The sequence below is a fragment of the Epinephelus moara genome, chromosome 6 (assembly GCF_006386435.1).
Source record: "Epinephelus moara isolate mb chromosome 6, YSFRI_EMoa_1.0, whole genome shotgun sequence".
NCBI lineage: Eukaryota > Metazoa > Chordata > Actinopteri > Perciformes > Serranidae > Epinephelus > Epinephelus moara.
Genome location: NC_065511.1, coordinates 35,745,968 through 35,803,525, shown reverse-complemented (window position 1 = coordinate 35,803,525; position 57,558 = coordinate 35,745,968). Strand labels below are relative to the sequence as shown.

General features: G+C 40.3%; 3 protein-coding genes and 1 long non-coding RNA gene across 10 annotated transcripts in view; 1 reads left to right on the top strand and 3 right to left on the bottom strand.

Moving 5' to 3' along the window:
* Positions 1–12,145, bottom strand: part of LOC126391278 (protein rapunzel-like) — an 18,861-nt gene extending 6,716 nt beyond the window's left edge. The window contains exons 1-2 of one of the 4 annotated variants that reach the window (XM_050045913.1): positions 11,686–11,954; positions 4,955–8,585 (exon numbers count right to left, since the gene is read on the bottom strand). In XM_050045913.1, the coding sequence (XP_049901870.1) occupies positions 7,342–8,523 (1,182 nt within the window). In that variant the 5' untranslated portion in view covers positions 8,524–8,585; positions 11,686–11,954 and the 3' untranslated portion in view covers positions 4,955–7,341. Of the gene's footprint in view, positions 1–4,597; positions 4,747–4,954; positions 8,586–11,102; positions 11,655–11,685 lie in introns of those variants that run through there. The other 3 variants (XM_050045914.1, XM_050045916.1, XM_050045915.1) reach the window with 3 other exon arrangements.
* A 22,016-nt stretch (positions 12,146–34,161) lies between these two features.
* LOC126391277 (protein rapunzel-like) lies at positions 34,162–38,406 on the bottom strand. 2 transcript variants are annotated; one of them, XM_050045911.1, is made up of 3 exons: positions 38,288–38,406; positions 35,952–36,448; positions 34,162–35,813 (listed from the first exon to the last, which is right to left on the bottom strand). In XM_050045911.1, the coding sequence occupies exons 2-3, from the start codon at positions 36,443–36,445 to the stop codon at positions 35,123–35,125; spliced, it is 1,185 nt and encodes a 394-aa protein (XP_049901868.1). In that variant the 5' UTR covers positions 36,446–36,448; positions 38,288–38,406; the 3' UTR covers positions 34,162–35,122. The 2 variants fall into 2 exon arrangements, with proteins under 2 accessions (XP_049901868.1, XP_049901869.1); XM_050045912.1 differs by lacking the exon at positions 38,288–38,406 and having other exon boundaries at positions 35,952–36,915.
* Positions 38,407–38,617: 211 nt separating this feature from the next.
* On the top strand, positions 38,618–49,781 carry LOC126391302 (uncharacterized). Its single transcript, XR_007570072.1, has 4 exons — positions 38,618–38,750; positions 39,329–39,448; positions 48,492–48,559; positions 49,376–49,781. It is a non-coding gene; the product is annotated as an uncharacterized LOC126391302 (long non-coding RNA).
* LOC126391293 (protein rapunzel-like) lies at positions 42,315–51,888 on the bottom strand. Of its 3 annotated transcripts, none has more exons than XM_050045949.1 (4): positions 50,849–51,888; positions 49,789–49,866; positions 47,052–47,142; positions 42,315–45,186 (listed from the first exon to the last, which is right to left on the bottom strand). In XM_050045949.1, the coding sequence occupies exon 4, from the start codon at positions 45,134–45,136 to the stop codon at positions 44,453–44,455; it is 684 nt and encodes a 227-aa protein (XP_049901906.1). In that variant the 5' UTR covers positions 45,137–45,186; positions 47,052–47,142; positions 49,789–49,866; positions 50,849–51,888; the 3' UTR covers positions 42,315–44,452. The 3 variants fall into 3 exon arrangements, with proteins under 3 accessions (XP_049901906.1, XP_049901907.1, XP_049901905.1); XM_050045950.1 differs by having other exon boundaries at positions 51,088–51,888; XM_050045948.1 differs by having other exon boundaries at positions 49,789–51,888.
* Positions 51,889–57,558: the final 5,670 nt, after the last annotated feature.

The window sequence follows — 57,558 nt, the reverse complement described above, 5'->3', positions numbered from 1 at the left end:
TCCAAAAGAAACTTGTTGAAACTTTAAACAATAATTTATTGTACAAAACGGGGGAAACAAACGTTGACAAAAACGGTTCCATAATTCATATTAAATTCAAAAGATAACGAAAAAACAGCTACAAGTTAGAGGGAATAGTGATAAAGTGGTAAAACTTGGCATTGATCCACAGCCTCAGACGGATGCGCTCAAGCGTGCTGTGCACTCAAGCTCAGTTGGTGGGCTATACTATATTTTCACATTTTTAACAATGCAATTTAAAAGTTTTGATTTTTATTGATAACCTACATTTACCAACAACAAAAAGACTACATTTAGCACCAAAAAATATGTAAAAAAAATAATTAAAAAAAAGTAAATAAAACGAATATCAAATACCAAATTTTCATAACGAATACCTACCCATAGAAACAAATATTCGAATATCCAAATATTTGGGTACAGCCCTAGAGATTTTACAATGAAGTTGTAATAAAAAGATCCATAAAATCCTGCTACATATGTCTCAGCATTTTTAAGACTTCTGAAAGATTGATTTAAGGCTTTTTAATACCAATTAAAGCCTATTTTTAGATTAATGAATTCAATGCCTTTTGTAAGGATCTGCAGGAACCCTGTATGAAGTGAACCTTGAGTTAGGATCCTTTTCTCAAACAGTCTGTTGTTATTCTGTCTGTTAATAAGTCTGCTACACTTTCATTTGAAAGGTAAATCATAGTTTTCAAAGGGCCTAACACAATAATACAGAGGGTTAAAAAGCATCAGCATTCAGTGGTGATTTTCAATATGAAGGAAACCACTTCCTGTCTTGCACTTGAAAAACAAGAAATCCACTGGATTTGGAAAATCTTATTTAACACAAACAGCTCCTCCCAAAGGCCACGAAACAGCTGACTGTGAGAGAAACAAACCCAGATTTATTCTCTGGACATGTTCGGACACGTCCTCTTGCAAAACTGGAAATGTGTAACTTGGGTGGAAATCTGACTTTGCTACAAAAATGACAGAACAGTCATCCACTGGCTTCACACACTCACATTACTTGTCTGTGCAGCAGCTCAAGCTAATGAAGCTGTCGTCATATGTTTTAATTCAGGTTTCTACAGAGAGCTGTTGTTGCTGCATGCTCAGTTTTTTAATTTTGGCTGAGGGAGAAGCAGCAGTGTTGTTTCTCCCTCAACCAGCTCAGTCAATAATGGAGCAGCGAGCGTGGGAAGTGATTAAGTGTAAGAGGTTAAACTTGCTGGGCAAGGGTGCGTTTTCCAATGAAACTCAGCGAGTTACCACGGCAACAAGACAATGGAAAATAATCTGTCAGCTCGTTCGTCTCTCTGCTGAGGTCTGCTCTGTGGGGTTTATCAAGCTAGACTGCTGAAGATTGCAGTGAGAAGATAGCAGACATTTTTCAGCCCGATGAATCAAACAGCTCTGCGGCAGTCAGACGTCTGCAGGCGTTTACAGAAGACAAGGACGTCTGTACTGGTGATTGAATCATGTGAACAAAGATGTCTGTCTGACGGCTCCAAAATTAAAGCAACAGTTTGAGATTTGGGGAAATACAAGAGGATCGATATCTCATTAAATATATAGCTACAGCCAATTGGTTAACTTATTTTGGCTTTAAGAGTGGGAACAGAGGAAGGAGGCTTCTCGAGCTGCATCCAAAAGCCGCTATGAAATGTTTAATTCATACAAAAGCTGAAGCATAAAACAACACATTGTGGTTTTAAAGGGGTTCTGTGCAGGACCCATTTTTGGCCGGGAGTCACGTGAGTTTCATCACACATCCCCCGAGAAACCTCAACTTGACTGATGTATTACAGCGGGGGTACACCCTGGACAGGTCGCCAGACTATCACAGGGCTGACACATAGAGACAGACAACCATTCACACTCACATTCACACCTACGGACAATTTAGAGTCACCAGTTAACCTGCATGTCTTCGGACTGTGGGAGGAAGCTGGAGCACCTGGAGAAAACCCACGCTGACACGGGGAGAACATGCAAACTCTGCACAGCAAGGGCTCTCACACGCTGAGTTAAAACCAGGAACCCTCTTGCTGTGAGGTGACAATGCTAACCACTGCACCACCGTGCCGCCAACATCAAAAAACACAGGAGTGTATTTTGAAAAGACATAAACTAATGCAGAGGGGGACTTAGCACGTCATATTTTGACATGTGGGTCCACGGACAAAGCAGCAGTAGTTGACGAGTCATGATTTTCCTGAATTCTTGAACTATTCCTTTAAAGCATCCTTTAAATGTCAACCACAAAGCTCTAAAACTGAAATAACTGTGATTGAAAATATGTCATATCTGCATGATTTCCTTGTCAGACTTAAGAACAAAAACAACAAAAGCAGAGGAAACTCCAGCAGGATGTCAGAACATTTACAGTTACTGTATCTTATTTGATTTGACCGAGCTAAAACTGTAATTCCTGTTTCCCACTGATGATTTCTTTATCTCTCTCTCAGGGTCCCGGGGGTCATGTAACTCCAGTCTGAGTGCATGTAAAGCACCTTCACACACATTTCAAACACAGAAGTGCTTGAAGAAATCACATTTTCAGAGACAGACCCGAAGCTGCATCTCACCAGAGATAATATTTCCACTTATATTCAGTCATTTTCAGTGGTGGAAAGTATATTTACTTGGACTACAGTGTAGGCTACTAAAGAACAACTTTGAGATACTAAACATAAGTATTTCCATTTTATGCTACTTCATACTGAATTTCCGAGGGAAATTAATATTGTACTTCTTACACCGAATGTATTTCACAGCTATGGTTACTCCTATCTTTCAGATAAAGATAGTTCAATAAAATAAAATGCTTTGTTCAAGAGTAACTGAGTGGTGTCCAACCTTTTTGGCTTCAACCCCTCACAGAACAGTGTCAACTTTGGGCCCCTTGTTATGTTTCAGGTGTATACACACACTTGCTTGTTTGTTTGAGAACCAAGGGGGGGTATTTACAGTGTATTTCATAAAAAAGCGCGAATTAGAAAGGCAAAAAACACAAATTTGTGTGGCAGAAACATGTTGTCTTCATCTTCCCTTACCCATTAATGATCTCATGACCGTTCACATTCATCTTGTTCATCTTTATTTAGCTGATAGCACTTGTGTACTTTTACTTCAGTTACATGTTGATTGCAGGACTTTTACTTGTAGTTTTAACAGTGAGGTATTTCCAGGTGTAGCTTTCGTTTCAACACTCTGGGGGACAAATATGAAACAGCAGATTTGGGGCTCCTCTGACAGAAAATTTTGAGTTTTAAACGCTTAATTTCCTGTATTCAGGTCGATTTTAATGCACCAATTTGTACCTTTTCTGCATCAATTCATGTTGTAAATCATGGGTGGACTATGAGTGAATGGGCCCCTGAGCACAGACATGCAAAAGTGCTGTCACCTGACCTACACAGAAGCAAAACACAGACTTTGTGTTGGTTTTGCCTCATTTTTTGTTGTTGGTTTTTGCATCTTTGTAGTCGTTGTAGTGCAGCGTTTGAGGTTTAGTGTCTCCGTGGTAATATTGAGTGTCCTTGTGGTAGTTTTGCATCTCTTAGTAGACGTTTGTGCCTCTTTGAAGTAATTTTGTGGGATTTTTCCTGTTTTTTGCATCTCTTTGTAGGTGTTTTGCATCTCTTTGTGGTCCTTTTGAGCCCTTTTCTGGTCAGTCAGCCATTCAGCCTGTCTCTATATTATATTCAGCCTTATTTTGATGCCTTTTTACAATTGCACATGCTCTAAATACTGAGGAGGACGTGTCCCCTGTGTAACCCCCACAATGTACGCCCAAGGGTATTTGCACTTTAAATAAAGGATGTGAGTACTAATTCAAATCACTGGTGCAGTAAGCGACATGGGAAACATGTTAATTTTGTGAACAGCGTTTGTGATTGTGTTATAAACCAATTAAAACTCAAATGCAAACATCATGTGTGTGCTGCCATCACACAGGACACACAGAATGTCTCTGAAAGAGTTTAAGAGTTCATGTTATATTTATGTAATGTGCCAGAGCCTCCTATGAACACAAAGATGACCAAACCCTCTGACAGCTGACCAGAGCTGAACGCTGTTAATGCTCCCCCTTAATGGAAACCGTATCGATCAGTCCGTGAACAAGGCCTCTAATTGTATCATTTTACAGCTGGAGCACACGGAGCCAAACAAACATCGCAGGTTAACACCACACATGAGTTTCATCTTTGTTACAACTCAAGTGGATAACGCAACAGTTTCACACTTCCTGGAAAAAGTGAAGCGGTGGCACTCGACCTGGCAACCAACGCCCATTAAAAGTTTTGACTTTAAACTGCATTAAATCTCGCAGATTCATTTAATGACCCACTTCACTTTATTAAATGAAAGCAGCGTTAATAAAAAGGAGCGTGTTTGACAGTTTTCAGCAGCACTGCGGTGCGTCTGAGGAAAAAATGCGCTGTTATGTAACGAGACACTGAAATGGAGTCGATAAGTTGAATCGATCATTTCCCATTAAAGCGTGCCATCATTACCACAAGAGTTAACCCACATGAGCCTGTCCACTACATAACATTATAATCAGAAATGGACTCACCTTATAAAGTTTGCGGAAGAAATACTCTAACTTCCAGACTGGTTGTCTTCCTATTGGTCATGTGGCTCTCATGTTACAGAGTTGAGGCACACCCAGTCTGACTGACAGAAAAAAACTAGGGTGGTGGAAGAAAAAAAAAGTTGCGAGCATAAAAGGCTGCTGTGATATTATTGCAGATCAACCTCCACCCATCTGATAAACAATGGCGTGTTATTAAAGCATTATATGGTTGAAGGAGATTTGCTCTCAGCAGAGCGTCACAGGCTACTTCATGTTTAGTTGTGATTGTAGTTGTTTAACTGTAAAAGAAAGTGCTTCTAAATGTCTGAGTAATGATGACCAGTGATGACAAAACCATTCATATATTTTGTTTATTACAAATTAAAGTAAAATACACATAAGTGTCTTGATAAAGTGATTGTGGTATAAGGATTTTAGGAGTTTGCCCTGCAGCAATATATTGCACCAAAAGCAGCAAAAATATTAGTTGATTTTGTTTTATACACATTTATATGTAGGAGTGGGCGATGCCGATAAAATCTGCTAACACAGCACATGTCATTTATTTCTTTTGTGATATATTGTGTAATTGGTACATTCTCTGGAAAATCAATTGAGGCAGTGGATGTGACAAATGACAAAACAATTTCAATTCAAGGTCCAATTACTGTCTTGTTCTGGAGCTTTTGACCCTATCACAGAGTTAGATAAGAAGCAATATACCACTCTCATGTCTGTGTGCTAAATCTGTAGCTACAACCAGGAGACGTTAGCTTAGCTTAGCATAAAGTCTGAAAGCAGCAAGCTTTGTCAAAGGGTTAAAACGCATAAATATATACGACTAATTAACATGTTATATCTTGTTTGATAAATGGAAGAGCGCTTTGCAGTTCAAATGGTCTTCTGACAACTCAAGCGTGTTTACGAGGCTTTTACAAGGTGCCACCTGCTACTCACTTTAAACAATATGCAGCTACAGCCAGGAGATGGTTAGCTTAGCTTAGCATAAATTTGCAAAGCAGCCAGCAAATCTCTAAACACATTACATCTTATAGGCTTTATCCTCCTAAGACCTGAACTTTTGTTTGGTTCCCATTTTTAATTTCTCCTAGCTAATTGGGATCAGTAGGACCTGATAAGAGTAAAAAACTAAACATTGTCAACAATAATAAAGTCAAAATGTCCTTCAACAAGCTGATGATAAATTCCTTATGTCTTCAACCGAGTACCTTCTAATTAACAGCGTCTTATCTTGTTACTGTTGCTAAAATTGGTCAAATTTGTTGCCATATCAAACTACAAACATTATTAATCATAAATAAACAAGTTTAAACCATAAAATTTGATCAGGTTTTGCACATTGTTGGGATCGGCTGCTGACTGACTTGGCAGAGATGGCGGCCATCTTGTTTTAACATGGATTAGTGTATTGTGCTCTTACTACCACTAGATGGCACAAAAGTGTCCACGAACGAGGACAACAGGTCTAAGTTAAGCAGAGTGAAGTATAAGGTGCAGTAAACCCAAAATGTAATGTCCTCGTATGAGGGCGCAGGGTCTCAGGAGGATATTTAGTCCTTCCAAAACACTAAGTTTATCCCACTTTGCATTTTTACAGGAAGTTGTGTGCCACACATAGAAATAGTCCAACAAATAACCAAGCCACCAGGAACAGCGCAAGGTTTTGAAGACTATTTTGTATATTAGCCAAATGTGGATTACAACATCCGGGTCCATCACGGGATACCGTTAGGCCCAAAAAGATTTTATCCCATAGACTTAGACATCTGTAAATCAGTGTCACAACTCTGCAAATATAGTACTGAACCCCACCTCCAACACTGTATCCAGTTCTCTTTATACGTTCAAGTGCAAAACCTGCAAATTGGTGTTTTTACACACCTGCTTTTTTCCAGTCTTTACCCTAAACTAAGCTAAGCTAACTATTTCCTGGTTGTAGTTTCGTATTTATAGGACAAATATGAGCGTGGTATTGGTCTTTTTGCTAACGTTTGGCAAGAAAGCCAGTGAGTGAGTATTTTTCTCCCAAAATGTCGAGCTTTGCCTTTAAAAGTTGAGATTGACAGTTCATTTTTGACATCAGAAACAGCAGCTGACAAAACAATCTCAACTCGAAAACAAATTCCATGCATACACTGTGAAGCTCAAAATAATCAATATTTGGGCTAATCCAAATGGACCAATCTTCATTACATTAATGCAAAGAGAAAAAAAATTACATAAAAATCCAATAACATCCATTATGTATTTCTGCTAATTGATTTACAGCATTACCCACAAGAATCTGAGATGTTACAGGGATTAAAGGGATTGAAGGGCGATGGTGCCTCAGTATAAATGTATGATAAAGTCTCTGGCAGCTAACAGACTAATATCGTCATATCGCCCAAACCCTAATGATATCCAATGAGGATAGAATCATATACGGTACATAACACTAAGTTGAAGCTGGCATGGAGATGTACGGCTCTGAAAAAACACCCTGAAGCTGCTGTATCATCTACAGATGAAAGATATATATGTAAAAGAATAAAAATCGTTACAAGTAAGACACTGAATCACATACCAGATCCCCTATAGAGCAGATTATGCATCGACATAGACAATAATTATGAATACATTTCTATATTTAATGGAAACATTTCCAGGTCTCTGGTAAAGACATTCATGGATTTATGTGTAGCTCACTTCTTCCAGCTGCACTTCATCTTTTCTCTGTGAGCCTACTCAGGGTGGACACACAGGTAGGCTCTTTTGTGTTTTCCATAGTAGTAACAGTCCTCATGGAAGTTGTTAGTCTCCACCACCTCCTTGTAATGGCTGACAGCATGGACCAGGCAGTTGGGGAAGCTCTTGTTCAAAGCCAGGGCCACTGCCATCATGTCCGACTTCATCTTCTGACACTCGATCTGCTCCTGGATCTGGCTCTTGTTAATGGGCTTGGGGTTGACGCAGAAAGAAACCACCACTTTGACCTTGTTCTTGGTCATAATGTCAAACCAGTTGGCTCCTCCGCTTCCATGGCACTTCTTTCCCGCCAGCCAGTTGAAAAAGAAAATGCGCTCCCTATCGCTGAAGGCCCTGATGGACCAGTTCACCCAGTCGTATTTCTTAATGAGTGAATCCAGAAGGGTTTTGGTAAATTCACGGTCAACGGTGCCGGGATTCTCCTGAAGCAGGTGCTCCATGTCTTGCTTGGCTTGGATGGCAAAGTTCTCTGTGCAGTCATCCACAGCAGCTTTCATCCGTTTCTCCACCTCCTCCATCCGATCTTGCCACTTCTTCACCATCTCCTCCCCCACCACTCCTTCCTTGAGGGCGGCGTGACCCATGACGGCGATAATGCCCACTACAAAAAGCTTCTTCAGGCGGGCGCAGAAATCCTCAACTGCCCTTCTGTTTCTCTGCTCTGTGGTGACGACTGTCTCCAGCATAGGGTCTCCTGAGGTGTTCTCCCCAGTGACGGCATTGTAGAGGGCATCCAAGTTCAAGTCGGCGTCGGTGTTCTCGTAATGGCTGATGAATTTCTCCATCTTCTTCTCTTTGAACTTTGGCTTGGCGTTGACAAAGTCTTGGAACTTCTCGTACTGGCTGAGCATCTGCGCCTCTCGATCAAAGTTCTGCTTGTTCAACGAGGTCCTCTGCAGTGCCAGGGCAATTTTATCAATCTCATCTTGGATACCCTCGAGTAGCTGGTTGACCAGTTCAAACTGCTGAGTCAGGTAGCGAGCCTCTTTACTGTCCGGGTTGCTGAGTATCTCAGCCGAAGCCACAAACACGGCCTCCAGGACAGGGTGAAGCTGGCCCACAGTGGCAGCGAGCACCTCGGAGGCTTGCCCCATGATCTCCACGCCTTTCTCGATCTTGTCCCTGTTCTGCACGAGCCAGTCTGCCACACTGTTCATCGTTGTGTTATGTTATGTCACACTAACTAAACTACTTTGTTTTCCAGAGGCTTTGCTGGTGCCTGAAAGAAGAAGAAACATGAAACCCTTGTAAAGTTCAATATAGTGTGATTTGGAGACATTTTTTAAAAATGGCACTCATTTGTCTTTTTTTCGGCAACATTTGGTAAAGCAAATGTAATCAGATGACATTAGTAGCAGTGTGTAAGATTTAGGGGGATTTAGTGGCATCTAGTGGTGAGGAATGCAGATTGCAACCAGCTTGTTTCTCTGATAATTTAAGATCCAGACGTTCAGGAGGTCTTTAGCGGAAGCCGAATGATCTGCCAACACATTCTCATTCTGACTTTGTCACATATAGACATTTGGTCATGGACTTTACATGTTGAGATACGACATGTAAGGTACCCTGGGTGTGCTGGCTGTTGACTTTCCGGGATGCATTGTCAAGTTCTGCCTGTTACATGCATTCTCTTCTTTCAAAATACACTTTGGTTTTCACAGGAAATTTAAAGTTACATGCAGTCTATTTCAAAATATACACACTATGTTGGTACGACACTGCAAATTGACGTTTTTTTTCCCTACAACACCAAACACACATGGTTGAGTTTAGGAAAAAAGAGCAGGGTTTGGTTTTACAATCTTTTGGGAAGCGAACACCGCCCTCCTGGGTGAAAGTCAGTGGTTGTTGGACCCACCCACCTTACTCGGACTTGCGCCACTGGTCACCGTTAAACAATAACTGTGATAAGCTGTGTATCATGCCAACATTAAAGGATGGCTTTTTTTGTTGGTGTCTGATGTCAGAAGCCAATGCCTAAGCACCAGATTTCAGCGACTTCGGAGGGAGACAGGGTTGTATCTGCAGAGGTCTCTGCCTTTACAGAGAGCCCGGTCTCACTCTGAAGTCATCAAAATCTGGCACTTGGGCAGTGACTTGTGGTGTCAGAAACAAACGAAATAGGTTGTCCTTTAACGTCGGCATGATACATGGCCAGTTGCTGTTATAGTTTACGGGTGCCAGGCGGCGTAGGGGGGAACACACGGGACAAGGCCAAAAGTTAAGATGGGGAAAGTCCGAGTGGGGTGGGCGAGAAGGGTTCTGGATGGTCCAACAAACATCGACTTTGCGGTGTTCGCGTCTCTTAAGATTCATAAGCCAAACCCTATTCTTTTTTCCTAAACGTGTTTAATGTTGAAGGGGAAAAAAACGTCAATTCGTGGTGTTGTACGTAACATAGTGCGTAATTTTGAAAGAGACTGTACTGTATGTAAACGTTAAAATTCCTGTGAAAACGGAAGTGTGTCTTGAAAGCAGAGAACTTGTCACAATGTCCCAGAACAACCAATGCACCAAGGGTACCTTGCACATTATATGTGTACATCAAAGTACCATGACCAAAACGTCAATATGTGAAGAGGTTGTGAGAATGTGTTGCTCCAGGACAAACAGGCTTGGTGAAAAGCGTCAGGTGAAAAAATCTGTGTTTTTCCGACATTGCTCATCACAGGATAGCTCTTAACTCCAGTGGCCAAGGCGGAAACACGAATGGCCCTATCTAAAGCCAGTGTTTGGTTTGTCCCTTCTGGACTACCATAGAAACATGGCGGTGCAACATATTCCATTTCTGCCAGTATATCCCCCTAAATCCTACACATTGGACCTTTAAGTCATTTTTTCTCACAGGACATTTTCCTGACAAACAAAACCCTACAATAAAGCAAACGGCGGGTCATGTCTGCACATGTAGGCATCCAGTTTCATGCCGCACCCTCAGAGCCTCAGTTAATGACAGGGACTCGTTTTTTAAGCCTTGGTGGCATTGACACATATAAAAAAGCTCGTGAAAGTACACAAACGAGGCACACATGGATGGCAATACTGAACAAATATCAAACATGGTGTGTGTACTCATGAATTATGACGTGAAGTATATTGTGCAACATTGCAGCACTGGCCCTTTGGGATGTCAGTTTTTACTGCTCTAACAATAGCCAAGACCCAAAGCAAACACAGATGTTCACAACATGGTAAAAGAGGGGGATTTACTTTGGTAACGATAGTATGGTTTTCTATGTAAAATACACAGGAGAGATGACCTAACTCGTTTCTCATTCCCTGGAGCCCATATCCAGTTCAGAAAAAGGCACACCCAAGTCTGAGAGGAAAAAAATCCCCACCACTGCACTTGTTCAATAATGCAATCACACTTCCCTAATCATTACAACCTCAATGTAATTAAAACCAAACACACACAAATACGTTTTTTGAGGTTTTGGCATGAAAAAAAGAGGCACATACAGATTTATATGTGTAACCACAGAAAATAGGCTCACCAATAATTGCTGCAGTGATGAGATCAGTGGTGTCATTTTACAGCCTTTTCCTATCACTGCACTAATTAGATTTACTTTATTCAACCACATGCCATCAGTGCTTTTACATTCTATAAACATTTCTATATCATGAAAATATCAAAAAAGTGCACCATTCAAAATTTGAATTTGTAATTACATAACACAATTAAATCCCAGTCTAATTTAAAGGGGGAAATAACAGTGAAAAAAATACTTACTGAATATTAATCTTGGTTTGTGTTGGAAAATATCTTCCTTTGTAACACCAGACCAAAAAAGTTTGTCTTCTTTTAGCAACAAAAAGTGGAATATATTTTTGTGAAAGGAAAAAAGGCGAGTCCCACACAGCACTTGATCAAACACTGGTCTCCCCTTTCAGTGTGATATGCCTTGCTACACAGCTACAGGGCTTTAATAGGAACTACATACGTAGGTCCTCAACAAGACCACATCCCCCAAAGGACTCATCTCTACCTCTGGGCACGTCACTTAAATCTGGGCCTGTTTTTCTGTGGAAAAGTATTTAAATTTTAAGGAAATACTCTGAAAGAGAAAATTCCAGTTCCTCAAAGCTTGTAATGAAGGCCAGTTTTAATAATGGGGAGAAAAGCTGAATAATCAGAACTGAATGTTGAGTTTTTCTTTCTTTCTTTCTTTTTCTTTTTGTCTTTCTTTTTTCTTTCTGTCTTTCTGTCTCTCTTTCTTTTTTACATTTGATAGAAAACTAAAACTTAAGGTAAAGTGGAGAAGTAGATGATGGAGATGCTGAATTAGAGAAGGGAAAAAAAAACAAGAACTCACCTTTCTAGCTAAATATCCAGTGGGCCACAGTCCAGTTATCCAGTAGTCCAGCTGTGCCTGTGAGCACCAGCCTCTTTGGGATGTATATATAGACTCTCTCCCTCTTTCCCTCCCTCCTTCCCAGTGTCTGTCCGTCTCTCTTGTCACTCCCCCTTTGGAACTCCTCCATCCAGTTCCAGCATTCCTCAGAAACCCACTCAGAGGGATGAGGGGCCGGCACTGACACAGATAACATCCTGTAAACACTCCCCATGCAGGGACACCATGCACCCTGGGAAAAATTTAGAAAAAAAAAAGACTGGTTTTTCTCTTTCTCCCTGTGCGTGTGTGTGTGAGTGTGTGTGACAGACAAAGAGAGTGTGAAAGAGAAATAAAAGGAGAGCAGTAGCAGCAGGGTTCAGCAAAGCGACCCATGAGGACAAAACCCCTCTTGTTGTGGCTCGTACAGGGTTGCCATGGCCACTGCACTGGTTCCTCTAACTTTTGTGGGACTGTGCATGCTCAAGAGCCGAATTCATCTCCCTCTGTTTGCCACTAGTTGGGATTCACGCCATTTTAGCACCCTGAATAACGAGATAAGACTTTATCTAGAAATGCAGGCTGAGTTTTCTGAGAAACACTTTTTAAGAGGGGTTTTTCAGACCATGTTTGCAAATGTTGACCTACTTCACTCAGAAGCTGATAATTAGTGATGGAAATCTATTGGTTGCTGCATTTAAGCATCACAAATAAGGATGACATTTGCCCTGCAGGGGCAGCGCTTAGTCTGTCACAGTGTTGCCCAGTGAAAGAAAGCCTGTGTTTCCGAGTACACACCATGACAGTCAGAGCTCAGTCATGGTCTTTGTGCTTTTTAAAGCAGGCCGTGACACACGCAGCACGATGTCACTGTCAACTGTCTGCTTTAATGGATCATAAAGAGGCGGGAACAGGAAGAGGAGGGGAGGATGTCTGCTGCAAATTGATACTGGTCAGCCGGAGCAGAGGAGGGTTAGGCGGGCACGTCCGCCACCGCCTCGTTCCTGTGTCGTCCCACTGTCAGATCTCACACTTGTAACCATCAGAAAGTGGAACGCAGCTTTCGCAGGGACTCAACAGTATGTGGCGTGATGGGTGGTACAGGCCGACTCTGGTAAACACACACTGTAGAGGCCTGAGCGCGACGTCACTCAGCTGGAGGACCTCACTTGCTCTCTATGGGTGTTTGTTTTCTTGACAACTTTTTTTTTTTAAGAAACTGAATGTCTTCAACATTGGCAAAGAGAACAATCTGCACTACACACACGCACACGAACCAAACAAACAACAAGTCCTATAAAAGAAGCTCTGGCTCCAGCATCAATGGAAACGTGTCGAACTTGTAGAGAAGTTGGGCCTTTGTTGTTTGTGGTTTCGGGCTCGTCAGGTGGAAACATGGGTGAAATATTTGAGATAATGGCAGCCAGCTGAGGGGAGAGTTTGTGTGCATCTAGCTGTTTTGTCTGGCTTAACTCAGCATGCATCCACTCAGCATGTTGCATGAGCTGAACTAATCTCTTACATGAATGTGTGTAATACAGAGCTGCATGAAAGTCGTATTTAGCAGTAGATAGACTTGGCACGAATATTTCTATCATCAGGAGCTTTGATTCTGATGATATACTCATATATGCACTAGTTGTAAGATGTTCTGGATCTCGGTGTAGCTTTCATTCCTTGCTTTTGATTTAAATTTGCATGAACAGCAGAAGAATGTGAAAAGTCATGAGATTCATCCGATCAGTTTAGCAGTTATCCATGAACTGCAGCTGCATCCTGAGTCTGTATTCTGTAAAACTAAGAAAAAAATAAGCTTTTCTGCTTTTTTTATTTCATCGCATGTAAAGTTCATGACAGTAAATCTAATAACACAATCCAGTAACAGAGGTTGTCTTTCTGGTTGTATCTGGAAGCCTAAATGATAAATGACTTCCTGGTCCGAGGAAGCTATTGACCACCTTTTATCTTTTTGAGCTTGGCCAATGGCTAGTGTTTCCTCCTCGCCACAAGATGTCTCCTCAGCTCACAGGAAAAGCCCCCAGTGGCTCATCCCATCACAGAATATACGCAGCATTTTCTGGAAAGGGCTGGTGTTTGAAAACGTCAATGGCACTAATCGAGAGACGAGAGAAAGTGCTTATACATAAGAAGAGATTTGTATAGTTGTGTATCATATGCTGAGAAGAGAGAGAGTATTATGATGCAATAGAGATGCAGAGACATGTTCACGAGGCAGAACTTCACAAGGGAAAATAAAGATGCTCAGCCTGAAATACAAGACTGCATTTTGGCAGGGCTTTAAACAATGCCATGAAAAATGTTGATGACCTGCTCAGACCAGGATTTAATGCCAATTAGTTAACTGCACAAACCGAACAACATAATTAGCTTTGGGAACCGTTTTATTGTAAGCACACTATTATCTAAACAGGCTGAGTAGGCAATCTTTCAAAGAAGAGGCTGAGATGTGCGTACAGACATGTTGCTCATATCAACAACTCAGTGTTACATCAGTGTATCGAAGGATTGCTTCATAAATAGAAAGCCGTTGTTGGGAAAGACGGGATTTAGGACTCGTCATGCTGGATTTGGCTCCCATGGGAAAATAAACGTGGGCAGGATTGATGGGCCCTTTGAATACAGCTGAGCTGTAAAGATGAAAGTGTTTTCCTGGTGTAATGGATGCTTGATTGTGGGATTTTGCCAGAGGCCCCAAACAGCAGACAGAAAGTTGGTCCATGCCCAGATTATCACCTTTTAGGTTTTCCCTCGAAACTGCATTGATTTGAATGACAGAAAGAGCAGGGATGTGTTCAGACATGCGGAGATATCCTGATGAAGACCTGCTGAGGTGTAAACAATGTTTAGTAAACGAATGAGATAACATCAGTGCAGCATGTAGATTTAATTTCATGATCATAGCAAGCAGGCTGGAAAGATAAACATTTCTCTGAAATGAAAACCTGTGTCCTCACAGTGTAAGAGTGAGGCCGTGGCCTCCTTTTGGAGTTGTAAATATTTCATGAATGTATTTCTGCTCTCGCTGCCACAGCGTGAGACGAACATTGCATGCATGTCAAATGCTCACATCACAGAGTGGTGATGTTGCAACTCTTTTATACAACTTCAGCATCAAAATGATTTCAAAACATTTGAAATACAACATGAAGAATAATCTGTGTTGTACCAAAGCGGCAACCTGTATGTCTGAGAAATAAAGCTAATGAATAAAAGCCACACACTGCAGTTCCTTGAATGGCCACTTGAGGCTGACTCCAAAACAGTCAATCCCCAAAGACATCCATGTTAAAATGCCCAACTTTACAGCAGCAATAAACCTGTTTACTGCCCAGTACAAAAAAAAGTTTTGGTCTCTATAGGTAATTTCAACATTTACCCGTTTAAATTTTCTTAAGGCTTAAAGTTACGCATATTTAAGGAAGGGGTCGTTTCAGAGTCAGGCTGTCTGCGAGGCGTCGCTGCAGTCAGATCCACTTCTTGCTCTTCCACAGCTTAACCGTCTTGTTCAAACATCATCACCTGATAATGTGATGGTAGCCCTTTTTAAACAGGAATTGTGCAAATTCGCAGGAAAGCCCAATCAGTCTTTTTTCAGCATTGGCAGTATAAAAACTAAATCGGGGAGTGCAGCAAAATGCCGCCTAACTACTTTTGTTCATACAGAATGTGCCTTTTTCGGGGCAATGGGGGGCGTGAGCAAGTAACAAAACGTGTAGCTTAGCGTGTGATGTAAACAGTGACGTGGGAGGGAAGCCGCGGCTGGTCAGTCCTTCCACGATTCTCTCATAAGTCGGCCCGTCCTTCACCGTTCCCGTCACTTGACGGTTAATGGCCTCTTAGTTTGGGAGGGCAAGGAGGGCGCGCAATTCCTTGTCTCCCCAGTTGCTCATCTTTACAGTGTCTGTCAGGTTTGCGTTTCCCTCTTGCTACTAGCTGCTCGCTAATTCCTGCTATCAGCTGTTTCCTGTTTATCCACCGCCTGTGGGTCACACGTGCAGCCTCATCAACAGCTCCTCCCACAAGTCATCAACAGCCTCTCCCGTGGCGAAAGGGCGACTCGGTCTGTTTAAACTAAAAAGGTTCCGCCAATATGACTACCCTACGAGACGGAAAATCGGGCACCTCGGATCAACTCGCCAATCCGGCTCTGTGTGTCTAAACGCTCACAGCTTGCCAACAAAACGGCCCAACATTTGCCGAAAATCTGGCAGTGTAAAAGGGGCTGGTGATTAGCAAAATGCCAAACTCAAGACTTCAAAACGAGAGTCCACAAACCAGTGGGTGACATCACGGCAGCCAGGTCTATTATTTTATACAGTCTATAGTTGCACCCAAGTCTTTCATCCCAAAAAGCGATTTATAAAGGAAGTGCTTCCCATGACTTGGGATACGGCAGGTCTATTCACAAGTTTATCATCCCCAACTAACAAGTTTGCATACTGAGATCTTTAATCACAATGCAGGCACAATCCAGATATCAAGAAATCATTTTAATAGCCCACCAGGTTTTAATACTTAGACCGAACATTATCCGGCACTTTAACCAGATACAGATCACATGTTAGTACCAGGTATAAATAGGGCCTTAAGGTAGTTAGAATAGAATTGATAAACTTTTTTGTCTGTCTCAACAGTGACAGAAATTCTCCTTTGACGAGGCTCAACAATCTCATAAAAGCAGGTTAAAGTGCAGCGTCTATATTAGAGTGTTCAGGGTGGTTATGGCAGGGGGAATGAAGGATTTCTTGTAGATGTTTTTCCGGGCCACTGGGACTCGGTAGCGTCTGATGACAGTAACTGGAAGGGGGTGAAAAGGGTCCTCGGTGATCAGGGTGGCTTTCCTGATCATTGAGGGGTAATTCAGTTCTGATAGAGGAGTTTGGGTGAGCCAGTTATTTTGCTTGTCTGATTAGTTACGCCAGAGAGTTCAATTCAAGAGTCTACAGCCATGCTAGCAGCTCTGTGAGGCTGTTATTAGGCACAGTGGTGCTTTGAGCTAAATGCTAATGTCAGTATGCTAACATGCTCACAATGACAATGCTTAATGTAGTAAGTATAATGTTTACATGTTCATCATCTTAATTTAGCTTGGTAGCATGCTAAGATTTGCTAATTAGCGTTAGCACTAAATTACAGCTGAGTCTGAGAGGACTTCAGTCTAGTATTTTTTAGGGATTTAAGTTGCTAATTTGTCCTGTAGGGGTCACTATTGTCATGGGTGTCTGTCAAAATAGGTAGGAACCATTCATTGAGGGACAGGTGTTGCTAGATGGGGGAGCACCCATAGTTTTTTGACGGTAGGCTGCTCAGTGTAATAGCGAAAATGTGTACATCTGAATGGTTTATCGACACAGATTCATGGATGTTTGCAAGTTTTTCATTGAAGACTACAGTGGTGATAAATAAACTATGCATCAAAGAAGAAGAAGAAGCAGATTCTTTGTTTTCACCTGATGAGCAGCGGTCGGTTAGGTCGGGCGAGTGCGTCAATTAGTAAGTAGCCTGTCTATGCTACTTACTGTCTATGCAGCCCCTCAGTGGCTTTAATTTTAGGCTTAGCTGCTATAGGGTTTGACGTTAATGGATCCCCAAAGTAATTTAAGTCTGTCCTGAGGGGTACATGGGGTACAGTTTGGTTCAGACATTCATGGCCCTGAGGCGGACATGAATGTCTGAACCAAATTGCATTCCAACTAGTAGTTCTCTAAAAGACACAGATGTCAGACACACAAATGTCAGTGTTAGTGGTGTTGAAGAAAAGTCAGGGGATCAAGAAAATCTTCTGGGGGCCGTGAATGTCTGTATTACATTTTCAATATGTCCAATAGGTTCTTAGATATTTCCCAGCTGGCCTGTAACATCATCGGATGCTGTCAGGTGACCAAAATTCAATGTCAGGAAATCTAATGCCAACATCAATTTCACATACAGCAGAGGTCTGATGACGGATGATGTTACATTTGGTGGTTTTAAGTTGTTGAGTAACCAAATCCAAAAAAAAATCTGTCTTCCAAACGTCTCATGTCAACATCATCTTGATGTAGAATAACAACATTGAGTCATACCGTATGAAGAACAAACCCAACATCTGCAAAACTTCATAATGTCCGCAGACATCGACAGACATTTCAAATATCGTCAACATGATTTTCATTCAACCAAAATTGAATGTCAGCATCATTTCATGTTGACATCTGGTGCCAGCTAGGTTACATCTGGAACAAAGTGGTGGACCAAGTAACACTACCACCCCTGGAGTAGTGTAGTGTAGCCTTGTTAAAACAATTTCAGATTGCAGACACATACTTTTCATACTGAGACCGAAATTTCAACAATGTCAGTTCTACTTTGTGTCTAACTTTGGTCTTTGTGGATTGTTTGTGATGAAGTAACACAGCCCAGGAATTCAGCTGCATTTTAAAAGTCTGTAGTTTTGGTTTGGAGGTGGTGTTTTCATTCTGAGTAACACCGGCCTTCCCCCTCCCCTCTCCAGATGTTTCCAGGTCACAGAGAACATGGCGCTCGGTGACAGACTGAAGCATCATTTGGTCTAAAGAAGTCAAGGCAGGGCAGGGAACAAGGGAAAGTGCTTCCTTAGTTCATTTCAAGGACTGTTTCATGGAAAATAAAAGTGACAGACGTGCTATCAGTTCCTCCTCGCTGACTGTTCACTGCTTATCTGGAACTGTAACTTGAGCAGTGGGTTGAAAGTCCTTGTTTAAATGACAACACGTCTCAGTTGGGAACAAGGTACTTTCAAAGGAAGTGAAATTAACATTACTACAAGTTTATACCCCACAAAATCATTTTAGACAGAAACTATTTCACACACAACAGCTGACAATAAGATAATAATGACCCCTTTAGCTGCCACCATTGTTAAATTTACAGCATCATAAACTAACACTTATCTCTTCCTTACCCTCCTTTTATTGAGCTGCTGTGTACAGTTTGCTCATGATCCATAACACAGCTGAACTTTGACCAGTCTGAGTCACGCACCAACGATCTGTATGCGCAACAGTGACTCCAACAGCGAAAGCCCAACAGACCGCCTCGATACAAGCCCATCTGTCACTCACGCAGATCAATACAAACTCGGGTTAGATCTGAGGAAACAGATAAAGGTTCAGTAGCTAGGAGAAGGCGATTTATTGATTACAGGAAAATTCACCCCCTGAGTCCATCTTTGCCCTTACACAAGCGAGTCAAACCACCTTCAAGCTCCATGTAAATTGGAAATCCAATTACTCTTGCTGGCAGACATTTTGTTTAATCATATCGTTGTACTCCTGATTTACCGAAAGCCAGAAAATGCTTCTATGCTGTAATTTTGTGCTGCACAAGGATATTACACAAGTTAAATGAATTCAATATTCTCTAATTATATTAACAAACTTCATGATATATTATTTTAGATCATTATTTCCACGATAAAATTAGTGGCTGTTACATTATAACTGTCTTTTATGTAGAGGAAGCCAGGGGTGTAGCACCAAGTTCTGGGCCCTATGCCTAAGCAGTCTCTGTGGGCCCCCCGCCTTTCCTCCCCTGATTTCATGCAACCTCTGAATTTTTCATTTTTTTTTTTTACAATGTCAGTGTCCTGTTTCTCCCCTTTTTTTGTAACCTCGATTTCCCTTTCTTGGGTAAAGACATGACAGTGTATGTTGGTGCTCCACCAGCATAAGCAGTCACTTGCCCAGCTCTGTTGAGAGATGAATCCTGGTGCAGGGGTGGACTAAACCATCTAGAGCCTTTAAGGGGTGAGAGGGGCCTCAGAGAGCCTCCACTATTGCAGTGGTTAGCATTGTCATCTCACAGCAAGAGGGTTCCTCGCGTGGGTTTTCTCCGGGTACTCCGGCTTCCATCCGCAATCCAAGGTCAATTGGTGACTCTGAATTGGCCCGAAGGTGTAAATGTGAGGGTGAATGGTTGTCTGTCCATATGTGTCAGCCCTGTGATAGTCTGGCAACCTGTCCAGGGTGAACCCTGCCTCTCACCCAATGTCAGCTAGGATAGGCTCCAGCCCCCCGACCCCCAACAGGATAAGCGGTTACGGAAAATTTATGAATTAACTAATTACTCTGAAATAAAACATTGCAAACAAAACCAAATATTTCATTCCAGGCTTTTGGAGGGCCACCACCCAATGAGATCTTGGGTAATCCGTCCTACTTCTCCCCTCACTACACAACACATTCCCACTCCGACCTCGTCACATATCGATGTTTGGTCATGGAACTTCCATGTCTAGATACGACGTGCAAGGTACCCTGGGTGTGTTGTTTGTTCACATTCTGGGACGATGTCAAGTTCTACCTGTTACATGCATTGTCTTCTTTCAAAATAAACTTCGGTTTTCACAGGAAATTTAACGTTTATATACAATCTCTTTCAAAATAAACTCACTACGTCAGTGCAACAATGTGAATTGGCAATTTTTTTCCTCCAACAACTAACGCACTTGGTTAGGTTTAGGGAAAAAGACTTTTAGACTCACAGGAAGCAAACGGGAACTGCCCATTGGTCCAACAGCCCATTGGTCCGACATCCCATTGTTCCGACCATATTAAACCCATTGTTCCGAAGTCCGTTCCGAAATCATCATGATGCCCTGTGGTTAAGGTCTGGTTAGGTTTAGGCACAAAAACCACTTGGTTAGGGTCAGGAAAAGATCATGGTGTGGGTTAAAATGAAAAAGAAAATGGCAAACACATAAGCTGTGAGCCTGCTTCGCCTCAAGCTTTTCTCAGCTGACCCAGAGCCGGTCGCGGCACACCATCAAGACAGAAATACGCCCGCCAGGAGCCGTTCAGCACCGCGGACCGTCGGACTAATGGGATGTCGGACCAATGGGCTGTCGGACCAATGACATGGACCCAAGCAAACACCATGTCAGTGTTTGTTGGATCCATCCACCACCACTCCCATCCTCCCTAGTCAGACTTTCACTGCCTTAACTTTTGTTCTTGTCCCGCTGCCGAGCACCGTTAGCCTTTAATGTCAACATGGCGGTGCATCATGTTGACGTTAAAGGACAGCTTTTCGTCAGTGTCTGACGTCAAGCAAGTCACTGCCCAAGCGCTGGATTTCGTCGACTTCAGAGTGAGACAGAGCTCCAGTACAACGCCCCTGAAGGAGGCAGCTCTGTCATATCTACAGTTATTCACAGAGACAGGACATATCAACATGTTGTGGCGTGTTAAGACCGCTGGGACAAAAAGACAAACTGATGCAGGGGCTAGAAAATGTTTTACAGAGCAGATCGATACAGCAATTACATCTGTAATTCACTAATGAGTTGTGGACAGACAAATAAGCCTGGGGGACTATTTATACTCCTGCTTTGGGTGGAAACTCCCAGAACCTCCCTGAATGTGCTCGTCATCCCCACAGCCTCCTCCTAAAATTATACCGTTGCTTCGTCAGGAAACCACAATGTGTTAGTTACCGAGCTGACTCCTACACAAAAATTCAGATTAAACAATCTGAAGCAGGAGCTTTGTGCTTTAACTAATCTGCTCTCCTCTGATATCCACTTCAGATGTGAACCTGAACTGAATTTTTCACAGAGTCCACAGCTGCACATCGACTGCTATAAAACGAAAGTCCTACTAAACAAACATTAGCCTTGTTTGACCTGCCAGTGAGGACCAAAGGCAAATAATGTAATAAATACTGATAAGAAAATATAATGGAAATATGGAAGATTTTTAATGCCTCAGTGAAAACAAGTCAAACACAAAAATAGTTTCCTTTTTATGTAGCATTTTCTGTGTCACAGCTGAATGAAGAATTCATGTTAACGGACATTTATTTGTGTTTATAACCGAATGACTTATTTTTTCATTGTGACTCACTCTTACACGCCACATTAAAAGCATATCTAAACTCAGAATACAATGAGTTGTATTGCAGTTCAGTGTTGTCCAGCAGAGGGCAGAATTATGCTGCTGATCATAGATGCAAAGCACTGTCTTCACTTCTTATTAGGGGCAAGAGAGCTTTTTCTTTTAAGAGGAAGACGCACCATGGATGCAAAACAGCTGTCTAGTCACTGCTTTGGATCATACACTGTATATATTTGGACAGAGCGTACCTGTGCTGACATCAGCTGATGGCAGCCATGACAGATAGCCTTTCACATTAAAACAGTTTCCTCTGAGGTCGCCCGCTGGAGGGACGCTACTATAAACTTTGAATTTAGCCTCATTTGTGATTGTCTGCAGTTTTGAGAGATGGACTTGCTGCAGGAAGCCGTAGAAAGAGACACTTTGAGGGATCTTTTTAGCAGAATTCCCATGAAGTGTTGATGGCTAATTAGTGTTAGCTAGCTAGGGTTATCTTACAGGAAACAGCTGGTAAATAGAGCGGGATATGCTAATGCTAAATGTGCATCCAGAACGTATCGTACGTAACAAGTCCTCCAAATAAAATCCAAAAGAAGTAGTTAAACACGGCACTTTCGGCAGGACGGCATCAGCATTTCAAAATTATAAATTTTCTGATATCATGCCGTTATGGTTAAGCTTTATGTTAGCTAAGGTTTAGGCACAAAAACATCTTGGCTAGGGTCAGGGAAGTAGTTTGGTTTGGTTGAAATTGTAACTTTGTTAAGGTCAGGGTAAATCTGAGTCAAGACCCAGTTTGGTATCAAAGTCCTACAATCTATGCACCCCCCATCCAGCCCTACTACCTTAACACCTTGTGTGTGCTGGAAAAATGCAGCTACAATCCCCTCTGCTACAGAAAACAACAACAACCTCCATGCTAAAAATCTACACGCTGAAAATGTCAAGTTCCGATGAACATTTGGATCATGCAATGCTTTTTTCTTTTGGTGAAATGTTGCAAAGATCTATAACGAATAAAACAACTTAGGGGCGCACCTAGGACTCTCATGCCCAATGTTGCTCTATTTCTGACACAGCCAGTCAGAGTTGATTTGCCACGTCTTTCGAAACATCCCCAGTTAAATGACAACTGAATTCAATCCTTTTTGCACCAGAAGTCTGATCCTGGACCGTCCTGACCCCCGGGCACATCAGCAAACTCTCTGTCGTCACTGTCATCAGGGCGGTTGTCCTCCTGGCAAGTTTGCCCAAATCTGAGCTGTTAAACGGTCCCATCTACTCATACCAATACCGAAACATATCAACTCTGTTCTTAAACCTGTTAATTACCCTTAAATCAGTGGTTCCCAACTGATCCAGCCTCGGGATCCAGATTTCTTCTTGGTCATTAGTTAAAGGTCCACACAGTTTATTACAACTTGTGTTTGGCTATATCATTGAGATAGTTTTCTGTCTCCGTCGGTTAGGGTTAGGGTTAATAGGGTCCAATAGTCACTCAATCTGCAGCAGGAAATGGCACTTCAAAATAAAAGCTCTGTGCCGGAAATGTACTGCACTGAAAAAAAAGTGTGTTTTTTACAAACTTAACATGTTTGCAAGTCACTTGCGGTCCATTCAAAGTGGAGCTGCGACCCACCAGTTGGGAACTACTGCCTTAGGTAACGTTAGCCATGTGAGGTTAATAGTTTGTAACTGTGTGTTTTCCCCTGACTCTCTTTTGCAGTGGTGCAGTCACTGCATCCTGGACTTTGCGCCGCTCAGGACGATTGGACGGTTCAGAGAAACACAATCCAAAGCGTTTTTCCCCAATATTGTGATTCCAGACTTTTCCCAAGCACTGACTCAGTGCACTGGAGATAAGTCTGGTTATGTGAAACTACCACTGAACAAACTGGGCAGCAGTTCCATTTCCCTTAAAATGCATTTGGCAGAACAAACAATCAGTATAACCAGAATTTTTTTGGGACGTGTAGTTGCACTTTTCTCAGTCAGGATAGATCAGCTCCAGCATCAACCCTTGTCTTTGTTTTTAAAAACAGAGTTCACACTCTGGGGGGTCCTGTTGCCTCGAGTCTTTAAATCATTAAGTCAGCTCCTGCAGCTGATCCTCTGTATATGTTGACATTCTCATGAGGATCTGATGCAGATTGTGAGGGATTAACCCACTGAAGGCAATGACTCTCTCTCTGTGACGTGGCATTTCCTGGTTCTCCTGTCTTTCATTTCCTCTTTCTCACGCTTTTACTCATTCACCTCCCAATCCCTCGGGGTCTTTATCCACAACTTCACCTCCCCCATTAGTGTTGCACAACCAGAATCACCTAGCCTTCTACTTTCTGTTACTGATGAAGCCAAATGATGTGGATATTTCTCACATAATTGTTCTCAGAGTTCCTTTGAAACATAAAAGCTGCTTCCAGTTACCAGATTAAAACCAGCAAATAAAAAAAAATTGCTGGGATCTTTTACTTTGTGTTCACAGATCAATAAAACATGTTAATATTTTTGTCCTTTTGCAGAACAGGGGGAGTTGTTAGGCTTTTAGGAAGCTCTCATCCTACCTGTTACAGAAACAATGACAGGAAGAGAGAACACAGGCAGACAGGTAAAGAGCTGCAGGACTACAAATGAGGAAAGACAGATGGGCTCGCAGCAGAAACAGAAAGTGAGGTAAGTGAAGGTCAGGCTGAACAAGAGCACAGATTAATGCTCTGAGATTCTTCAGTGCTGACAGGGCAACGACTTGCTGCAAATGAAGGAGAAAGGAATCTGACTGTGTGTGTGAGGGGGGTTAGAGTACAACAGCGCTGGGGGTTTGAGTGAGACAACATGGGGCCTTGAGGAGGGAAGGCAGACAGCGATGGCATCAGAGGAGAAAAGGAAGTGCTGGAAAACATGAAGGAAATTTTGAGGCCCTGCAGATGGCCAAGACACGTGTTTACCACCCGGTGGATTTCCACTTAAAAGCTTCACTGACAGATGGATTCCCCAGACGTTCCACATGCATTCAGACACCTTAAAGGAGCACTTCACCTACAAAGTGACCATATGTAAATCAGTTAGTCATGCCGAGTTACCTCAAAGTTGTGAGGAAAACTTTATACCTCCATGGAAAACTGCAGATATATTGATTTTCCTGACTGACTGGCGACCACGGCTAACAACAGCAAAGCTATATCAAAACATCCGTTCACAAACTCTCACACAATTTGTGGAGTATAATCCAAGTCTCATTTATCCAGTCTTACGCTCATTACTTCCCAAATGCATTTTCTTTAAAAATCCTCAGTATTGGAGTCTGATTTTGAAGAGAGTCTAGGTAAGTTTCACTTTCAGTTCAATTTCAAGTATTAGAATTTTATTGAAAATGCATTTGTTTGGGCAATAAATCAATATGTTCATTGTTTTCTGTGGAGGCATGCAAAAAAAAACTAAAAGCAAAGTCATCTTCATGGTTTCAAGGTAACACAGCATGACTAATTGATTTGTTAATGGTCATTTTGTGGGTGAAGTACTCCTTTAAGGTCCTCTGCAGATATATACCGCAGGTAAAGCTGCTGTTAAGCTGAAATCTGTAACATTTTCAGTTCCAAGCTGTGTATATATAATTAAAAATTATGTTTATACTTATTTTACAGGTTCAGTTAAACACATTTTTGCAGCATACTAACAATAAGATGAAACTACCATGGAAGTGAAAGAAGTACTCAGATCTTTTACTCAAGTAAAAGTAGCAGTGCCGCAGTGTAAACTAAAAAAATACTTTGTTACCAGTAAAAGATATGCATTTAAAATGTTACTAAAATAAAAGTACAAAAATATCTTCAAGCACCAAGAGTAAAAGTTCTCATTATGTAGAATGTCATTTTTCATTATTAGCATCACGTCAGTGTTGCAGCAGGTAGTGGTGGGGCTTACCGCTGGTTTGTAATCTTAATAATACATCATTATTCATAATTAGAATCTGAATCTAAAGAGTAGCAAGTAACTACATCGGCTATTAAATAAAAGGCCAACATGCTTTTTCTTATTTTGCACAATAAATGAATATTACATACAATGGAAAGCATTGTATTTCATGTCTCCAGCTGCTGGTGGGCTGTCACGATAAGAATATCCATGCATAATATACAGAAGAGACTTGATGATCACTAAAATTAGGTTGGGAAAAAGTGGATATATCGATATTGGTATCGGGTAACGGCCAAATAAGTTGTTATATATCGGCATATCAGATATCTGCAAAAATCCAGTATTGTACATCCCTAAACTTGTGCAGTAAAAGCATAAAGTAGCATGAAATGGAAATACTCAAGTAAAGTATAAAGACCTAAAAACTGCATGCATCCACTCTCATGACCAAGTGGAAAAAAAATTGGAAGAACCTAATACAATAAAATAAGAAAAATATTTATGACCTGGGTAATTACTAAAAATTAAAATATTAAATACTGCTTATTCTGTAAAGTAAAAACCTACAAAACTCTTGTTTATTTGTAAATAACTCCCTGTCATACTAAAATATTCATTCCTCTCTGATGCTTCTTTTAGTAAAGAGGCTTTTTTTTAAAAGAGAGTTTTGTCATTTTTGCAGTTTTTAATATTTAATGAGGTCTTAAATAATATCTCCTTATATCTCTGATCATGTCTTGTGACTGTGTGACACTCCTTAGTGTTTCTATAACATTTTGTTGTGTGCTTTTAGTTTGAAATGTCTGTGTTTGAGGGTGTTGGATCCTTTAAGGGTTGACCTTCCATGTGCTTATTTCTCATTGGATAATTGACAGAAGAGTCGGCCATCTTGTTGTGTATATAAACACTGTTTGGTTACACATTCTGTAAGGATCATGCTGTTCACATGTTGGTTACCTGAGCACCTGGTTGACAGGTGAAGCGGCAAAAACATGCTCTTTCTACTATGTTCGACCATGTGGCGGCCATGTTGGAAGACTTCACCTTTGTGCTGCTGGTGAACACCTGGTTGCATCTTTAAAGGTAAAACAGTCATCTCAACACTATTTAGAACACATGACAACTTTCTGTCCTGTTTTAATTTAGACGTAATTATTTTAAAACTTTTTTTTGAAAACATCTGAATCATATTTCTTGAGGTAATGTCAGCTTGTGAGCTAGTTAGATGCTTGCAACTTAGCCACTTGTTCCTGGATAAAATGCACAAGAGCTAATAGTGGCTGGTAGTGGTAGAAGTTCACATGATAAACTGTCACCCAGTGATGGAAAGTAATTAAGTACATTTGCATAAGTACAGTTCAAGGTAACTGTTCTGTGACTTACTTGAGTATTTTTATTTTATGCTACTTTCACCTAATGTTATACTTTTACATTTTAGAGGAAAATATTTTGCTTTTTACTTTACTACATTTATTTGACTGCTGGAGTTAGTACTTTCTTTACCGATTAAGATCATACAAACAAATGCTCTGTGAATAAAATACTGTACTGTGCTGTAGATTAAACACTCCAACAGTACATAAACTTACTACTTTTACTTAGGTAAAAGATCTTCTCTAGATCCAATTATCAACTCCACATAAAGGTCACTTTTAGAGGCTACACGTTCGTTCAAAAGCTGCTCATCAGACTGGAAAGTGTAACTTAAAGGTCCAGTGTGTAAGACTTAGGGGGATTTAGTGGCATCTAGCGGTGAAGATTACAACCAGCTGAAACTTCTCCTTGTGAGAATTCCTTCAGTGTTCATTGTTCAGGAGGTTTTTACAACCCCGTCCCACTCCGAAGTCATTGAAATCCGGCGCTTGGGCAGTGATTTGCGGCATCAGACACTGACGAAAAAGTTGTCATTATAGTTAAACAGCTATCGGCGGTGTCAGGGGGAAACACGGCAAGAACGAAAGTTTCAGCGGCAATAGTCCAAGTAGGGCTTGTGAGCGGTGTTCACGTCTCGTAAGATTCTAAAGCCAAACCCTGTTCTTTTTTCCTAAACCCAACCACGTGTGTTAGTTGTTGGATGAAAAAAAACAACGTCAATTCGGGTTGTTGTGCTGATGTAGTGTGTTTATTTTGAAAGAGACTGTATGCAAACATTAAATCCTGTGAAAACAAGTGTATTTCAAAATAAGACAATGCATGTAACAGGCAGAACTTGACACGACGTCCCAGAACGTCAACAACCAACCTAGACAGGGTGCCCTGCACGTCGTATGTGGACGTGGAAAGTCCATGACCAAACATTGATATGTGACGAGGTTGGAGTGAGAATGTGTAGGTCTTTACCTGGAGCTGGATTACCCGCAGAGATTTATCTATGTTTTCACTGGTTAATAATCACCTAGGAATAAGAAATGTGTTTTCGTGACCTTAGAATGACTGTTTATATCTACATACAGAGTGAGTCCTCTTTCGCAGAGTCCACCATGTTGTTAACAGAGTAGCCCAAAATGGACAACTCAAACTCTCGCTCTAGACAGGGCCTTTTGCGTTTTCGAGTTTTTGCGTCAGCCACCGTAGTTCTCCTACACGCTTGGCACATGGTAGAAGTTTGAGTTCTGCAACCTCACCTCTAGATGCCACAAAATCCTACATACTGGACCTTTAAACATGAGTTGCAATATGCCAGTGTAGAAATTCTCCGTTACAAGTAAATGTCCCGCATTCAGAGCGTTACTTTAATAAAGTACAAAAGTATCATCAAAATATACTTAAAGTACCAAAAGTAAAGGTACTCAATAGGCAGGATGGGCCATTTCAGAATGATGTATATAATATTATTGATTACGACGATTGATGCATTAATATTTTCATTACTTTATGTTGCAGCTGCTAAAAGTGGAGCTTATGTGTTTTACTTTATACACTGCTGGGTAGCTTGTGAATATGTCAGTTTATCTGTTGGTAATATTTTGTATTATTATTAGTCAGAATCTGCAAAGTAACTGTATTATATCAAATAAATGTAGTGAAGTAAGATGTACATTGTTCAAGTATTGAGTACCATAAAGCTGGTAATACTCAACGAAAGTACAAGTACTATAAAACTGTACTTAAGCACATTACATGAGTGAATGTACTTTGTTACTCTCCACCTCTGCGTCTATCTTCAGCCAGGTGGGATGATCAGTCTTGAGTCCTGGGCTCGGACCTGCAGCAAGTGTGTCACTGAACAAATGTTTTAATGCTTTTTATTGGATTAGTCCACTCAGAGAGCAGCAGGCTGGTCGATGGTCCACTCGCACTGATGGGTAATCGCATTATCCTGTGTGGGCCTGTGGATTGGCAGACAGCAGCGGACAGAGCTATCCTACCATTGATCGACTCTCCCCTCCAGGGCCACTCTGATGCTCGCCTCCATCCAGTCTTTCATTTGTTTATGAAATATTGATATTGGCTTTCTATCTCCTCTTGGACATGAGGAGATTCAGCTTGATGGAAAGGCGAGCGTTTAGTTTTAGAGACGCTGGAAAAAGGTTTTGTGAACTGAAAGTAGGTTTTTTTCTTGTGGGGATGTAATTAGTTTATTATTTCCAGAATTACATCATGTCAGATTTTGCTTTCTGTGTCATAATTCCTCCTTTAAAACTACCTTTATTGAGCCACACATGAAGTCCCAGAGGAGTAAAAGGAAGCATTTGTACCTGCTTCCTTTAAGGTTTCTGGTAAATGATAAAAATCAGGAGCAGCAGGCTTACGTGACACTGGGAACACTTGTCCTTTAGAAGCTCCAAAGTCAGAGTGAAGATTCTAACTCTAAATGAACAAACAAAAACATGAAATAGCCCAAAAAACAATGCAGACTGTCACGTTTTTAATTCATCCTCTTGGCTAAAATGTGATTCTACAAATGTAGATCATGATGTAGATCATGTCTCGGGTTGGTTTGGTTCATGGTCGCCTTTAATCTGCATGTTGATAGCGCCCTCTGTCTGTTGACCCCCTCTGGTACCATTCTCTCACCAGATCTCACTCTTTCATTCAGAAAACCTTACTTTAACCTTCCCTTAACCACAGAACAAGCTAACTCTCGCTCCTGTGGCATGAGATGGACGCAGTCGATCTCGTCAGTAAACAGATGCTTTAGTCTTCCCATAATGACAGTCAGGATTGACGGGCTACCACAGCCAGAGCCTTTTATGCAGGGGAAGAGCCTCTTGGATCAATAGTTGTTACCTAGGCAAAGCCCACACAACCACTAATGAATCCAGTGGCTTACAGTACAGGCTGCCGCTGCTCTTTATGTCCACAGGAGGAAAACCTTAGAAATACTTAACACTCCTGGTAACAGTGTAGAAATTAGCATCCAAATATGTCCAACACATTGTATTACAAAATAAAAATGAAGAGATTGAGGTGACTTTTATTCAGATAAACCATGAATAGATTAAAGCAGGTGAGCAGGCCTATTGTTGCAGCGAGTGTGTGGTTGTGTTTGTCGTGATGCAACATTTCAGTGGTCTGTTCTCTCGGGCTGGTTCTGTGGTGTGTTTGAAGGCTGTGCTGTTGTCTGGCACACCCATCTGTCTGTCTGCTCCACATTTTCTGTTTTTTCAGTGCAAGATTAAAGCATGGTATATATCAGAGGTGGTAAACGCCTGTTAGTCACCTGTCTGGAATTTCTAATTATGAAAGGGCTCTGTGCCAACAAGGTAGCAGGTGCAGTGTTGTGTGCTACAGTCCGTAAGTATTTGGACAGTGACGCATTGTCCTTTTGTTTTGTACACCGGCATGTTTGATTTATAATGAAACAATGACGAGTGTAAAGAGCTCTGTTTTATCATTAGCTCTTCACGTGGCTCGTACTGTCTTAGTGTGGTTCCCAGACTTTTTTGATGATGCAGCAGGCCGATAGCAGGGTTTACAATCTCTACACTCTTCCCTTAATATCCTCCTGAGACCCGCACTTTTGTTTGTTATACATTTTTAATTTCTCCGAGTTATGTGGGATCAGTAGGACCTGATAAGTATGAAAAACTAAACATTGTCAATGATAATTAAGTCCCAATGTCCTCAAATGAGACAACAATAAAGTCCTGATGTCTTCAAATGAGTACTTCCTAATTAACAGCATGTTATCTTGTTACTGTTGCTAAAATTCAGTCAAATGTGTTGCCATATCAAACTACAAACATTATAAATCATAGATAAACAAGTTTCACCATAAAATGTGATCAGGTTTTGGACCTTGTCCACTTTTGTGTCGGGATCGGCTGCAGACTGACTTGGCAGAGATGGCTGCCATCTTGGTTTTACGTGGATTAGTGTATTGTCATTCTCGGAATCCATCGGCTATATTCAGCGTCTGACTTCCGGCAGATTTTTTGGCATTCCGACTTCCGTTTATATATCAGTAAATATGCTGAACAGTTGCGATGGATTCAGAGTTTGCAGTGACGGCAATTATGTTCCGCCTTGTTAGTTCACCGCAGTGACCGTTTAACCTGGCAACAACTGCAGCCGACTCAAATGTGATTGGTCAATATCACGCGGACTACAAACAGCCTACAACCGGAAACCAGGGCTCTTCCGCTCTTCTTCTGGAGGCAAGATCTCCGGGGTTTGCCTACAGACTCTACATTCACTGAATGTAGAGTCTGTATATAGAGACTAGTGTATTGCGCTCTTACTACCACTAGCTGGCAAAAAAAAAAAAAAAAAACAAGTCCACAAACGAGGTCAACAGGCCTAAGTTAAGAAGACTGAAGTATAAGGTGCACTAAACCTAAAATGTCATGTCCTCATTGTAGGACAAATGGTCTCAGGAGGATATGGATGCAAACACCCTGATATTAAAGGACTATTTCAATGTTTTGGGGACTTTCCTTTCAGAGAGTAGGATCAGAAGATTGATAGCACTCTCCTCTACGACAAGTGCAGAGCTGGAGTAGAGAGGAAACAATATAAAAATTCAGTATCACGATTTTAGTGACCAAAGTGATTAAGGTTATTAGTAGGGCTGAGCTGAATGCTTCAAAGCATCAGTCGTTGTCATGGTAATCGACGTCCTAATCAGTATTCACATGCTTCTTTTTTTAAATATTGTTCTATTTTTTACTGGTAAACTGGTGGATGAAATTAAAAGCATACTGCATATCTTCGAAATGAAACTTGTTATATGTTTATAGATACCAAATATTTGATTGTGCTCATTTTTTTTCTTTTTCCCATTGGAATACTGTTTTTTCCCCCCTAAAATATAATGAAATAAATAGGAAAAAATAATTCCATATGTCCAACAATTTCAATAGTATGATAAGAAAAACTCAACTTTTTAGCCAAATGGATGGGCAGATTTTGTAAATGTTTTCAGGTTTGTGCTCAGATGAGCCCAGAGAAAACTTCCACCAACAGGAAATTCAAAATTTAAGTTGTGGGCACAAATTAATCCATACAGACACTGGAGTGTGAAAATGAAACTTAGAGGTATTGCACTATTTCTTCACAGGAAATTTGCAATTAATCGTTTTTAGCTTAATTTTTTTGTGCAAAATCCACAAATTAGACGGAGCCAGGCCATCAGTCAGAAATCTTATTGATCATCTTCCCACCAGCAGCTATTTTCCACTGCAGACACAGAGACCTCAGATGGTTCAGCACTTCCTCCAGCACTGCGCTGTATATTACAGATATCACTTGATGGATTCTGACAGGCTGGATTTACAAGCAGCTAAAGACCCTCCAGATCCACACAGATACGAAATGATGGCCGTCTCCACTTGCTCTGCACCTACACCAGGCATTGTGACTGATACCATCCTGCTAAGCCAAGCACTTTGCTGCTCGTCTGCAGGATATTAGCTCAGCCGAAGGTTATTCACAGACTATCAAACCGGAGCTGTGGTCAGGAAATGCTGACTTATGTGTAAATATCAATTAAATTAGCCGGAGTGCCTGTTGCTGAGGGTGCACTGCTTGTTTTAATGGGCGCATACGCTTACAGTGCTGCGTAAATCACATTTGTACAAGAAAAGAGAGGCAGACATTAGATTATACTTGTTTACACGTCCATTAACTCTTTGTATTTGGTCATTAATTGTCATAAAGCAGAAAGAATATGATGAACTTTGATCATGCACTGATTTTATTGAGATTAGTTGGTTTAAATATGGAAGCTGATGTGATTTAAGTAATAATACATGATTTTTTTATTTAAATAGATGAGCATTTATATCACTGATTGGTGTAACACCTACACTATTGAGATTTCTCTTTCATGGGGAAAATATGTTGATGAAAAGGGGTGAAATTAATTGAAATTTCTGGCAAAAGTCACAGTGGTTTGTGTGGAAATACGCAAAAAAGAAGCATGAGAGGTTACTGTGAGTTGAAACATCATAAAAAACTAAGAAAAATCACACATGGATAATAAAAAAATCCATCACAGCTGGCTGGGAAGTGCAAAACAACACAGCAATTTTATCAGCAGAAATTAAAAAACAAAATGCACAAATGAAGACTGCTGCAGACGAAATCACTTCTCCTCCATGACGTAATTATAGGCACAGCACTGGTGAGCAGTGAGGTTTGGTTGTTTTGGTTCGGGGGCTTTGAATGTGTTTAAAACACAAGGCACATTGTCGCGTCTCCAGTGCCAAACTCCAAGCCTCCTGTTTTTCACGCCTGAAAAAGTGACCTCTGTCCCCCCGTCAGAGTTATGTAGGCCAGCCTGCTGAGCAGAGACAAAATGGGAGCACAGCTCGCGAGATGCAGCCTCAGCAAAACCATCTCTTTACAGCTGAAGGTGCAGAAGCCATTTCTCATGGGAGACTGGATTATTACTGAAAGCAGCTGAGGTAAAAGCATAGACCCTTCTCGTTATTATATATAATATAGTGTTAGTGTGAAATATCTTATAAACAAACTGGTTAGTAACTCATAAATTACAGATACATAGCGACACAGTTCATAATATGCAAGCAGTTCATATTTAAATTTAAAATAAAATCACATCAAATGTCTGTAAATTAAATATCTACTAAATAAAAAGTTTACACAACCTGGAAAGCTAATAAAAGTGCATTTGTGATGAAATTCTTCTGACAAATTGCCTGAAATACTGTGTTTCTGAGAGGGATGCACCGATCTCACTTTTTCTCTCCTGGTACGGATGTGTAGATTATGCGGAATTTATACTTACTTTATACTACCGTACCCTACGTCGCAGCCTGACGTGCACCTACCCAGAAATGTGACTACACGTTGCAGGGATGCAGACCTCCTGTCTGCATTTGTAAGCTGAAACCATTTCCCTCAGTGGAAACGAAGCTTTTATTTACTTTAATTTCACAGATAAGAAACAATAAACTGTGAAGACAATAAAGCCTCCACCAAAATAGCATTACATAGCATACTGGCTTCTTATGAGCAGAGGAAATCTCCACTCATCACTAGGCTAACTTATACAATGTAAAATGCCATAGGCTTGTGCTAATAACGTTAGCATGTTGTATTTGTTTGGAAAACTTGTTTAGTGTAAGACAATTGTTTTGTTGGTGAACCTTGTGAGCTGTAATGGAGCCGAATTTTGTAACGTTACCTTTGTTAAATGTTGCTGTTGTCCCTGGCTTCATATGAGAAGAGGAAAAGTCCGCTAGCTGCTAGGCTAANTTGAAATTTTTGTTATGTTTAATGTGTTTTTTTTTCTTTCTACAAGTACAATGTGTTGTTTAAGATCAAACCAGTGGTGCCCAACCTTTAAGGCTTGTGACCTATTGCAGATAAACAATGTTATAGGGGCTCTGCGACATGTTCTAGATGTTTACAAGTTGTTAGCAACGACCAAAGAGATTTCAAAGATGGTTTCATTCAAGAGTGATCACCTGGCAAGATAGCAGCGTTTTCAAACGCAGCGGCTTTGCACTCCCTGTATCGATGCTTTCTACTGCTTTCTTTCTATGTTGTGACTTCCTCAGAGAGGCACGACCACTGGGTTTGGAAACACTAGACTAAAACTAACTGTGTAAATTTATTTTCATTTTTTGTTTGCTGATATTACTGCTGTATTTTTTACTTACTTACTTACTTAGGATTTTGAAGGCAGGACGTTTACTTGTAATGGACCTAACCCTTACAATGTTCTACCTTTACTTAAGTAAATGATAATAATTCTTCCACCACTGACTGTACTGTACTTCTTAACTGTAAGTAAAAGTTGTGAGTTATTATGTATTTAGTTACAGAAGCTCATCCCAAAAAGAGTGAACTAGAGTGAACAAATACTGCTGAAAAATACTGATAAATAGGACAACACTGAGCACAAGGGATCTGTGGTGCTCCAGATTCAGTCAGTGATTCAGTGCAATAAAGGTGAAATGACTTTTATGAAAACGTGACTAAGAAACAGGTTTAATGTGGTTACATCTGGTCGTTCAGTATCGTCACTGACATCTATCCTGTGCGTCAGATCGGTGCATCCCCAGTTTCTAAGATTCATTATTTTAATTTAAGTTAAACTTACATGCTGATAATCTCAGCTCACTCTTGCAGACGGACAAGCTGCACAAATCTACAGTATCTCAGTTTAAACACACCCCTCTGCTGTCAAATCCTAGACTCTTAAACACGTGTCAGCTTTACTCTGAGTGCACACACACTGCAACATTCTTGTGTCTCTCCCAGTAGTGACAGTCTTCCGGAAAGCTCCACGCAGCTGCGGACTGCTTGTGGCGACTGACGGCGTGAACCACAAACCCGCACAGCTGCTTCTCCAACACCTCCACCACCGCCGGGGCGTTTCCTTTCTTCCCCTGGTTCTCCATCACCTGCTGGATGCAGTCACGGGGCACTGGCTGCGGTTTGCTGCTGTACGACACCACCAGGTTGATGTTGTTCACCTGGAGCACCTCGAACCAGTTCTGTCCCGCCACGTGGTGAAAGTGCTCCCCTGCTCGCCAGTTCCGGTAGGTGCTCCCTGAATGGTTGATTAGCCGCACAGACCAGCTGACCCAGTCGTACTTTTTCACCAAGAACTCAAGAAGCTGCTGAGTCGTGACTTGCAGGTTCTCTTCTCCCTTTTCATGCAGGAGGCGCTGGGCGTCTAATTTAGCCTGCTCTGGGAAGGCAGCGATACAGGACTCGATGGTTGTCTTCATCCTGGACTCGACTTCTTCAATTTTGCTGCTCCACTCCTGGATTTTGTCGTCTTCTTCCTCTTGGCCCTGGGTTAAGGCACAGTGGCCCAGCAGAGCAATCAAGCCCAAACAGAAGAGCTCCTTCATGCGTACACAGAAATCTTCAAGGAGTCGACGGTTCCTTGCAACATACCTGCACAACAGAGGAACCATTTACGTATAAATAATTAATCTGGTGCTCCAGTACAGAGAAACCTGCAGTGATGCATATCAGAACATGAGAGCTGCAGTGATTCCAGAAACATAAATGTGATGAAGTATATCAGTTTACCTTTCGACCACCTCTAAAACCGACTCTCCAAAGCTGTTTGCTCCCATCAGAGCATCATACAGCACAAACAGGTTCTTCTCTCCTCCAGTTTTGGCAAAGTGTTCCACAAAAAGTCTGGTCTTCACCTCCTTGAACTGCTGCTTCGCCTCCAAGATGTCCACATATTTCCGAAACTGGTTCCTTATGTTCTCCTCTACCGAGAAGTACTGGGAATCCAGTCGCCCCTTCTTGATCTCACAGTCGATGTCTTCCAGTTGGGAGGAGAGGACATCCAGTTTGTTCCTCACCGTCAGGAACTGCTCTTTGACGTAGAAGACCTCTTTGCTGTGGACATTGTCTAAGGCCAGACGGAGAACTGGAGCGGCTGCCTCACAGATGGGGAAGAGCTCGCCTACCGCGCTCGCCAACACCTCGGCCCCCTTTTCAAACATGTCCATCACCGCCTCGATGGCCTCCTTCTTCTGGGCCACGACCCTCTCCAATGAACTGGTCATGTTCTGAGATGGAAAGACAAAATCTGGCGTCAGATATAAATACAAGAAGAAGTGCGGAACAAAATTAATCAAAGTCTTTATTTTGTTGAAGTATTCGCGAAATATATATGATCCATGACCTTCACCTGGTTGAGGAAGGACTGGATATTAACATCTACAACAGTTGTTCTGAAACCTTTTTGGCTTGTTCATTCATTCATTTTCCATAACTGCTTATCCTGTTGGGGGTCGTTGGGGGGCTGGAGCCTATCCCAGCTGACATTAGACAAGAGGCAGGGTTCACCCTGGACAGGTCACCAGACTATCACAGGGCTGACACATAGAGACAGACAACCATTCACACTCACATTCACACCTACGGACAATTTAGAGTCACCAATTAACCTGCATGTCTTTGGACTGTGGGAGGAAGCCGGAGCACCTGGAGTAAACCCACACTGACACAGGGATTGGGAGCCACCAATCTAGAACATTATGTTATTTGTTTTTAAAATAATGAAGTCTATGTCAACCCACTATTCTATTGTACCCACTGCTGAGTGGCCACTTTGTGCTAACACATATTAATAAATGCTCATTTAGAACTGTTAGTAACGCTGATAGACTGTTTTGGGTCTCTTTTTTATTTTTTGAAAACAGTTGTGAATATCATACACCATTTCTGCCAGCTGATGCCCGTAATTCCTACAAACTGGACATTTAAGGTTATAGAATAGACTGGTGAACAGTAATTTGATTATTTCAGAGCTAAAATAATCAGTCAGTCAATCAACAGATCTGCAGCTAGTTTGATAGTTGAATACCTGTTAGTTATTTTCCAAGAAAGAAAATCTAAAAAGCCCTGCCTGCTGCTTCTCCAGTGTGAGGATTTACTGGGTTTCTTTGTCCTATGAGATAATAAACTAAATATAAATGCATTCAGGAGAAATGGTCGGATGAAACACAACACATAAGAAGCAGACATTTGGCTTAAAAAACAGTATTCTCAATATGTTGACCATTTTCTAACATTTCATAGATAAAACCATTGATCAAGAAAATAACTGGCAAATTAATCAGTAATGAAAACCTTAAATGGCAACCAAGGGATACTTCTAGCAACAACAAAAAATACATGACAAGTTCAAAATCTCTGTTTTTGTTCTCTCAAAAGATAAATATTAAGGTAAATAATGATGTCAGGCTCAAAATCAGGATTAAAAAAGAGTCTTCACCTTGACCCTGTCAGCTGTGACATGATTACATCCAGAAAAACCTCCCCACTCAGTGAGATGCAGGTAATGATGTCATGTAAACAAAATGGGGGCCTGAGATTACTTGGGAAGAGAAAATGACACAAATGCCCTTGGGTGTGCACATGACTCATTTCATAGCAGAGCACACCAAGGCCGAACCGTGCTTAAAAATCCCCTTTCATCCTCGCTTGCAACCTGACATCCATAAATCACCTCCTGTCTGTTCAGATGTTTGTCTGATGCTGCGTCACCAAACTCCTCCACAAATGAGCGTCGATGTTAATTTTGTTTATTCGAATATGGAAATGCTGTTGTTTATATTCATACTGAAGAAGGGCAAAAAAGCAAACACCGAATAATTATTAAACTAAATGAATAAACAATTTATTAGCGAAATAATATCATTTAAATGACAAAAGGTTTGTCATGTGTCCAAACTGCACCATATTTAACTGTCATGCGCACCCAAAAGAAATGCGCAACGGCAGGCACTTTTACGCACAAATCCCCTGAGAGCCTCGGACACACCTTACAGCATATTTACCCCTCCTGATGGAAGATAAGGACATTCATCACATTCTTGTAATAACAGCTGTTTTTCCTGTACCTGAATGAAATGTCTCTGCTGCTCCTTCACGCCTGATGAGCTCCAACAGCTGCTGACAAGTTTTTTTTTTCCTTCAAGTTGAAGAAAATTCCCACGATTCTCTCATTCACCGCGGAGCTGAGGAGGGGTCCAAAAACAGGATCCAGAGAGGAGGAAGAAGAAATGCGCACTAGATATCTGCAAAGGAGAGAGAGAGAGAGAGAGAAGGAGGGAGAGGGAAAGACAGACAGACAGACTGCGAGTGGTCGGTTCCATTTTCTTCTTCATGTCACCATGAAAGGACGATTCAGTCTCTTCTCCGCAACACGCAGCTGAATTTGAACATTTGTTTGCTGTGTATTATTTGCAGCATATTTTCGACGGATTTCTTCCTTAGATGTTTTTTGCGCACTTGGCGCCAATGTCTCCTCATCACCATTTTGCGCTTCAGCTGCTGCTGAATGTTACAGGATCCAGACCCGAGGTAAGACGACCAGAAAACTATTATTGTCTTTTGTCTTTTCAGTGTTTGAGTACGATAAATGTATGTAATGATTTTTATTTTGACCAAAATCGCGTCTCAAATCATAAATGGATGTGCTGTAGACGCATATATGTGCTGTGAAATACACCCCGCACGTTTAGATTTGAAATAAGATTAACATTTTGTATTATTTATGGAGATATTGATATTTATGGAGCGTATTTGTCAACCACACAGTGTATAAATATAACTACAGATGTGCGTCACCTCTCTCCACTCATATTTAAATATATCAGGTTAAAACATGCTTTTAAAATCAAAATGAACACCGAATTGTTGTTTATTTTATTAGTCTAAAGGACTTTAAAATGATCAAATTAAACCTGACATCCACCTCATCTGCGCGCACACGACGCGCCCTGTGAGCGCCCAACATGAACCTCCCTCACAATAAAAAAAATCATTACGCAAATCGGTTTTTTTCCCGAAACCATGAAGCGCTTCTCAACATGTGTGAAGATTTCTCTTTGTTTCATGCCCAATACTTTTATCTGAATTTCTCAATTGATTTTCCCCAGGTGGAAATGGATTCTCCGAAACGAGCTCATCATGTCACGGAGAGAAAAACGAGCTCCATCACATGATAGACGACGTGCGTCGGCGGCTCAAAGACATTCATCGCTCAGTCTGCAGAGCAGGTAAGAACCTTCAAATCTTTGTCTCTCAGTAATCAGCATTTCAAACGCCTGCATTGCACATTTTCCTGTTTCGGTTCCCCAACTCTGAGCTTTGAGTCAAACCTGTTCAGCTGGAAAATGATGCATGAGGGCCATACCAGAGGAATTAACCGAGGCCCTGTGCCCATTTTACTTCACCTCAGGTAAATTCTTTTGCCTTCCTTTGATCATCTTATAAATCATTTGGATTAGTTTCTAGCAGGTAGCACATCTGTTTGGTTCTTTAAAGGAAGTATTGTCTTTAATAGCTCTGCAGCTTGGAGACGTAGATGTGATGCTTCAGTCTTGTGGGCCCCCGGGGAGCTCTGTGAGAACAGGTGTAATGGTGAAGCAAGTGAAGTACTCACGCCCTCTTGCGTACAAATCAGTGAACTGCACCTTTACGTACCATCACGGGCCTCCTAATACACTCCGTGGATATTTACTATGTCTTAAATTAAACGCAATTTATCTGCTTTTTCAACGACACCAAAAAGGCTTAATTTTGGCCAAATATAATGATGTACAAGAACCGTAGAATATTTCAGTTTGATGGATGATGCAGTCATACAAAAACATGTTGTTTTTTGTGTTTGAATATGTTACAGTTTAAGTATTAATCACATTAAAATAAGTGTTGGAACAAACAGGAACTAAGTCATTATGACCCAAGCCAGAATCTAATATTCCAGATTAAGATGCTTCCAACACAAATATTCTCCTGTAAATGTGTGGAAGCAGATTTGCTCTGATATTATGGAATCAAGTCTCTAAATAGTCAAATAAAAACATTTACTTAAGAGTGAGCAAAAATAATCTGAAGGAAGTAGGGAAGAGGATCGAGGGTTGAGGGTCGTAAGATTTGGGAAGAGGGTTGAGGGATGGAGGGGTGAGGGTCGTAGGAAAGGGAAGTAGGGAAGAGGATTGAGGGATGTGGGATGAATAGATGAGGGTCAAGGGATTTGGCATAAGGGTTGAGGGATGGAGGGGTGAGGGTCGTAGTAGAGGGAAGTAGGGAAGAGAATCGAGGGATGAAGGATGAAGAGATGAGGGTCAAGGGATTTGAGATGAAGGTTGAGCGATGGAGGGGTGAGGGTCGTAGAGGGAAGTAGGGAAGAGAATCGAGGGATGTGGGATGAAGGGATAAGGGTCGAGGGATTTGGGCGGAGGGTTGACGGATATGGGATGAGGGTCGAGAGAAGTAGGGGAGGGAATAGAGGGATCAGGGTTGTAGAATTGAGGGTCGTGGGATTTGGGATGAGGGTTGAGGGAAGTAGGGAAAAGGATGAGGGTTGAAGGTCGAAGGGATGAAGGTAGAAGGGATGAGGGTCCTGGGATGGAGGGGTGAGGGGATGTAGGTGGGGTGATAGGAGAAATGAGGGTCGCAGACAGGTGGAGAGTGGAATCTGATGGCGGTCTGGTGTCGACTGAAGGGAGGAGGGCGCAATGGAACCAGGGAACCAGGGAAGTTGAGACAGAGTGGGGGAGTCATCTCTTCGCCTGCTCTACTATGAGTAGAGCCCCTTGGTGGATCCTGTATTGTGTATAGGGAGAGAGAAAAAGGAGAGATGACAGCCAAAAGAAAAACAAAGAAAAGGGGTTTCGGGGGGAGCGATGTGAGAACGGAGCCAAAGTGGACAAAAACAGAAAACAGGTGTGCTTAAATACTTTTGGTGCGGAAATGGATAAGACTGAGGCGTGGTCTTTGTTCCCAACAAAGGGAAGGACAGGCGTCTATATGGGACAGTCCTTTGATTCCTTTCACACAAAACTGTTGCTCAACAAAGATGGGAAATACAATCAAACTGTTTTTGAACCAGTATGAATATTACTTTGAATAACATATCAATTATGTGTTATGTTATGACACTTGTTTCATGGCAACCGGCAAATTGACACACCACCACTTTCTCCTGTTAAAACAATATTCATAGCATGGATTCATTTCTGCGAAAAACACTTTTGATTCTTATGATTGGTGGATCCTTATTGACTAAAGGAATATAAATAACTTAACGGGTAATCGAGGAATGGACAGATATTCTGACTTTATGACAGCTTCAGAGGAAGGGAGTCACCTCCTGTTTTTTAGTCATGGCGATACATCTGAATGACTGACAGTCTCCTCTGGTGCTCATGGTTTCAGTAAAATGAAATCAACCAAGCTAATGAGCAAACGACAAAATTAAATATTTATATTTGCATGTATGATCTAAACCGCTAACTAATGCTAGCTCAAGTGGGTAGTCAACAATCTGGTTTTATACATCCCATGAACTTCTATTTTAAAAAATGAACTGCTTGGCAAAATGTGTAGCTACAGTCGGCTAGTAAAAGGGACTGGGCGTTTAATTAGCACGAGGCTTTTAATTTAAGTTTTATGGTAACTTTTTTCTCCCAGTACTTGGAGTGTTATTTGGCACTTGCTTTGCGTTTTCAAGATTTATTAGAATTGTTGTACAGCTAAATATATTACATGACCACCCAAACATTACTTCCATATGCAGTAGGACACATCAGAAGGTTGTTCCCTGTTTCCTATGAGCACCTGACCAAATGTTTTGATCTCCGTTTGAGGATACAGAGCAACCAGACATCTCTTTTTCCCATATGCAATAGTATAATCTCATCATTGGCATGTGTCTGCTGCTACAAAGCTTTCCATGAGATTTTTTAACATGGCTGCAGAGATTTACATTTGCAATTCAGCCACAAGAGCATTAGACAGGTTGGACACTGACGACTGGCTCTCAGCCTACGCTCCACTTCATCCCAGAGGTGTTGGATATGGTTGAGGTCAGGGCTCAGTGCAGGCCAGCTGAGATGTTAAATAAGTGACGACTCCATATCAGTGTTATTCACTCATGTTTATTTATAGTGGCACATATACAACCAGACATCAAAGATTCATAACAAAAAAGGCAACGTATTCACATATATGGCATTTCAAGAAAGCCTTTAGGAGGTTCATATAATATTCCTCCACATCAACAGCATTTTAACATTATTTATGTCGCCTGTACTGAATCTGTTGTAACAATAGGAGATATGGCACAGTGCCACAGAACAATAAACCAGTTCAGGACAGAACTATGTGTTGAAAAGATGAGAGTAAAACCGGCTAGACCTGTGTGAAATATGACAAAAATATAAAAACTGATAAATTGGAAATCTATTAATGACAATCAGATATTGTTTAGTGATGTTTAATCTATTTTTGACTTTGCTGATGCAGCGATCCAAACCCACCTGACACTATTGACACCAACAGTTTGCTTTAACAAACAAACAAACAAAAAAAGGAGATAAACATTTACAAACAATATCTTAACCACACATTTAAAATCTAAACTGTAGCGTATGAACCGTTCAAAACATAATGCCTTACACAAAATATACTTGAATGATTAAGACAAAAACCCTTAAAAGAAAAAATAATACAAAACTATTGGCACATTTAGGCACTGTTGGTCAGATGAGGGAGAATCTGAGAAGAGACAAAACGTCTATTTTGATGCTGAGGCTTAACTGTAAAATAAAAAAAAATCCTCAAACAATGGATATTAAATGTTTTACAGGCTCTAAATGGCCGTACACCAAAAAACCCACTGATAGTTTTACCTATATATTACAAACATACTTGGAGCACCTCCTGCACATGCAATAGAAAATAAAAGAGTGGCAGAATTGCACAAGTCAAGAGTGGAAAGATTCATCCAGTGACATTATGGCTTCGTCTGACACCACATTAAGAAAGTCAACTTGTGTAGAAACATATAAACAGTGTTGAAATGGAAGCACATATCGCAATTTTTAAATTTGTCCAACTTATATTTAGTGTATCCTCCGGTGGTGAAGTGTCTTGCCACATGTAGTGTTACAACAAATCAGATTATGTTTGGACTGTCAGTGTTTTTGATTCTCATAATGCAAAAGAAAAATAAAGACCTCGATACAGCAGCCTCAGAAATTAGTGTAAAACGACATTAAATGTAGTGCTCGACAGCAACAAGTAGTGTATCATGGACTCCATGCATGAGGAACGTACAATATCTGTGGCATATATTCTGTTAATCTGCACTGTGTGCACATGGCAGTATGATCATGAGTAGTATATGATTGCAACTATATGGTTTTATGTCTGTTACATTCATAGCTCTTTGGGATTCTTTGTTTTTGCTTTTTTATAATATAGAATATACTTAAAGCATAACTCTCTCTGTTTGGCAAGCAACGTCTGTCTTATAGCAGTTATTATGTAAATAGAACAACGTAAGAAATAACATATAGTCCTGTGTGATTGTAATGAAGTCACATGAGGCCCTCTAGTGGAGTTAGACTGGTATGACAGGAGCATGTGTACAGCTACCTCTAATGTTGAGGTTTTATTCAGCCGTGTTTCCTGTTCCATCCAACTGATTTACTTGTAGTGTAATACATTTAATCTCAAGTGCTTCAAGTGCTAATGGGTGGGACACATTGCAACATCACACACTGAATCTTAAAGCCAGATTTATAGATGTGAGTGGTGTTTTGTGTTATATATAGCATGCGGTATCACCCAAAATTTGGCTTTCAGAGTAGATTTGTGATAATTGTAACGATCCCACGGCTGATTTATCTCAAAGTGTTCAGTATCAGTTGAAACTCCTGCAGTTTCCTCCCGATTTGAAGAATTTTCCTGTGAATTTGAGCCAATTGTGGTGTGAAGCCGAGGCTAAATATTGTGTGATAATTTAGTTGTCTTCACTTCAGCCTGGACAGAACATACTGAACATGTCTATAACTCAAAGACTGAAGTTTGGACCAATAGTGTTTTGAAAAGAATGAGACATATTGTCGCTCATTGTCACAGGGGTTTCAAGCAGTAGATGTTTACAAAGTGCTTATAGGGAGAGAAAAGGCAAAGAGGAGAGTTACAGAGGGAATGTGGACTATGAAGGATAAGCAGCTGAGAAAACAAAAGCTCCTCTTCAGGCTTATTCTTCATTTGCACCTGCGAAGAGCCTCCTGCATCTTCTCTTGGACGTTCTCCATCTTCTCGGCCCACTCCTCACTCAGACTCTCCTCGTCGTCTCCGATGACGGCGGCGTAGCCCATGAGGGCGATGAGGCCGATGCAGAACAGGTAGGTGAGGCGTGTGCAGAGTCGCTCCATGGTGCGGCGGTCGCCCTGCGAGTGCTTCACGTAAACCTCCAGGATGGGTCTGCTGAAGAGCTTCGGTGTGCCCACCACGCCGTCGTAGAGTGTGTGCAGGTTCTGGTCTCCCAAGTCATTGGAGTAGCTCTCCTCGAAGTCCTCCTTCTTGCGCTCGCGGTGCTCTGGCCGCGCCTCCACCATCTCCATGAACTTTCTGAACTGGTTCTTCAGGTTCTCCTCCACGCGACAGTACTGGCCGTCCAGCGTTTCTTTCTTGATCTGCACCAGCGTGTTGCGATTCATCTGAGAGAGCTCGTCCAGCGCGCGGTGGACCGAGCCGAACTCGCGCTTCAGGGTGCGGATGTCCTCGTCATCGATGTGGTGCAGCACCACCCGGATCAAGGAACCGGCCACGCCAAAAATGGGGTTGACTACGGCTGCTGCTGAAGAGATGGTGGACACACACTGGAGCACTTTGACCAGGCCCTGCTTCAGCTTGGCACGGTCCTCGATGATCTCCTCGTCCATCATGATGTCCAGGTGGTGCAGATGTTGAGGTCACTGTGTGCAGATGTGGACGTCTGTGACAGGAAAAGATCACAGTTTATTTTAACTGATGGTATTTAGTCTGCACACAATTTACACATGACACTCAGTTTACTCATCTCAAGAAGTACTGCTCAGTCTCTCCATGATGTTGCAACAGTAAACACAAAGTCAGCCAATTCCCTGAATTCTGAACAGCCTTGCAATTTTGTCCAATCACCACAACTTTACCACAGATTTTACTATTTAAAACAGGTAAATGTCGTTTTATTGTACAGCTGCATGCAGCGTATTGATTCACTTAGCCCTTCTCTTTATGTCTTTGTTTATCATGAGACTACTGCTCATGCTCTGAGACTGGAGCTCTGCGTGTCAAACAGAGCCAACCACACAGTGACAGGGCTAACAGTTAGCATCACACAGGTAACATTGTGAGATTAACGGCTCGGTATCGGATGTTAAATGCTGCTGAGGGTCTGCTGATAAAGCAGGAAAATATGACGAGTAGGGATGAGGTCATGTTGTGGGGTTTTAGCTTGTGCTAATTAGGCAGAGGGAGCAGGAGGGAACGTTTCGTCGAATGGCAGCAACAGCTGATTGTCGGTGATCAGCTGATGCTCATCAGGATGCCTGTGTTACAAACTGTGGATGTGGTGTTTGAAAGAAGCGAGTATTTTTAAGAGGAACTGAGGATCTCATGAAAGATACAGTTGGGTTGCAGTATGGGAAATGTAGGATCCAGAGGTTTTGAAGCTTGGGCCAAACCAAGGACTATAAATCACGATGTCTTTGCCTCAGTTGCTCCAATTTAGATATTTAAAAAAATCTTTTTTTAAATCTGTTTCTCACAAGTCCCATATGCAGTAGGGGTGGGAATCACCGGAGGATCCACAATACGATATTATCACCATACTTAAGTCAGGATACAATATTATTGCAATTTAAATATGATCTAATATGCGATATGCTGAGTATTACAATTAAATCTGTTGCAGTTTATTACCTTTTCTCAACTGCAAATTATGTCCACAGAGGAATACCTTATCAACATCTGTTTTATCCAATAACATATCGTTTTCGGTCTGTTCATCTGACTTTTTTTTGCAGCAAAATGTGGACTAGTGGACTGAAATAGCAATTGATTATATTATTCTACCAGACTACCTAAAGTTTGATTTGAATTTGTCATATTAGTAATTGATATAAAAAAAAAATGAGAGGCAGTGTGTGACGATATGATATTGCCACACAAAAATAATGTGATACTATGCTGTATCAATTTTCCCCCACCCCTAATATGCAGTAGCAATTTAAGGGGGGAGGGGGGGGCAGACTCAGACCTATAACCAATAAATTATTGAATATTTTAACAATTTGACAGAGCATTTCTGTTAACTGACAAAGTATTTGTAGCACTGGTTTCATGACCTGGAAACTCACTCACCAATTGCATGAGTTTAATCGTCTGATGTGATGCTACTCAGCCAATTAGATCCACATTCCAATAGCGCTGGGAATGGAGTTGGCAACACACACACATGGGAGAAATGAGACGTCAGATAAAAGTTAATTCACATAGTGTGTTCTAAAGCGGTGGTTCCCAACTGGTGGGTTGTGGTCAGTGTTTTGATAAATGAAACAACTAGTTTTATTAGTTTATATTGGAATTTACAGCAGTATTACTCCACTGATGCTCCCAAATCCTCGACCATTTCCATTATCAGCTTCATAATAAAGAACAATATAGTAAATAGACACTTTTTAGGGGTCTGTATTACAATTACTGATTATTTCGGTTCATTTCAGCCTGTAATGTTTTCTGACACGTGGCAGCTTCTCAGAATATCCCAGCATGATACATCTGCTGTTAAACTGTTGGAGGAGAGTTGTAGCTTCTTACATCAAATGTCTCCTCCTCAGGCTCACACAGGAACCTTATACTGGAGTTGTAACAGTGAGAACAGGGACTCTGGTCCTGATCAGGATGATTCCTGAAACAAAAGACAAACAGAGATTTAGTCACAAGGTTCGATTCTTTCCAACACAGAAGCTGCAGAGCACTGACAACCAGGAAGTGGACAGATTTCTGTCTCTTGCTGGCTGCAGCATTCAGCAGTGAAGGAGTTAACAGCCTCTCTACGTCCGTGTCACACAGCTTCTCTCAGCACTCGAGCCTTTCAGCACCAGGCTGCTCTCTGTGTGTTTCTATGGACCGAGCTGATAGCTCCTCAGCAGCAGCAGCGAGCTAAATGGGGGACGGCATGTTGAGATGCTAGCAGCAGCTAATGGGTGTGACAGAGAGCTGCAGTACACTGGGAAAACAAACATGCAACGGCAGACTGAGCTGTAAGACTTGTTTATTACATAACAGCAGCTACTATACATGAATATGACATGATTTTAGGATGAATCAGAGGCCGAGTTTTGGTGTTTAAAGTGAAATGTGTGAGCTGCTGGAGGCTACAAGAGGGAGCAGAAGAAGCTCTGTGACACCTGATACTTGTGTTTTTAAAGCAGGATTGTTCAGGGGTGTTGTCCTGTAAACACAAGCATTATATGGGACAGTGACATCAGCCACAGAGCTGCTTCAAGTAGCCTGTTATCTTCCTCTTCACCTCAGTAAATCAGCTATGGCTCAGGTACTGCAGACACATACCACTGTGAGATTACTACATAGTCACAGAGATAATGAAAACACTGGTGTTGTGCCAACACTGGCGACCCATAAATCTGATGACCACAAGGCTGTACGTGTTCAAACAGGCCCTCACACACACACGCACTGTCATTTTAACAGGCTGCTGTGTGTTTCTGTTTCGTTCTCGTCCCTTTTTAAGATACCCATGTCCACCAGAGGGGGCAGTAATTTACCAATAATAACACAAAAACACATAATATCCACCCTCTGGTTTCAGCACCATCACTGTGGACTGAAAGCAGTGACTCAGGAGCAGGATTTAACCCTTTAGCTCCCACTTAGCTGCAAATGATGTGTTTAAATGCACAAATTCAACAGAAGTATGAGCAAATATTTGACTTTATTTAAATACCGGTGAAACCTGCACTTGAAAAATGTTGTAAAATGAAATCAAATCTCCATAAAAGGCTTCTTGCATCCAACTTTTGCTACATTTTATGATTTTGTGCATCACATCTTCTCAGGATTTGAGCTGAAATTCACCTGCTTTGCCCGTAAAGCTCCATTTTTTTGCTTTTTCCTCTTACGACGGCTGATAAAAAGAGTTCTCTGCTTCAAAGTTGGTGCTTGAAAGCTTCTAAATGATCCACAATTTGCATTTATGTGTGTTACATTTCTGTTATTGTGTCCTTGTTTTCGCAGATGACGTTCTACAACAGGAAACCCTTCACGTCTCAGCGTGAAACGGCAAACTGCAAGAGGAGATGCAGGTAATGAAAGGGTTAATTGCAGTTTTTTCACACAGATGACCTCTCTGGAACAACGTCACCATAAAACACAAGATTTATTTTTAATTACTAGACAATCTGAGCTATATTTATCACAAATTGGATGATTCTGATGACCTGAACAGCTTCTCTGCAGCTGCTTTTTAATCAGTGATAGAAAATTAACCCTTTGTGCAATTAAAATTATCTTTAAATTGACTCTTAAAAGTGAAATGCGGTCTTAACGAGTAAGTTTGATCAATTTGTGCCATTTTTTAATTAATCAAAAGACAATCAAGGACTAATATATTATCATATTGGTTTTATTTATTAATAAATGCTAACTAAGGGGCAGTTAATGAGCTTTATTACAGCTGTCAATGGGTTAACCAATCACTGCTCTGTGGCAGCATGGCCTTTTAAAGACAGCACAGCATTTTGACATGTCAGAAAGTCTCAGCTGAAGTTTGTGGCTCAGTGACTCAGCTTCTGCAATACTGCTCCGCTACTCAGAAACTATAAGAAAATCTAAAGCTTTAGTCACTGCTGGGAAGAAACATTTGTCTGTGTGTTGGCTGTAAACAAAACAGCTGTGTGTGTCTAATCAGGAAGTGACAGGCTGCTCTCACCTGTCTCTCTGCAGTGGAGTGGCCATCTTGAATGTTTTCTATGATAGCAGCCATGCTAGGCTAATCCACATATACACATTATGTTATATTTAAATCATTCCTAAAGTGGATTATTCACATTTTCATGACCTATGTGAACAATTTCCCGCCTCTTCTTCGTGTTACATGACAGTGTGCTCCCTGTTCACAGCTCACAGCCTGTGTGGCAGATGGGACACTCTTCTAAGGAAGTCAACACCCCTGAAGCTGCTTGAGCTCAAACAATAACTACACTAATGAAGAATAACATACAACAATCAAGTATCTTCCGGTGTTTTTGTGTCTTGTGAGTATTAAAACAAGCTTAACATCCCCTCTCCCAACAGCTCAGGGCCAGTCAGCTGCCTCCCAGCCCAGCTATGGCTCCCCCTAGCCGTGCCTCCATATTTCCTTGTTAATGCACACCATAGTGCCCTGACCCTCCCTGTTCTAATACACAGCAAAGACACCAAAATACACCTGAAAACCTGACTTTCTCTCTCTAAATGTGGAGTTTATAGTCTCCATCCACCTCCCAGCCAACATTGGGCACCATTGGCCAAAGCAGAAGAGAGGATTTCTTACCTTTTGAGAGTGGCTGTGACTAAACCTCCCTCTCCAAAGTCCCAACCTCGACAGCCTCCTTCTTCTTCCCAGCAATCCCTGCAAAAAAGGACACTTCCATGTATGTTGAATATGTAGGGGTGATCAAATTGGTCTAAAGTAATTTTAAAGAGCCCAGAAGGCCCCCAAAACACCAAAATGGCCCTTTTGGCCCCAAATATATTAAAGCTCCAAATTACCATTTTAAAATGGCATATCAATGGCATTAAACAGTAAAGCCCACTCCTCACATACACCATGTCCCACCCCTATGGTTTGAACTTATTCTGGTCCATTCAGCAGTCATACAGTTGATACTGAAGAACAATTGTCAGTCAGTGCGCAGCTGAACTCTGAGGCGCTTTTTGCTGCCTTTTGTGCGTTTGCCAAGCCCTGGAGCATCTCTGGGAGGCTACAAATAGCCCATTGGTGGTATTTCTGAGTCAAAGAGACCCTTTTCTTGTGGACTGGACCAAAAAAACTGGAAGGGAAATATTTACATGTGCGTAGAATCCAGCCAGGCAAAGAGAGCGCTATGGATCCAAATGGACCTCTCCAAAAGTGCGCAGGTGTTTCCAAAGGCAAAACGAGCTCTTTAAAGGCTCCAGGAGAAAAAAAGAGAAGTTTATCCTGCTTAAAAGGTAATTATAATAATAATTCTGCTCACATTTGACCGATTGTACTCAAAAATTAAAAGCTGGATTCAAATATTGTCGAATTTAAAGACCATTTAAATGTAAAGTGCATCGAGAAAAATGTACCAAATGGCGCAGGTGGCACTTTAGACCGTAAAGTAAATAATATCACGTGTTTAAAGATATTATTTGCTTAATTATATTTGTGTGAATATTGACAGCACTATGGCACAGCTCACAAATTGGAATTATTGTCTGTCTGCCCAACAGCAACAGAAAACCTGAGCTTAAACGCACCTATTCAGTGCGCCAAGTAGCCACGGTCTGGTCCTTTATCCAGGGATGAATAAGCAACAATTTAACCTTGTAGCAAAAAATAAATATATATATATATAGGCTGTACATACGAACATCCATGCAGACAAATCCAATGGATTCTTAGGCGGAGGAGTGACTGCGCCGGCGGTTGAAGCTGTTTTCCCCAAACAAACCCGTATGCAAATTATACTGGCAGCTGCCTGCAAAGCGTTAAAGACCAGTCCTGTTCCCCTTAAAGCCTGGCTGGTGCCTGTGATGTTTACGTCGTATATTACAACAGCACATAGGCACAAATATGATGGGCGTTTGCCTCCGTGCGTGTCCAGACCTGATCCTACAGCAGGTTAAAGACCCCGCATCCCCTCACTGAGACACCAAGCCTCAGGCAGCAGCAGCAGCAGCACAAGAGAAGCCCTGTCCTCCCTGCGGTTTGTAGTGGAAGAAAAAACAGCAACAAAAAGGCGAGTGTTCGTCAGAAATAATCAAGCCTCCGTTATCTGCTCAGAAACAACCGTCCCCATCAGCGCTCAGACTGTACTGTTGGTAAAAGCAGGCGCATGTAGCCCGTCAGCACCAAAGCACAGCCGGAGCTGCAGCCGGACGCACGCCTGTCCTCATTGTGCATTTGTCGCAGCAGCTGTCAAACAGATCCTGTTTCAGACTGATGTCACAGTGTGATGAATACTCACAGGCTCTATATGATGCCCTGCTGGAATAACCACACTTGTGCAACATCAGCTGTGCGTCGGTCGGCGGTCAAAATGCGTAATATTTAGGCTGCAGGGTGACAAACAGCTTCTGTTGCAAGACGGTCTTGTGTTTTTTTAGCTGGGGGGCAGGAGGAGCGAGCTGGTGACGGTTTGAAAGCCGCATTAATGATGCCTGGAGGCAGTGAGTATAAACACAACTGTGAGTACAAATCAACCCAAGTGTATCCACCACTCCCTGTTTGTATCCTCAATGTGTTGTATCCATCATTTTCTATGCTCTGGAGGACACAGCTCTTTTATTGTAAGCCTATTTATTTGGATATAAGACTGTATTTCAGCATACAGGCTCACTGTATTATCTAATGTGACACTGAACAAGCCGGTTGTACATGTCTGATTTTATTCAATGTGTGAATATTTTAAATAAATAAATGAAAATAAGTAGATATGGTGTTTGGCTTTTATTGTGTAGAATTTACAGAAAGAACTCCATTTGTGTTTCCTTTTCCTTTTTAAAAAAATATTTTCAAATGCACGAATGGAAACCTGACACATTTTTTGAAACTACACTGTAATTTGAGCATCTGTTAATGAAAACAAATCTTCAAAAACTCAAATACTTACCTACCTGCTAATTAAAAGAAGAAAAAAGGATAATTACAGGTTAAATTGCAATTAAAGATAAATTGTGATAGTAACTAAGAGAGACAATTTTAGACAAACATGCTAAGACAAACAACACAAAGACAATCCCAAAATTGTAAAATGTATCTTTATTATTTAACATGTTCCAAAATAGAACAAAAATTACATGCTAAGTTTTGGCAGGTACAATTTGAGTTAGCTCTGTATGCCTCAGAATACATGTATTTTTAATCTTAATTTGCATTTAGCATTTAAAAGACATGCAATGCGGTGTACTGGAGAAGGTTTGAAGAATGCGCAGGTGGCACTAAAGAATAGGATAAAGAATAAAAACTGTCAGATATTAATATAAATATAATGTTGTTCTCAGGGTTAGTTGCATAATTCAACAATGACTGATTTAAAACATGACAGAGATTTGAGATAAATCTCAACATCAGCACAAATACACCAGAAAAAATAACAACAAACAGCCACATAGTCCAGTGTTTTACATTACATGAAACAAAGAAACAAACCTTTAATTACACAGAACAGAAAAACTCATCAGCTACACCTGAACATCATTCCTGAAACCTACAAAATTATGCCATAAACATAAACATGTCCTAAAAAACCTTTAAAAAAGTCTAAAGTTAAAAAAAAACAAACAAAAAAAAAAAATGAATATAATGCCACAAAAATGTCATATAAAAAGTAATAGTCAATTTGCTTTTGGTATACTAAATAAATAAAGTAACAAAAATGTAATGTAATACATTGTGTCATAAAAATGTCATAGTTGTAGTATAGTATGCCTTCAAAATATCATAAAAGATGTCATGTGCATAGTGGTATACTTTTCATAAAAATACATTTAAAGTCATAAAAAAGTTTCAGTATTGTATGTCAATAAAGTCACAAAAAAGGAATAAAAAATGTTATAGTACAGCGTTCCATGAAATGTTATAGTCATACTATAGTATGCCATCAAAATTATAAAAAATGTCATGGTATACTATGTCAACAAAGTCAAAAAATGTTGTGTTATAGTGTGCCATTAAAAGAAAACTATAAAACTATAAAAGGGACAGTGTGTTTATAGTCAAGAAAAAGTCAAGGATAATATGCCATTTGTCATCAAAATTATAAAAAATGTTGTAGTACATTATGTTAAAAAAAGCAACACAAATGTGACAGTATAGTATGCTAAAAAATCATTATAGTGTCTCATTGAAATAAGCCATTAATAGAATAATAAAAATTTCATTGTATAGTATGTCAAAAAAGTCATTTAATGTCATAGTATAGTATGCCATTGAAAAAATTGTAAAATTCCATCATATACTATGTCATCAAAATTACAGAAAATGTCATAGTATATTATGTCAAAAAAGTGATAAAAATGTCATTGTTTATTGTGTGAAAAAGTCATAGTACATTTTGCCTGAAGAAATTAAAAATATAATAGTATAGCATGTTAAAAAGTCACAAAAACGTCATTTTATGTGTAAAAGTCGCAAAAATGTCACGGTATAGTATACCATTAACAAATCATTAAAATATCATGAAATGATACACTACTGACAAGAACATTAAAATGTATTAGTAGAGTCTTCCATTAAAAAATAACGTAACATTTCACCTTATAGTATGTCCTCAAAATTATAGAAAATGTCATAGTCCAGTATGTCAAAAAGTAATTAAAAAAAATCATATGCCATTAAAATTATTTGAATGTCACAGTTCAGTTCCTAATTAAAAAATGCATTAAAATGTCAAAATATAGTACGCCATCAACATGACAGAAAATGTCATAGTGTGGTATGTGGAAAAAGTCAATGAAATGTCATAGTATAGTATGGCACAAATAAAATCATACAAATGTGGTCACAATATAATATGCCAATAAAAATATTGAAATGTCATCACTGAGTATGTCACAAAAATGTTAGACAACTTCAAAGGATATCATGTCAAAAAAGTCATTAAAATGTCATATGTAAATATGTCAAACAAGACTAACAAAATTCTGCATTCCATTAAAATTTAAAAATATACAGATATATGAATAGTAAACTATGGCATCTAAAACTGCAAAAAAAAGTGTTAGAAGAGTATAATAAATGAATCATTAAAAGAAATCCTAGTATGGTATGGCGTCCAAAACTGCATAAAAACGTCATAGTATAGTCTGGCGTCCAAAACTGCATGACAAAGTCATATTATAGTATGTTGTCCAAAACTGTATGAAAAAGTCATAGTATAGTGTGTCGTCCAAAACTGCATGAAAAAGTCATAGTATAGTATGACGTTCAAAACTGCATGAGAAAAAGTCATAGTATAGCATGCCGTCCAAAACTGCATAAAAAAGTCATAGTACAGGATGTTGTTCAAAACTGCATAAAAAAGTCACAGTATAGTATGTCAATCAAAACTGCACAAAAAAGTCATAGTATAGTATGTTGTCCAAATCTGCATAAAAAAGTCATAGTATAGTATGGCGTCCAAATCTGCATAAAAAAGTCATAATATAGTATGGCGTCCAAATCTGCATAAAAAAGTCATAGTATTGTATGGCGTCCAAAACTGCATAAAAAAGTAATTGTATACTATGGGGCCCAACACTGGATAATAAATCATAGAATAATATGTCGTTTGAAACTGCATAATAACGTCATAGTACAGTGTGTCGATAAAAACTGCATAATAATGTCAGAGTATAGTATGTCGTCCAAAACTGCATAAAAAGAATGTCAGAGTATAGTATGTCGTCCAAAACTGCATAAAAAGGTCACAGTATAGTATGCCGTCCAAATTTGCATAAAAATGTCATAGTATAGTATGTCGTCCAAAACTGCATAAAAATGTCATAGTATAGTATGTCGTCCAAAACTGCATAAAAAAGTCATAGTAAAGTATGCCGTCCAAAACTGCATAAAAAAGTCATAGTATAGTATGGCGTCCAAAACTGCATAAAAAAGTCATAGTACAGGATGGTGTTCAAAACTGCATAAAAAAGTCACAGTATAGTATGTCAATCAAAACTGCACAAAAAAGTCATAGTATAGTATGGCGTCCAAATCTGCATAAAAAAGTCATAATATAGTATGGCGTCCAAAACTGCATAAAAAAGTCATTGTATACTATGGGGCCCAACACTGGATAATAAATCATAGAATAATATGTCGTTTGAAACTGCATGATAACGTCATAGTATAGTGTGTCGATAAAAACTGCATAATAATGTCAGAGTATAGTATGTCGTCCAAAACTGCATAAAAAGNGGCGTTCAAAACTGTATAAAAAAAGTCATAGTATAGTATGTCATTCAAAACTGCATAAAAAAGTCATAGTAAAGTATGACGTCCAAAACTGCGTAAAAAAGTCATATTATAGTATGTCGATCAAAATTGTATCAAAACATCATAGTATAGTATTGCGTCCAAAACTGCATAAAAATAATCATAGTATAGTATGTCGATCAAAATTGCATCAAAACGACATGGTATAGTATGTCGTTTGAAACTGTATAAAAATAATAATAGTATAGTATGTCGATCAAAATTGCATCAAAACATCATAGTACAGTATTGCATCCAAAACTGCATAAAAAAGTCATAGTATAGTATGTCGTTCAAAACTGCATGAAAATGTCATAGAATACTATGTCGATCAATATTGCATGAAAACTCATAGAATACTATGTCGATCAATATTGCATGAAAACGTCATAGTTTCGTATTGCCTCCAAAACTGCATAAAGAGTCATAGTGTAGTATGTCGATCAAAATTGCACTGCATAAAGAGTCATAGTGTAGTATGTCGATCAAAATTGCATAAAAAAGTCATAGTAAGTATGACATCCAAAACTGCATAAAAACAGCATAGTATAGTACGTCGTTCAAAATTGCTTCAAAACATCATAGTATAGTATTGCGTCCAAAACTGCATAAAAAAAATCATAGTATAGTACGTATGTCGATCAAAATTGGATCAAAACTATAAAACTATAAAAATAGTCATAATATAGTATGTTGTTCAAAACTGCATGAAAAAGTCTTAGTATAGTATGTCGATCAAAATTGCTTCAAAACGTCATAGTATAGTATTGCGTTCAAAACTGCATTAAAACCTTATAGTATAGTATGTGCATCAAAATTGCATCAAAACGTCATATTATAGTATGGAGTCCAAGACTGCATAAAAAAGTCATAGTATAGTATGTCGATCAAAATTGCATAAAAAAGTCATAATAAGTCTGGCATCCAAAACTGCATAAAAATGTCATAGTATAGTATATCGATCAAAACTGCATAAAAAAGTCATAGTATAATATGTCGATCAAAATTTCATCAAAACGTCACAGTATTGTATGTCATCCAAAACTGCATAAAAAAGTCATAGTATAGTAAGTCGATCAAAATTGTATAAAAAAGTCATAGTATAGTATGTCGTTCAAAACTGCAAAAAAACGTCATAGTATAGTACGTCGTTCAAAATTGCATAAAAACATCATAGTATAGTATGTCGTCCAAAATTGCATAAAAACGTAATAGTATAGTATATCGATCAAAACTGCATGAAAACGTCATGGTATATAGTATGTCGTTCGAAACTGCATAAAAATAGTCACAGTATAGTATGTCGTTCAAAATTGCATAAAAACGTCATGGTATATAGAATGTCGTTCGAAACTGCATAAAAATAGTCATAGTATAGTATGTTGTTCCAAACTGCATAAAAACATCATAGTATAGTATGTTCATCAAAACTACACAAAATAGTCATACTATAGTCATATATCATAGTATCATATGTCATCCAAAACTGCATAAAAATCGTCATAGTATATAGTATGTTCATCAAAATTGCATCAAAACGTCATAGTATAGTATGGCGTCCAAAACTGCATAAAAAAAGTCATAGTATAGTATGTTGATCAAAATTTCATCAAAACGTCATAGTATAGTATGTCGTTCAAAATTCCATCAAAAAGTCATAGTATAGTATGTCGATAAAAACTGCATAAAAATAGTCATAGTATAGTATGTCGTCCAAAACTGCATAAAAAATTCATAGTATAGTATGTCGATCAAAATTGCATCAAAACGTCATAGTATAGTATGTCGTTCAAAACTGCATAAAAACGTCATAGTATAGTATGTTCATCAAAATTGCATCAAAACGTCATAGTTTAGTATGTCGATCAAAATTCCATCAAAAAGTCATAGTATAGTATGTCGAACAAAATTCCATCAAAAAGTCATAGTATAGTATGTCGATAAAAACTGCATAAAAACAGTCATAGTATAGTATGTCGTCCAAAACTGCATAAAAAATTCATAGTATAGTACGTCGATCAAAATTGCATCAAAACGTCATGGTATAGTTTGTTGTTCGAAACTGCATAAAAATAATCATAGTATCATATGTCATCCAAAACTACATAAAAACGTCATAGT

What these genes read in the sequence shown, in the direction of transcription:
- LOC126391277 (XM_050045911.1), bottom strand. Translation starts at nt 36,445, where the DNA reads ATGACCAGTTCATTGGAGAGGGTCGTGGCCCAGAAGAAGGAGGCCATC. An exon ending in GTTTTAGAGGTGGTCGAAAG is followed by an intron (nt 35,814 to 35,951) that starts GTAAACTGATAT and finishes TCTGTTGTGCAG; the next exon opens with GTATGTTGCAAGGAACCGTC.
- LOC126391293 (XM_050045948.1), bottom strand. Translation starts at nt 45,136, where the DNA reads ATGATGGACGAGGAGATCATCGAGGACCGTGCCAAGCTGAAGCAGGGC.